General features: G+C 37.8%; 7 protein-coding genes and 2 long non-coding RNA genes across 13 annotated transcripts in view; 2 read left to right on the forward strand and 7 right to left on the reverse strand.

Moving 5' to 3' along the window:
* Positions 1-4,862: 4,862 nt before the first annotated feature.
* LOC126584868 (uncharacterized) lies at positions 4,863-8,502 on the reverse strand. Of its 3 annotated transcripts, XR_007610141.1 has the most exons (5): positions 6,779-8,502; positions 6,590-6,696; positions 5,852-5,915; positions 5,368-5,513; positions 4,863-5,086 (listed from the first exon to the last, which is right to left on the reverse strand). It is a non-coding gene; the product is annotated as an uncharacterized LOC126584868 (long non-coding RNA). The 3 variants fall into 3 exon arrangements; XR_007610143.1 differs by lacking the exon at positions 5,368-5,513; XR_007610142.1 differs by having other exon boundaries at positions 4,863-5,915.
* Positions 8,503-10,880: 2,378 nt separating this feature from the next.
* On the reverse strand, positions 10,881-13,663 carry LOC126584869 (uncharacterized). 2 transcript variants are annotated; one of them, XR_007610145.1, is made up of 5 exons: positions 13,202-13,663; positions 12,974-13,111; positions 11,955-12,765; positions 11,474-11,572; positions 10,881-11,358 (listed from the first exon to the last, which is right to left on the reverse strand). It is a non-coding gene; the product is annotated as an uncharacterized LOC126584869 (long non-coding RNA). The 2 variants fall into 2 exon arrangements; XR_007610144.1 differs by lacking the exon at positions 11,955-12,765 and having other exon boundaries at positions 13,202-13,649.
* Positions 13,664-16,213: 2,550 nt separating this feature from the next.
* Positions 16,214-17,677, reverse strand: LOC126584864 (60S ribosomal protein L13a-1-like). The gene is made up of 4 exons (XM_050249235.1): positions 17,360-17,677; positions 17,150-17,266; positions 16,966-17,053; positions 16,214-16,543 (listed from the first exon to the last, which is right to left on the reverse strand). The coding sequence occupies exons 1-4, from the start codon at positions 17,629-17,631 to the stop codon at positions 16,400-16,402; spliced, it is 621 nt and encodes a 206-aa protein (XP_050105192.1). The 5' UTR covers positions 17,632-17,677; the 3' UTR covers positions 16,214-16,399.
* Positions 17,678-18,678: 1,001 nt separating this feature from the next.
* On the forward strand, positions 18,679-20,369 carry LOC126584866 (cytochrome b5-like). The gene is made up of 3 exons (XM_050249238.1): positions 18,679-18,967; positions 19,690-19,756; positions 19,881-20,369. Exons 1-3 carry the CDS (start codon positions 18,881-18,883, stop codon positions 20,135-20,137), a joined length of 411 nt encoding a protein of 136 aa, XP_050105195.1. The 5' UTR covers positions 18,679-18,880; the 3' UTR covers positions 20,138-20,369.
* A 2,947-nt stretch (positions 20,370-23,316) lies between these two features.
* Positions 23,317-26,218, reverse strand: LOC126584862 (BTB/POZ domain-containing protein At5g48800-like). Its single transcript, XM_050249233.1, has 4 exons — positions 25,730-26,218; positions 25,420-25,486; positions 24,143-25,315; positions 23,317-24,036 (listed from the first exon to the last, which is right to left on the reverse strand). Exons 1-4 carry the CDS (start codon positions 25,828-25,830, stop codon positions 23,506-23,508), a joined length of 1,872 nt encoding a protein of 623 aa, XP_050105190.1. The 5' UTR covers positions 25,831-26,218; the 3' UTR covers positions 23,317-23,505.
* A 6,486-nt stretch (positions 26,219-32,704) lies between these two features.
* On the forward strand, positions 32,705-34,907 carry LOC126584865 (uncharacterized). Its single transcript, XM_050249237.1, has 4 exons — positions 32,705-32,982; positions 33,214-33,293; positions 33,658-33,755; positions 34,576-34,907. The coding sequence occupies exons 1-4, from the start codon at positions 32,790-32,792 to the stop codon at positions 34,712-34,714; spliced, it is 510 nt and encodes a 169-aa protein (XP_050105194.1). The 5' UTR covers positions 32,705-32,789; the 3' UTR covers positions 34,715-34,907.
* Positions 34,908-38,760: 3,853 nt separating this feature from the next.
* Positions 38,761-41,466, reverse strand: LOC126584863 (cyclin-dependent kinase inhibitor 3-like). Its single transcript, XM_050249234.1, has 3 exons — positions 40,755-41,466; positions 39,459-39,662; positions 38,761-39,331 (listed from the first exon to the last, which is right to left on the reverse strand). Exons 1-3 carry the CDS (start codon positions 41,294-41,296, stop codon positions 39,262-39,264), a joined length of 816 nt encoding a protein of 271 aa, XP_050105191.1. The 5' UTR covers positions 41,297-41,466; the 3' UTR covers positions 38,761-39,261.
* A 21,896-nt stretch (positions 41,467-63,362) lies between these two features.
* On the reverse strand, positions 63,363-67,014 carry LOC126586832 (E3 ubiquitin-protein ligase PRT1-like). The gene is made up of 7 exons (XM_050251792.1): positions 66,761-67,014; positions 66,616-66,644; positions 66,314-66,493; positions 65,615-65,956; positions 65,314-65,517; positions 64,616-64,710; positions 63,363-64,043 (listed from the first exon to the last, which is right to left on the reverse strand). Exons 1-7 carry the CDS (start codon positions 66,853-66,855, stop codon positions 63,654-63,656), a joined length of 1,335 nt encoding a protein of 444 aa, XP_050107749.1. The 5' UTR covers positions 66,856-67,014; the 3' UTR covers positions 63,363-63,653.
* Positions 67,015-67,513: 499 nt separating this feature from the next.
* LOC126586904 (transcriptional corepressor LEUNIG_HOMOLOG-like) overlaps positions 67,514-69,876 on the reverse strand; it is a 6,261-nt gene continuing 3,898 nt past the window's right edge. For both annotated transcript variants that reach the window (XM_050251867.1, XM_050251868.1), the window contains 7 exons: positions 69,632-69,773; positions 69,437-69,546; positions 68,929-69,078; positions 68,570-68,725; positions 68,357-68,473; positions 68,037-68,234; positions 67,514-67,899 (listed from right to left, as the gene is read on the reverse strand). In XM_050251867.1, the coding sequence (XP_050107824.1) occupies positions 67,756-67,899; positions 68,037-68,234; positions 68,357-68,473; positions 68,570-68,725; positions 68,929-69,078; positions 69,437-69,546; positions 69,632-69,773 (1,017 nt within the window). In that variant the 3' untranslated portion in view covers positions 67,514-67,755. The remainder of the gene's footprint in view (positions 67,900-68,036; positions 68,235-68,356; positions 68,474-68,569; positions 68,726-68,928; positions 69,079-69,436; positions 69,547-69,631; positions 69,774-69,876) is intronic.

Genomic DNA, 69,876 nt, shown 5'->3' on the forward strand with positions numbered 1-69,876 from the left:
TTATGGTATTGCAGAATGTGGGTATGGCAGATAGTCGGATAGTGGGATAGCATGTGCAGCTGGCAATTGCGGGGGGCAGGGCCTGCTCAATGGGTCACACCTATAATTCCCTTCTCTGCAATCACGTCATTTCACCACTGTAATTATGTATGCTTTTTCCTTCTTTTTATCTTCTTCCCCTTTTTTCTACTTTTGCTTTTGTTTCCCACTCCATTTCCTGCAACTTTCAAAACTGCAGGGGTTGGATTATTTCTGCTTGCTGGGATGAAATAATAGGGAAGCAGGATAGGAAAGTCACAAAGTTGCACTACTGTCGCCAACCAATTGCTTTTGGCGCCTTTGTCGTAGTACTGTTTTCCCAAGAACGTTGCAACTGACTGGCCAACAATGACGAGGAACGAGTAAATGGCGATTCTAATCCACCAGTTAACACCTCTGCGCCGCAGTAGCAGTGATGAATTTGTTTCATCTTCTCCATTTGCTTCATTAACCTCGATGATGAGCTAAAGTTCTTGAGCTTCTCCCATAGTAGCGAAAGGATATACCGAGCAAGTGGGTGTCCTTAGTAGTTTACCACCTGCATATTATTCCATCCGCCGCCCTACGAAATGGGCTTACCGTCGGAGTAGATAGACTCGGCGAGTCTAGCGAAGGTCTCGGCTATGGCGAACGAGACAATCGAGTGCGAGGTTCAGTGCATCAGAGAGAGCCTGAAACTGGATCTTTGAGTCTGAATTCAGATCCGAAAACCTCTTCCGGGTCGTTGATGCAGTTGTTGATAGTGGCGGAGAAGTAGATCGCATGAATGTGAGATCAGGAGACTGAGACATCTGGTCGGTGGGAATCAGAAACTTCAGATCATCGAGTTGTCGGGTGGGGGGAGAGAGGGTTGGCTTCGAAGCCATCCACGCCGTTGATTTTAGGGTTGATTTTCTTCGTCCACCCCAGCATATGGTCGAATGACCTGTTCTCCATGGTTGTTATAGCGATCGAGAGAGAGAGCTTGATCTTCAGAAAAGGAAAAAGAATCAGGACTTCAAAAAGAAAAAAAGAGAATCTTTTGGGCTCTTTTATGAGCAGAGACCGAGAAAGAAAGAGAGTGAGAGAGCAAATAAAAGCGGAGGTTCTTGGGCCAGTGTTGTGACTTGTGCCTGAGTTTCTCTTTCTCTCTGTAGATTGAATGGGTGTGTCTCTGAGTGTGGGTGTTGGGTTGTTCGGTTCTTGGATTTCTGCAGATTCACGGTGGATATTATGGTGAGGTTTTACGGTGGTGAGATGAAAAAATGAAAGAAAACCGACAAAGCTTTTTGTGTAGTTTCCCACAAACGACGCCAAATGTTGATACACAAAACTGGAAGGGTCTTGGAACAACATAAATCCGACCGTGAATCTGTAAGAAAGTAAAGAACACAAGATGTATTGTGGTTCACCCCAATGTTTGGGCTACGTCCACACTGATGTTGATATTGTTTCACTCTGAATGGTGAATAACAATGATCACATTTCAACGAAATAATACAAAATATAAATTAAATAACATGAGGATCTATATTTTTGTTTCAAAGAAAAAGAATAAGGTCTACAAAACAACGATGAACTCCATTAACGACGAAAATCTGGAATCAACCTAAAAAGTTAGGAGTAAATTCGATAAATCATAATTTATTATAGTTGGGTCATTTTTAGTTGGACTACTTTAATATGGGCCTTGTACTAATCATTAAACAAAACTTATAACATGGTTTTTTTTATTAAAACTAAAACTTTTCAAGTTTTTTTCATTAGTTTTCCTTAAATTTTTTAAGGGTTGTTTTATTGGCATCCCACAATTTTATAAATACACCCCACACTTAAAATTGTTCTTTTAAATTCCAATTTTAACCCTACTTCTACTGAAGCCACCCCACCTGTTCAAAACAACAATAACATTTATCTAACTGACATCTCACTCACCCTCCACCACTTCATCGATCCATGCTAAGCACTCCATTCCCTCACCTTCCCCTCCCCATTCCCTCACTGTCGTTCTGCGAGGCCTTTAGCAGTTTGTAGAAACTGAAATTTCAGACGTCATACTCAAGGATGTCTACTTGATGGCTATGGGCAGGAAAACATATGGAAAGTGCTTCTGTAATATAAGGTTGGCATATGTTTGGTTAAATAAAGTTATCAAGACCATCTTCTTGTAACAATTGAATATTTGAATTATTGAGATCAATGGAATTGCATTAATGGTGGTGCATGTTGTTTGGCTGTTGCGAAGGGAATATGTGATGCATTTGTGGGTGCTGGGTTTGTTTGTTTTTTTCTTTTTCTTTTTCAAATTTGAATAAGGGTAAATGAGGTAGTTCAACAAGAATTCAAACAAATGGGGTGTATTCATAAGATTGTGGGGGTGTTAATAAAAAAAAACCCAAAAAATGCCTTATGAATTTATAAACATTTTTTAATTTGTCATATAAACTAAAATTTTAAATTAATTATCATCTCAAATTTCTGAAATTCTAATTTGTCATCTCTTCCGTTAAATTTTTCATTCAAAATAATGCATGTGCCTTGCAAGTGACTGTATTATTCGAGGCTATTTTGAACTTCTTGAAGGTAGAATTCTGAAGGAAATTAGTTGAAACTCAAAAACACTTTGTTGTTGCCTACTATTTTTGGTATGATAATGCATTCTGAACAGGATTTAGACAGTTTGTATAATTGATTTAATTAGATGAAAATATATGCTATCAATTGATTCAAACAATTTGTGTATTTGATTCCGAGCAGTAGTACCATCTTTGTTGGCCTCCATTTGTATGAAATGTGGTTTATATATGTCTCATTATACATAATGTCTTTGACTGGTTTGGTTGCTAAATAAGTTTGTTATTCGGTTTGAGTAAGCATCTAATTACTATTACAGAAAATAGTTTGTGCGATGCAAGTACTTTCGTCGCACAAAGTCATAAAACGTTGCTTGAAAATTAGCCCAATGACATCTTCGTCGCGCGCAAACCGTCGCGCAAAGGTCGTGAAAGTAGGGTTTGTGCGACAAAGAGGTAACCTGCGTTGCGCAAAAGGTCTTTGCGCGATGACAGCACCTACGTCGGGCAAAGAACTTTTGCGTGACGACAGCATTTGCATCGCGCAAAAGGTCTTTGCGCAACGACAGCACATGTGTCACGCAAAAGTTCTTTGTGCGATGAAAAAGTAACTTGTGTCGCGCAAAGTACTTTAGCCCGATGACAGCACCTGCATCGCGCAAAAGGTCTTTGCGCGATGACAGTACCTGCGTCATGCAAAAGTTCTTTGCGCAACACATGTTACTTGTTAGTCGCACAAATATTTTTTTTTTGACAAAATATTTTTTATTTAATTTTTTATAAATATTGTAATTAAATTATAAACAATAATTAATAAACCAATAAAAAGTATTTAATTATAAAATATATGAAAATGTACGTACAAGATGTCCGAACATAAAAGAAAGAACTACAACAAGTAGTCGTATAGGTTTGATGCATCAGGCTACTGGGTGTCGGCTGGGCGAAGTGGCTAGGAGGTCGAAGGTAGAGTAAGATCAGGTGCTGGCATCGAGATTTGAAGGTCGGACATTTGTAAGGCCTGTAAGATCATACTCATCTTATTGTCCTGAGCCGATAATTGGGCTGCAATCTCGGCTTCCTAGGCTGCTTCTTGGGCCACAATCTTACCTTTTAGGGTTTCCACTTCCTCCTTCAGGGCGATGACTTATCCTGTGGTTGATCTAGAAAATGAGGCACCCGTCTCACGAGCCCGCGCCATGTACAATTGCTGCAACCTAGGCTTTAATGGAAGATAACGAATTACTTTTTGTGGAATCTTGGTCTTTCTATTATGTGATGTCATTTTAAACCTCGTTTCATTGCATACATGGCATTTATCCAACTATTTTTTCTCCTTACAAAACAATATACAATTATTTACACATGCATGAATTTTTTCGTATCCCAATCTAAGACCCTTCAACACTTTTTAGGCACTTTTATAATCTTCAGGTAAACAATTGTCCTTTGGAAGCATCATCTTGATAACTCCCAAAAGGTAATCAAAACACTTGTTTGATATACGAAACTTGATCTTGCCATGCATTAACTCCACAATTGTTGTGAGCACTAAAAAGTTCTTGCAACCCAGATATAATTCTTGCTTGACATTTTTTAATAGTTTTTCATCGTTTTTGAATGCCTCGCTGTCCGTGGTTGGATGTACGTCATCTCCCCTTTCCTAATTAGTGTTGGTCGAGGCGTATGGATAAACGTCATTTAAAATATCCATAACTTGTTCATTAGGATCCACATTAGATTCAACGGTTTCCACTCGTGTCACTTATGAAGACCAAGCTTGGTCTAATCATTCTCCATAATGATTCCAAGTAGTATAGGTCTCCATCATCCCATTTCTTACTAAATGAAATCGAACATTTTCGGATGTCTCCCTCATTGAGTTGTTACACCTCCTACACGGACACCGAATATGAGTTGAACCTAGGTTGTGTCTAGTTGCAAATTCAATTAACTCATCTATTCCTTCCAAGTACTTAACAACACATTTATTCTAATTCTGTATCCACTGTCTGTCCATTTTGTCTGTAATCCCAATAAAAATACAAGAATTACAACAACTTCAACTATTGTCTTATCACCTTATTCATTTGGTAAGGGCCCTATCTCATTCAGGAATGCACAGTTATATGTCGTAGTTTATGATTCCAATAGATTAAATTTCGACGCGGGCAAATTTCGACAGCATCTGACACGCTCCGACCTTGATATTCCCCGAATATCAGGATAGACACGTGTTGGCTGACACCCGAGGGTGACGAAAGCCAATAATAGATTACAAGAGTAATGATTAGGTGAAAAATATTAATGAATAAACATAAGAATTTAAGAGTAATAAACAAAGTTCAAGGAAGTGTCTAGGGTGCACAAGACACAATCTAAAACAAGATTTACAAAAAGGAAAGATCATTACAAGATATCACACAAGTGAGTGATAGATTGCTACTGGTAGGGGAATGCCTCGTATGCCGTCTCGTAGTCCTCGTTTCTATGACCTAAATGGGGGCGCAAAACAAAGGTGAGTGGACCAAGTTCATATATACAATAATAATAAAACAGTTATCAAAGTACTAACCCCCACAATTTATATAATGAAAACTACTAGCATAATAAGTGATGGATTTAATAAAATCCTAGCATGCCAAAAATATCTCCAAAAGTCATTTCACGGAAAAACATCGGGAAAATCAAAACAATAAACGCATCGTAGATCGTCTCGTAAGCACGGTGTGTTGTTAGAAAGATCACTGAATAAATATAACTCCCGGTCTAATACCTACTCTGTGGTCTCTGTGCCCATAGCCAGAGATTACCAACTCCCGGCCCAATGTCTGCTCCATGTCCCTCAACCCGTAGCTAGGGATTATTTCTCCCGGCCTAAATGCCAACACCAGATCCTCTCCCCATGCGGCATAGTATCCTCTAGGTACGCACAAATAGTTACGCCTCTCATAAATAACCACTTCATAGTATAAAGTCATCCATCGTCTATACTATAAAGAGGGGTTTCTAAAACATGTTCTAGCATTCTATCATCATCCATCAAATAGTCTACCAGTTCATGGTTTTTATAGAAAATACGATATATTAAAATATAGCTCAAAATAGGCTAACATTTAATTCCTCACCAAAAACACGAGACGAAATCAATAAATTCAGTAAATAAGCTTAACATAAATCGAATCATAAATTTGTAGGTATGCTAATCATTTATGCAATTAATTTATAAAATCATGTAATTTTAGAAGGGGTCCACTCACAAATATTCCTTAGCAGAAGAGTCGAGCGGAAAAGGATTAAGGATTTCTCCACTAGCAACTTTACCTAGGCACAAAAATGTAATAAATAAATAAAAGGATTTTTCTAAAAGTTTTGGGTTTGAACTAAATAAATTAAGGGATTTGGGTTTGGATGGGTAAGGCCTTAATAGGTTTTAGAATTCTAAGGTTTTATGGTAAAAAGGCTTTAGGGTAAAGAAATGGGGTTTGGGCTTAAGCCCAAACACACACACACACCACAAACACACACACACAAGCACAACATGCACATGCATGCATGGCATGCATATACACACACGCACACATGCACTAAACGCACACACACACACACCCTAAACACACACACACACACACACACACACACGGGCTGCACACCCACAGCCCACATACACACACACACACACTCACATAAAGGCCTCACAAAAGGGCAGGGCTTTAAGCCCTTTAACAAGAACCGGCCCAAGGCCCTTCAGAATAAGGCCTGTGGCCTTTTGGGGTTTTAAAACAACATAACTAAAAATAAAAATCATGCGGGCTAGGGTACTGGGCTGGCCCAAAAATGCTAAAGCCCGAGGGTGGTTCTAAACGGCCTGAGAGGCATGGTTTGCCGAGGAAGAAGAAGGTCGGAGCTGCTACAGCTCCGGTCACCTGAAAACGGAGGTTCTAGACTCCGATCTAAGTACGAACATGAAGAAAAAGAGGAGAGGAAGAGATTGCTACCTTCAAATAACCGTAACACGGTCGAAGGTGACTGGAAATCCCCTCGAAGCTCACGGGTTCGCTGGAAAAATGGGTGTGCTCAACCCAACTCCATTCCAAGGTACAACCTACATAAAAAGGGAATGATCTAACTTATAAAACACAACCAAGCATCACGCTAAGAGAGAGAATGAGAGATTCGTGACTTACCCAACGGAAAAAGAGGAGTTCGTCGGAGCTTTTGCTCCCGTGCCATCGAACTCACAGGGAGGAGATCATGGGCTCGCTACGAGCCTCCCTTGGTGGTGACACGGTCCTAGTGTCCAGAGGAAGAGAGTGAGGCGAGAGGTTGAGAGAGAGAAAGATATATAGGAGAGCTGAGAGAGAGAGCTACGGGAGAGAGATGAAGAAGAGAGAGGTATCGGGGGGGGATAGAAAGAGAGAAAAGATGGGTGAGTTAGATGGCTGCCACGTGGCAGTTTAGGGTAAAATAACAAATAATACAAATATTTGGGGGTGGTTGTAACAGCATCTCCTTACAGTTCTTCAAGTGCACACCGTAGATACATAATATCCATCTTGTACTCAAAGAACATCAGGAAATGTTACCAAAATTTCCACTACCGAAACCTAATCCGTGAACCGCAAACTAGAACATGTAACTATGCATTCCCAAACTATCTAAAAAATGGGACAATTCAAGAATTAATTGGACCGTAGTCATGTTTTCACATATGCACGAAATCCAACTAATTCTCAAACGGGAAACCAAGTTTTTCTTAAAAAAAATGTACAAAGTCAAGTAGTATTAACTTCGCACAACACAAAACAATTTTGTACATGATGTACAAAAATATGTGCATACAAATAAATTAAATCACAATAATTACTGAAACTAAATAAAATGAATAAAACTAATAAAGATTAATTTAAAATTCAATCCCAAAAAACTCCACCATGACCCAAAAAAGGGCATAGCACGTAGGCAAAGGTACACAATAACAAGTGTAAGGAATCTGAAGTTAGTTGCTCAAAAATTGTGTTCATACGTGATGGAAATATTCAGTAATTAGGAAGCTGAAAATAGAAATCAAGGTTATACCCATGTACATAACCACAAGAGTAAATTGTAGATATGATCCCTTAACTTTAACCCAATTGGAGCAATGATCCCTCAACTAAAAATCCATTACCATCGGTCCCTCAACTCATCAAAACGTGCAGCTATGGTCTCTCAACTAAAAATCCATTACCATTGGTCCCTCAACTTTAATTCAACTGGAGAAATGGTCCATTAACTTTAACCCAATTGTAGCAATGATTCTTCCAACATAACTCGTTTTGACAAATTTTTTGACGTACGTAGTTGACGAAAAGGATCATAATTACACACTTTGATGAGTTGAGGGACCCTAATTATATATAAGGAAAACTAATTAAAAGGGATTGAAAACTTTGAGTTTTAATGATAAGGACAAAATAAAGGGTAAAGTGAATAGTACCAGGATTAAATTTTTAGTGTAAAAATGTGGTTTTTCGTTAAAGTGAACAGTGTCGGGAGCTTTTCGTTAAAGTGAACAGTATCGGGAGCTTTTCGTTAAAGTTCCCTTATATATATGGTTATTCCAACATAACTTATTTTGACAAAATTTTGACGAAATTGATGAAAATGACTATAGCTACACATGTTGATAAGTTGAGGGACCAATGGTAATGAATTTTTAGTTGAGGGACCATTACTCCAATTTGATTAAAATTGAATGACCATTGCTACAATTTACTCTAATCACAAACTACCAGGTCAAAGCTAATAATCTGCCTTATAGTGGTGAAATCATTAACAGATAACACTTTATTTTTTGGATGTATGAAAACAATATCAGGGGTTGATAGGGGTTGGTATACAAACTCAAGTTATTTGAACGTCATATAGAAACTAATATCTAGTTTACCAGAACCGGGATTTAAACCATTAGTAAAATTTGAGATGATTCTTTTCGTGACATGTAGAATTATCAAAATATGAAGAAACCACATGTCAATTATTTTTTCCACTTAAACCATAGTACGTTTCGTGATGTGTTTCTATTGCAATGTGAAATCTTATAGTCTCACTTCTTTTAATAGGTAAAATTAATCAAGATTAATTAAAAATTCAATCCCAAAAAACTCCACCATGATTAAAAAAGGGTATAGCACACAGGCAAAGGTACATATACAAAAATCCTGTACAAAAATCCCATATACAATTTGAAAAAAATACATTCAGATTTGTTCTTCAATGATATTCATATACAAAAATTATGTACAAAACAAATTTAGTTGCTTTAGTTTGAATTCTCAATTCAAAGTTACATATACAAAATCAAATTGCTTACCAGATAGGGATAGATTGAGGAAGGGAAAGGAAATGGAGGAGAAGAGAGATGACATATTTGTATGATGAATTTAAGAGCAAGGGAGGGGGGATTGGAGAAGGTTTTGAAGAGAGATGGGGAGGGAGGTAGTTGCTGCAACTGGGTTTGCAGTTTCTACCTCCCAAACTTCTTTAGTGATATGGAAAAAGTCGTTGACTTTGCGTGATGAAGACCAAGGTTCTAAAAAACGCTAGGTGCTAGTCAAGCGGCGGACTAGCGTCTAGGTGGATAGGCAGGGTCTAGGCGGATTTAGGTAAATTTCTTATATATTTTATGAATTAATTAAATTTACTATATCAAATGTAAATAATTATTGACTAATATGTCATTTCTTATAGAAGAACATACATATGTGAATGTTTTATGTACATATATGATATGCTTGCCTAGGAAAAAATTATCTAAATAATTTATAATTTATATAAGATTTATATATATATATACACACACACACAATATATATACCAAACTTTTAAAAATATAAAAAGCCCACATAGTGGGTGGTTTTCATTATTAAAATCATCAAGCCAATCACCTCACATTTGCTCTTTCACATCACCTGTCCACCTTGGGTGGTTTTCATTATTAAAACCATTAGAGTCCATGGTTTCATAATTAAAACCAGTTCGCAACTTGCACCACAACATATTTAAATGTTTAAGTCTCTCTCTCTTTGCACTGTCTCTTCTCTCATCTTCGTAGACGAGCTGCAAAAATTCACCATTAGTCTCTCTCTTTCTCTCTTCACACTCTCTCTTCCCTCATCTTCATAGAGACGAGCAACATAAATTTTTCGAGGCTCTGCTGCTACGTAAGAGATCGGAAGTTATAGATCCTTTGTGAAAATTGCAGCAAGTTTGAGATTTGCAGCGAGATTCAAACCGCCTACACTGCCGCCTAGCCCGCCTCAAGCGCCTAGGCAGCCGACTATGTCCTCCCCACCTAACTGAACGTTTTAGTCTAAATTGGGTAGGAGCACCGCCGCCCAGCACCTAGGCGGCCGCCTAGACTGATTTTTAGAACACTGACGAAGATTGTCGTCACGCAAAACAGTTTAGGGCAACGAAGGTGTACTTTTATCGTGCAATGTTGGGAAAAAACGATTGAAGGCTTGGTTTGGCGTCAAAAACTTGCGCGACAGATATACCGCGTTGCGCAAATAGTCTTTGCGTGACGGTGAAATAAAACGTCTTGCAAAAGTTGTTTGTGTGACGCCGTCTATGCGTTGCGCAAGTTTTTGGCGCCAAACCAAGACTTTTACCAATTTTTTCCCAACATTGCGCGATGAAGGTACACCTTTACTGCACTAAACTGTTTTGCGCGATGGTAGTCTTCGTTGCCCAAAGTCCTGTTGCATAAAATGTCCTTGCGTGACGTTTAGTTATCAACGTTGCACAAAATGTCCTTACACAACGTATTTTGCTCCGTCACGCAAGGTTCCGTTGTGCAAGTATATTTTTGTACTAGTGTAAGCAACCAATCTTAGAGCCACGAAAATCTATCATACCTACGCATTGGTGTAGTTTGATTCTAAGTATTATTTCTCATGAATCATAATGTTGTTTACTTGTTAGTTTATTCATATTTTTGTTTAACATTTCAATTTCTTCCTTATTGTATCATGACCCATGAGGACTTACCTACGCTGCATGGGTACGTCATTTATGGCGGTATCCAAAACAATAATGCAATATCACAAGTGTTGTAGATTTTGAATACATCTCAATGACGCATCCGATGTAGGTAGATCTCAATCCTAACTAATTTAGGTGTTCAAATGTCAACTTCACAAACAGTTCTTCGGGACAAGTATAATCCTCAAACCAAACTCTACTCATGCTGTCATGCTGTCATGCATCAGAAATGGATAGCAAACCAAGTATAAAACACAAAAGAAAGGAAAGACCACTACTATATATTAAAGGATTTCAATTTTTTTTTTTTTTTCTTTGATACAAAGATATATTTACACTAACAGGTTGGAGGAATAAAAATTGGTATCGAACTCACTGTTCACAATATTCGAACCTAAGATCTTCCGCTTACAAGTGAAAAGAAAATCACTAGACCATAGTACTAAATGACAAAGATTTCAAGGTTTTAACCACCACAAAATGATGGTAGATTAGATCCCATGACAATGTGGACGTATCCCAAGTTCATATTAACCAAAAAACACAACCGAAAGGTATACAAAAATTGGAACTCCTAGCAATATACAACTCAAGACTCATGTCAAGGTTATTCAACCTTTTTACTGGAAGCTTAGAGTGTCCTTCACCTTCGTTTTGGGCAAGAGGATCCAAATTTTGACTTTACCCCGTGACCAGCTTTAGAGCTTGCTACTTTCTTCGGCATGGTGCTTTTGAAATCCTGAACACGAAGGTAAATGCAGTTTAATTATATATCAGGTAAATGAAAAATTAATAGAAAGAACATCTATAGACTAAAATAGAGAAGATAGGAGCTCAAAGCCTAAAACTCTCACAGGTGGGCATATTGAAACTTTTGCAGCTCTAGCATAGTGAAGATGCTGCATCAGGTCTTCATAGGTAGAAAACTCTTGTTCGGTCTCCGGACAGAAGGACTACAATATATAGCCATAAATTGAAAAGCATATCAGTCCTTGCAAGTCTAAATTGTGTTTATGTTTCAACTAGTTTTTTCTTTATTGCCAGACTTCCAAGCTTTTATTCTACATCTCCTCCACCACTCTTCTAAAACCCCTCATTTTTCTCTTGTATTTTCCCACTAATTCTAACACAAAAATGAAAACAAAATGAAAATCATACAAGTCCAAAATTTTCAATTCATACATTTTCCTTCATTTCTCCCTCATGAAGCAATTGTAGAAAATAAAATACAAACCAATGAGATCATTACACTACACGTGATTAAAATATGAATCTATAAAATTTAAAAAATAAGAGGAAAGAGTGACAATGTCATTATAGTTATTTAATATCTACCTCTAGTAAATCATCGATTCGATATTTGAAGATTTCACATAAGGCAATGGAAAGCTAGAACCATCTTCCACTTCATCTGCCTCTCAATCCATTATCTTTTTCTCGGCGAAAACTTTGCCCCAAGATCTGACTTGTTTGTAGTAGTACACAAACAAACTCAATCTTGGGTCTCTTTAAAATATGAATTGGAAGGATCTAGAACAATGATTTTGAAAATAAACCATGGACCTAAATATGTGTGCAGATTCAATTTCAGGAAATGGTTTTTTCACTCTTGTTTTTTGCTTTTCACCCGTCCCTTTGTTTTTGTCTTAATTCTTTATTTATTTATTTAATCTAAAGGTTAGAAAAAGAAAAAAGTGCAAAGAGGCAAAGGAAAGTGCCGAAATCATTTCCCACCGGTTTCTTCAATATGTTTATCTATTTTTCTTTTCCTCCAAACCTATTTGGCAAGTATATCTAGGCCATTGATGGGATTTACTTAGACGCTATTAGGAGTGGGCACGGGCCAGGTCGGGCCCAAATTTGAAGGGACCGGACCTATTTTAAACCACAACGGAACGAGCCGGAGCGGGTACAGAGAATTTGAGTTTTAGAACCAGACCTAACCCAACCGGTTTAAAACGGGCTGATTCAAGCTTGGTCCACGGGTCCAATTACTTCTTTTTTTTCTAATAGATTATTTAGAAACACAGAAACAAGGCAATACTCTTAACTTTCTCAACCTCCCTTTCTCTGCTTCACTGCACTGAAGAAATGAGGCACACCACCACGATGAACCTCACCGCTCTTGCGAGGCATATCAATAAATCTGTAGAGTTATGGACACGTGGATGCATGCACATAAAATCATGGACTTAGAAAGTTATGGACCAATTTTCTTCTTCAATAAACATAACAAGGACTCAAAAGCATGGCATCATTGATTAGATAGACAACAAATTTCTAGAGACTAAAGTGATTCACACACAAAATCATGGCATATTGATTCAAAATCAAGAAGGGATCTAGGTTTATACCTTTTCTATTTTAGACTCAAAATCAATGGGTACTGCTGCACAGTTCTGATTGTTGCTGGTCTGATTTCCCTTCTGTCTCCAGTTCCTTTTCAAAATCAATCAAGGGATATGGGTTTATACCCTTTGATTGCAAGATCCCTTACACATAGAACAACTTGCATGAGACATTGTCCTTCAAAATCTAAACATTGGAAGAAAAAAACCGAAGAAGGATGAGACTAAAATAACCTTTGGGGCGTCGAGTCCAAGAGAAATTTGAGGGTAATGAGCACAGAGATTCCATGGCATGTGAGAAAGTTTGAAGGACAGAGAGAGTTATAGAAAATTGAGAGAAATGGTGGACGCTGGAGCTCCGAATATCTCAGATGTGTTGTTTTGGTATGTTAAAAATGGGTTGGTCTGGGGCCCTGTGATACTAAAGTTTTGGAACTACCCCGTCCCACCCCATACCCATCTCGAACCGATTGTACCCATCCCGCCCCACGGATCCTAGACCTGTTTGCCCACCCCTAGACACTATCATATGATTTACTCAGTCATTCCCTCTCTATTATCTACTCGACTTGAATGAAATATATACAATTTGCTAATAACTACTTGCTACTCGGTTCCTCATTTCAGTAACTAGCTATCTTCTTCTTTCTTTTTCATCATCTCTTCCTTTCCTCCCACTCCGCTCTTCTTTTTAATCTCCGTATTCCTCGTCTTCTTGTCTTCCCACTCCTTTCTCTCTTTATTTTCTGTCCTTTATTTCTTTCACTCTCTTTCTTCTAAAATTGTCAAAGGGGGTCAAAGAATATTTAGTTCCAAGCCTTATACCATCATTGAAGTTGGAGGTTTACTTTTGTTTGTACTATACTTGACCAATCCTGAAACTACCAAGTACTGGTCAACTTTATACATTCAAAAACCCACTGAGGGATTCATGATGAGGCACCCCTGTCGAAGCACTTGAGTTTCCTTCCACTCAGGATGCCAATCACATCACGACATGTGTCAACATCAGAATAAGACTTCTAGAGTCCCACATCGATCGTGGACGAAAGCCGAAGACTCTCCTTAACTAAAAAAGAAGACCATTCTACTACAATTAAGGGAGGAATGTCATTATTATACTTAAACTAGTCATTATAACCCACTAATGGTGATTATGCTTAAACTTATGTATTTGTGTAAACCCTTGACTATTAATGAGAACTCCTATACTCTATGGACATAGCCAAACTTAGGATGAACCACGTACATCTTGTGTTTACTTCCCTATCTCTATCTCTTTACATATTATCCTCACTAGATGACCGGAGCAACTGGGCGAATGTCACAAACTTAACATTTTACGTTGTTCCAAAGTATCGCCGACAAACTTGACATTTTATGTTGTTACAAAGTCTCGCCAATTTTGTGCATCAACAACTTTAAACACTTCTTGACAAGCTCTCTGTGTTACAGTTGATATGGCATAGACAAATGGAGATTCGGTTCAAAAAAAGGTTTATGGTTTTCCTATAGGGTGGAGACATCAAGCCAAAACATGAAGCCAGCCACAGCTAGGCATAACACAATGAAAGCCGCCCTGGCTTTTAGCAGCACTTAGGTACAGTTTGGTATGCAGACAGGACAGAACGAGATGAATGGGAAAGGACGAAACAAAGATTTCGTGTTATATTTGGTACGCACAAGATGGAACGGGACGAAACGAGATTAAATGACTAACTTACCCTTTTTATTTGACTCTCTATCCACCCTGTCTCTCTACTTTCTCTTCTTCCATATGTTTCAAGAACATGCCCATATTGATCCCAGTAAAAATCAAACTCAGTAAATCAAACCCATACTTTCTCTTCATTTCATTTTCTTTCTCTTCAATTCAAACCCATATTTCTCTTCCCTTAATTTCTTTCTCTTCAAAACAATAGTTTAGGGTTTCATTTTCCCGTCAAGCTAAAGAGAAAGTCGTTGTTGCAGAGCTCGCACACCTGTAGCAGCAATGGCGAGAATCAAGGTACATGAGCTGAGGCACAAGACAAAGTCTGACCTTTTGGCCCAGCTCAAGGATCTCAAGTCGGAGCTTGCCCTCCTCCGCATTTTGGCTTTGAATTTAAGTATGACATACGTGAGGTTTTGGTGTTTAATTGAACTCCTCTAGGATTGGGTAGGCATGCCTCACCCAAACTGACTTAAATTTTCTTCGAGTGCAATGATAGTTAAGATTCTGTTGATGTTTAAAAAACAAAAACTAAATAAAACCAAACACAGAAAAATCCCAAATTGGTTTTTTTTTTTTTTTTTCAATTTACAGAGGCTTTGTCGCATCTGCAAATTCATTGCAATCAATTTCTGCAGCGTTGGGAGAAGAAGGTGGAGCGCGGAGGGACTAAACCTGCAGCAATGGAGGAGCTTCGACATCGTCAACAACGGCCTTGGTCTCGTTTTTGCTATATGAGTCTTGGGCGTCGCTGGTGACGATCTCGTCGTAGGACTAGCAGGGAGGAAGACAGCGAGAAGAAGTTGAGTTTGGGTTTGGGTTAGCCATAGTTGGATTGCTGGGTTTGTGGTGGAGAAAGATGAGGCTACAAGAGAGAGGGAGGGTAGAAGAGAGAAAGGCTACGGGAGATAGAGAGAGCGTAGACAGTGGAATTAATGAAACAAAGAAGAGGTATTGTTGTCCAAAAAATTATAAATTTGTGTCTTGTGGGCTGGAACAAGTTGTTCCAGGGGGTAAGGTGGAACCAAAAGATGGCTAAAATTCGTTCCACGGGACGATGCGTTCCAGTCAAATTGGCACACCAAACGTGGGATGAAACGCCTCGTCCCACTGTGTTCCGTCCCGTCCCACATACCAAACGGTACCTTAGTGCCGCCAACAAAGAAGCCAAGACATCAACCCATCATAAAGCAAACTAGAACCATATGATTCAAAACAAGTAAACAAGTTCCAATAATGTTATTCATAACATATTTTTATACCACAATTGTATACCACATTAGATGGCATTTGATGTGAACAGCCACATCATCTAAATTAATTAGCATTTAATTTTAAAATGTTAATGAATAATTAATAAAAAGATTGTTAATTAAATAATGATTGTGGTATACGAGAGGTCTACTTCTGCCACCTAAGATTATTTAAGTGTTTTAATTAATAAAAAAATTTAAATTAAATGATGTAACTTGTCTAACTCATCTGTCATCTAAGATAGTAAAGAAATATGGTATAAAATTGTGGTAAGAATAGCATTACTCAACATGTTCCTCATTGAAAACTATCAAATAAAGGATTCAATTCCTCAAAACGAGATGCCTTGACAAGAAGTTCACTAAGATGTAATCCCTACAACTTCACTGAAATGTAATCCTGAACAAAAAAATGTATGACTGGGAGGGAAAAAAAGACAGACGACACCACTCCACAGCCCTAAACTTTTAATATGTCACCGAAGAAAGGAGTTCAAGCTGGGAACCAATCTTCTCCTCTGCAGATTTTTCAGCCTTCAACCTAAGTTTGGTTAGCTGCTTCTTCCTCTCATATTCCAACTGAGCCCTCTCTTTTCTCTTGTTCTCCAGCTCCTGTGAACGGAAAATAAAAATAAATTCAGAATATTCGGCATGTAACTTTACCAACAAACTTAACATTGCGTTCGTACTAAAACCAAGAACTTTATATCATGGCTGGAAAATACGTCAACCGATTGTCAAGCTTAAGGGAAGTTTCGGAATTCCAGCACATCTCAAGAAAGTTTATAAACATATGATCATGAAAACCAGATTCATGGATGAATATATACATAAAAGATCATAAAACCGACAAGTGAAATGACCGAAAAATGCAAGGGTGGAGATAACTCCCTAAGGCAACAAACTCTGCTGCGGCTAACTACAAACTACATTCAAATAACATCCAACAAATAAAAGGGAATGGCTATCTAATTACGACCACATTCAACCAAAATCGTAAAAGCATAAACCTTTTGAGTTGAATTTCATCTTACCTTGATTGTGTCATAATGGTTCCATCCGACCTCAGATGAAAGCTGACCCAACAAGCAGTATTTGTGGCCCTTCTGAAGCCTCAACACCCTAATTTCACAATTGATCACAAACCCCAATTCAGCGAAGCAATTCATCAAACACTTGCACAACAAAAACATAATGTCACACCAACACCAAACTCACTTGAGAGCATCAGGAACCACCATCCTCTTCGTCTTGTCATACGGCGGCGGGATGCCCTCGTAAACCTTCAGCCTCGCCAGAGCCTCAGCTCCGCGCTTAGTCTTGTGCGGGATCATCCTGCAAAAACACAAACCAGTCGCCATTAAAATGGTGAGTTTGGAGTCGAGGAGCGGAGATACAGAGGTGGGGATAGTGGAATTACGACGTTACCCTCGGACAGTGCGCCAGAAGATTTTGGCGGGAGAGCGGTAGTGGATGGGGCCGTGAGAGGGCTGGGTGTTCATGCGCTTCCTGAGGAACCTCATGTACTTCATCTTCTGCCTCACCAGACCGCCCGATATGGCGATCTGCTCGGCGCGCACGACGGCGATCGGCTGGCCGTTCAGAAGGTCCTTGGCCACAACAGCCGCCAGACGACCGAGCATGTGGTGGCGCCCGTCCACCACCACTCGCTTCGCGCAGATTCCTGAGCCGGACACCATTTTCTCGCCCTCTGATTCTCTCTCACCCTCACTCTGTGCGAATATATAAAAGGGAAAGTTCATAGCTAGGGTTTTTGTCAACCGCGTGCCTGGACGTGCTATCTACACATCTCAAATTACTTTTCATACATTTGTTAATTTTTATCCGTTGATCTTCTTCAATTCATCCAATCCGACGGCTCAAAATTAAAAAAAATATGTAAGAAGTAAAATGGGATGTGTGGATATCATATCCCTGCCTGTATTCGTTTTGGGGCCGACTATTGGGCTTAGACCATTTTTAATAGATAACTTTAACGAAAAGCACTCGGTACTGTTCACTTTAACGAAAAATCACATTTTTACACTAAAAAGTCAATTCTGGTACTATTTACTTTACCTTTTATTTTGTCCTTATCATTAAAACTCAAAGTTTTCAAACCATTTTCATTAGTTTTTCCTTTTTAATAAGGTTTTGTATTGGCCCATAATTGGCCTTTTTATTGAATTGGATGGAAGAACTACACTGTATTTTCTCAACAACAATTTATTTGGAGTGATTTGGATATGAAAGTGAGTGTTACAATTGATAAGTTATCAAGCATTTTCTTGACAAATATCTTGTGATATGATATGCTTTTAGTGTAAGTGAAGTTGGAGATGCGTGTTAGCCTAAGCAGAAATTTTACGGATCATGTGTCTGTGCGGCCACGCATAAATAAAAAGTCACCATGCTTTCTTACCATACAACTTACTTTGTAGTCCCTTCAGTGTGAGAGTAACCGCATACGAACAACCATGTGGAAGAAATTTTCCAATCTACAAGGATCACAAATAGGCAATAAAAATGTGTTGAAAGTCTTGTATAAACAGAATAAGTTAGGGAGAACCGTTAAGTTATTTTGGAAGTGCAACCATTAACGTTTGACTCCGAATCAACTCTTAAACGACAGGTTCTCAAAGCACTTATCTTTGTTGTATGAGTTGTAGAGTCGATTCGTGTGATTAGAGCACTACGTATGCTTACCAAACAATGACCATAAGTCTGCCCACAGAAATCGTACCAAAAAATTAAAAAACTACCGAACACAGTGGATTTTGTGGTTGGTGGACGACTAGGCCATCCCACCCATTCTCTTGCGTAATTCCCCCCAATCCTTTCCGAATTAAAAATCTCTCCACCCCACTCACCCACCACCAACCCACCTTTTCCTTCTTTTCTCTTTCAATTCAAACTCTCTGAAATCTTCAAATCTCTGCATTTCCAACAATGGCTGGAGACAAAAAGGTCTACACTTTAGCTGAGGTCTCCACTCACAGTGACCGCAAGGACTGCTGGCTCGTCATCGATGGCAAGGTAATTTTCTAGCTTCTTCTGAGCTCTGCAGTTTTCAGTTAAATTTGGGGACTTTGCATCTGGGTTGTGTTAATTTGGAGTTTTTGTGTGTGATTGAATCTGGGTTTTGCTCTGATTGGATCTGGGAGAAGTGTTTGCTTGTGGGTTTTGACTTTTGACTAGTACAGTGGAATTTTGGTTTATATTTTGACCGCGTATTATAGTAGTTAGATCGCGTTCGAGATATCTATGAAAACAGAGGAAAATTAAAGTTTAGGTGGTTGATTAGATTGTTATGAAGTTATGAATCAGATTGATAGACATTGGTTGAGCTGAGCATAGATTCCACGGAAATTGAACTTATAGGAGCTTCAGCTGCTGATGGATGTTCATGTCTTTTCTCTTTTTGGTGAATTTCTCGGCCCCAAAGGGGGTAGCTTCTGCTGATACCGCACAGTGGTATCTAATATCTTTTAAAGTGCGTGATAGTTTATGGAGAATAGGTAGTTATTTATTCGATATTTTAGTTATTAGGGTGCAATGACTGATTATTTTTAGATAAATTATTACCGCACACTCCGTCTAATGTCGCCTTTGGGTCACTTATTTGTACGTCAAGTAGAGAATTACGTTGCTTTTTGTGTGTGTTTGCCAACTAATCCTGCGGATGTGACAATATGGAGGAAAGTAATTGTTAAGAGAAGGCAGAGTTACTAACAGTATGATAAAATGGGTTCGAACAGGTTTATGATGTAACAAAATTCTTGGAGGATCATCCTGGTGGTGATGAGGTCTTATTGGCAGTCACAGGTTTGACACAAACTTAATTCTTTCCCTTTTTGTATGCGCGCATCACAAAATATCGGTAGAAACAGAAGCCTGTTGATACCATTTGATTACTGTTTATGGTCCTAATATGATCCGTGGTTTGCAGGAAAGGATGCAAGTAACGATTTCGAGGATATTGGCCACAGTTCCACTGCTAGAGCAATGCTGGACGAGTTTTACGTCGGAGACATTGATTCGGCATCCATCCCCACGAATAGGAAGTACACTCCTCCCAAGCAGCCTTACTACAACCAGGACAAGACAACTGATTTCGTCATCAAACTCCTCCAGGTCCTCGTTCCCCTGCTAATTTTGGGCCTGGCCTTCGGTGTGCGCTTCTACACCAAATCGTCAACAGCATAAATGCAGAAGCGGAAGGTGAAGTGAGAACGCTTTCCAATAAGTTTATGACGGGGTCGCAAAGACCCTTTGTTATTTTTCGGCGTTTGGAAATGTTGACGATGAAGGGTTGTTAGGATATTCGATTTGCCTTTGCTTTCAAATGTGTTGTGGTTGGTGAAACGACATGTCGTGGGACTGATTGTTGGGGCTTGATTCAGGGGCCCAGTTAAGTTTTACAGACCTGCTTTTTACACCCAACGATTCCATCACTTTACCCAACATCCAAAAACGTTGTTGGGACTTGGGAGAAAATCAGAAAACAACGAAAAACATATTTTAGATAAAAGAAAACCCATGCAAGCCTCATGGTCGACTATGTCGTCCATCTCAGTGGAGAGGTTGCCGACATGTAAGCTTAATGGTTGACCATGACCTCCATCTTCATGGAGGTCGGCATCCTCTATGTAGGTAGAGGTTGCTTTGTATCACAAATCTCTTCACGGAGGCCACAACCAGGAGAGAAACCTACCTACTCTAGGGGTGCTACTAGGAACGGTATTTTGAGTTTCCTATTGTCATGTGTCTTAACTTTTTTACATAACAGTGCGTGATTAGCTAGAGAACCAACAATGGCATTCGTAAAGAAGTTCTTCCATGCCAATTGTCGCGACTTATGTTTTGTTTTTTCTGTACGCATATTAGTTATTAGTAACCTTACCCTTTAAATTAAAACGCTTCAAACCAATACTTAGAAAAATATCAAGCTAACTTTGCAAAAAGAAATATCGCAATTAAACTAGTTTAGTGTTTTTGCGTAAAATTTATAAATATCAGAATCTTTAGAATCAATTAGAATATAACACATGAATGGTAAATGATCGATAATCTGTGTAGAATCAAATTCTTGGATGTAAGTAGGAACCCTCTAAGGTTTGATATCTATCTACTTTTGGAAAGTTTGTGTATGGTTTAGGGCCAAGTTTTGGATAATCTATCAATAAAATAAGTAGCAAAAAGCTAGAAGAAAAAAACAAAGAAAATAAGTAGCACAAAGCCAGAAGTACGATGTTTATGAAACTCAACGACGGGCGATGATCTTTAGGCACCTCCATTGGATCCTGCAGCTAATTTTTTATTTTAATTATTTGTCAATTGTGTAATTATTAACTTTAATTATTGAGGCTACTTTACTCCTCACCACTAACATAGAATCATAGAATAATACTTCCATTTTTTTGTGTTAATTCCCGACTATTTATTTTGCGCCAATCGATGCGACAATTTACTACCAAAGTAATAAAACATATACTATCTTTTATTCTCTCTTTTTATAAGTAAATATAGCAACACTCATCTCTTGATAAAACTCAATATTTTTCAGTTTTTTCCACCTCCAGACGTTACAGCCAAACTGAAATGAATTGATAAATTTAGAAGATAAAATTAAAGTGTAACTCTGAGATGTAATTTTGGAAGAATATGCCTTTGAAGGGAGATTAAATGGTTAAGACGCAAAAAAATTTGTTGAGTGAGAAGAGGTAATATTTAAATATAAATAGAAACTCTCTTTCTTATTTGAAGTGAACAAGTAAAGTTGAGGGTGCGCACTGTCACATTACCAACTCGCATTTAGTTTAGTGCAAAGTTTCAAACTCAACTTACACTATCCTGATAACGATATACATTTGTGATGAGTTCGATACATATTCGTAGATGGCTCTATTATCGTAGCACAACTTTGTTCTCGCTTTGTCATCACATCATTTGCATCGGTTGGGATGTAAAAAAGTTTGTGAAATAAGTTGGTGCCCTTCATACTAGTGTCTTTTGCACCACCATATAGCCTATAGGCGGCCATGTTGTCACATTGCACAACTGTTTAGTCCTTTGGGACTTCGAGCAGCCAACACAAAGTGTTAAAATTAGAGGATAAGACCCTCCTCAAACACCAAAGAAAGCGTGGTAAAACAAGCAAAGGACCTACTAAAATGTGTACGGAATCTATCTGGACAACGAAATTCCAGCTAATATTTGCATTGCCCTCCAAACATTCCTCATAAGTGTTTCCGCCAAAACTTCGTCTTCTAGTGAGTTTCTTCCACTTTAAGAAGCAAACTTTGAGCAGCCTAGTAGCTCCTCTTCCTTGAGTTATTCTCCATTAATTCCTAGTTGCTTAGAAACAATATTTGATCAGATACATATATGTTTCCGTCATTTGATATGGCGATGGGAAGCATAGTGAGGGAGGAAGGCGTGCTGAAACTGGTGCGTCCAGGAAGGCGTTTGGAGGTGCACAAGAAACCGGTGACAGCTGAAGAGGTGATGAGAAGGTACCCCAGGCACAGCATAACTAGGCCAGACATCTTTGAGTTCCCATGGATTGTGGTTAAGCCAGAAGCAGTTTTGGTTCCTGGGAAAGTGTTTTTTATAGTTCCTAACCGCACAATTTATCAGTTGCTTAAAGCCAGAGCGCACAGTGATCACCTTCCTTCTTCTTCTTTGCTTGAACAGAAACAATCTGCGGAGGATCGAAGCCACCATCATGTATCTGAACACAGTTCTCCCCCCAAGGACTCTGCTGGTATGACACGGAAGCACAATGAGCAGAGACGAAGGCTTAAGCTTCAATTTTTTGCTTGTGTTACTGCTAGTGTTAGCCCTAGCCCAAGCGATGCTGACTCTGACAGAAGACTCCAAAAAGATATCCAAGTAGAGTTGTCATCCAGAAACAAGAAAACTCGGGGAGAATCTAAGCAGAAACCTCCGATTCATCCAAAAAATGAAACTAGACATCGTAGAAAATACGATGATGGCAACAAGGACATTGCTGCAAATTTTGCTGATCTTAATATTAGGGAGAGCAAGCAGGTCCCCTTGTTGAAATCTTGTATGAGAAAACCTGAAAGTGCTCGCAAGTTGCTTCGCCTTAAGGTAACTCTTAACTTGCCAAACAAGGAAGAGGAGCGACAAAGCGAGGCTACTGATTCTGGGGTGCAATTTCGAGCAGATTAGCCTGCAAGGCATTTTTTAAACTCTGTTTTTGTACGTTGATTATGCACACCAATGTTTTGTTACCTTACTAGAGCAGCTATATAAGTTTATATTTTTATTTGTTTGTTCTACATATCCAGCATAGAGTCTATATTATTTAACCTGCTACATTTTGCAGTTAAGTTGAAGTTTAATTTAACGATTCAGAATTTAAACAGCTGTAAAATCTGTACTCAACCAAAAGCATCACTTACAATCAAGATCTTTCCCCGCTATCGCTAACTCAAAGCACAAATATTTCTACAAGGCGAGGCCAAAAGAGGCATACAAAAGTGAAATTTTCATAAGGCTTGCACTTACTCAACCAGACATAAAAAGTTCCTGACAATGGGAATTATCTAATCTGTGCTTGCACACGTTCTCTCGATCACTTTAGAATTGGTTCTATAAGAATGCCTTGACGGAGATGTAGATGCCCTTGAAGAACTATTTGCAAAGAAACTCAGCTTGCCAATCTTCTTGGAGAAAGAACTCATAAATTTACGAGAGTTGGACCTTTGCATATCCCTCTTCATACAGACATGTTCTCTCTCAAGGTCATTTAGTCTCATCCTTAACCGGGCTAGCTCAAGTTTTAGCTCACGGTTTTCTCTCCTCAATGATGCATAGTTGTCTCGCGGAGACATTGCTGCACTGAGCGCACCACTGCTGATCCGCCAAGACTGGTGCATTGGCTTGGGTTCATCTTCATTAGAGCATCCCAAGGAATTTCTGAGCCTTATTTGCTCAAAATAAAGCACTTGTACGATTGACTGGAGAGGGAGGCGCTCGTTTTGTGCAGCGTGGGCACCAGCTTCTTGTGAGAGCTTTTGGAAATCAATCATTTTGCAGAGCCTCTTCCTGTCTGTATCGGTTAAACCTTGATGAGCCTGGCACAGGAAGAACATATATAATCAATTGAAACTAATGAAAGAATGCTAAGTAGAAAGGCATCTTAATCGAGACTAATGGCAGAGAAAGATAAGAAAGACATACTTTTAAGTAAATATCAATGGCTCGATACAGCCCATCATGAATTGTTCGTGCGTGCTCGGGTAAAGCATCAGCAATGACTATGAACTTAGCAAGCTTGAGGTTTGCATCAGGGGCTATTTCAGCAAGGTAGTTGTCCACCAACTTTGAAACTTTAAACAAAGCGGTTTGGGAAGGCGAATGAGGACTATCAGATTCGAAAACAGATCCATCTTCCATATCTTCTTCGCTATCATCTTGCTGAGAAAAGTTAACTAAAATCCTATGCACTGTATCCACATCAAATAAAGTATCGCCTGCGTGCTTGAAAGAAGGAATCAGAAGATCATCAAGAGTAGCAATGTCCAGCTGGGACCCTATCCTCCTCTCCAGATCAAGTCTGCAAGCAATTGTGCAATCAAGCATTACAGCGCTTCGCAAAAGCCCAAATAGGAAATTGATTGGAATAACAAGTTTCTCAACGGGCAGGAGGCTGACAATTGTCTCAACCACGAGTTTTTCATGCCCAGTTGGAGCTGAATTTATGTCAACTTTTGTCTGGCCAGACGGATTCCATAAGCTGGACTTTTTTGTCAACTCCTTCTGCGCATAGTTCACAAGAGATGCACCAATACTCTCAGGGCGAACTCCGCGGCACTTCATGGCTGTTATGACTCTTTCGTACAAGTCAACTCGAATAACCGAAAGATCTTCTATCCACCAGTCCCCATCAGATTTAGCTTGCCTGTTCATGTGAAGTCTCCCCGAGCTGCTATACTCCAAGCGTGAAAAGCTAGAAGCAATTTGCTCCACACAAGCCTTTGAGGCTATTGCATCTATGCAACGGCTAACTATTCTCAGCTCATCAGCTAGAGGTAGTAAACTCTCACATTGCTGCAGAACCTCAACACACATTTCAAGATTTTTGCAAACAACGCTTTCAAGGTATTCCTCAGTGCGCGAACCAAGATTATCTTTCGAGAACTCTTCAGTCATTTCGAGGTAATCAGAAGCACAACACAGCTGAGCAACGTTTGAAGATGTGATTTCGAAGTTAATACCATAACAGAACTTTGCTGCCAACTCAAATGATTCTGCACCTCCTGGTAGATTAAGAAGCTCCACTCTTGAGATATCAGAATCCCTGTGTTCAGCAACCAACCTCCGGATTCTCCCACTTCGAGAGACAAGAGGGAACTGCATTCCGAAACACCACAATATATCAAAATTCCATCAAGACAGTGAATTTTAGAGAATCATTTTGAAGAATTGAAAAGTAAACAAAACAGCTAGATAGTTACCTTATGTAATGAAAACGCCCCTCCATTCACTTGTATTGTAATATCGCTAGGAACATCCCGAAAAATCCTGCACAATATCAAGAAGTAAACATTCATACAACATGACACTAATCAATGAGAAAAAGAAAAAAAAGAGTTTCTCCATGCAATACATATCAAGAGAACAATCAGAAAGCATTCATCTTCTGTTTATCATGCATCAGCACTATAGAGCACATAATCACTAGGCAACACTTACAAAATAAAATTATAAGTACTCAAGTTGAATTACAAACATAAAACAAAAACACATGAAAATCAAGAAACAAACCATTCATTGTATCGCTGCTGCCGCGAACTCTTGGCCAAGGATAGCTGCGGTTGCTGCTGCTGCTGCTGCTGCTGCTGATGCTTGTCACCGCCGCGGTCCATGGAGAGAAAAAAAGGCAACCAAGAGAGAAAATTGGAATGTCAAGGCAAAGAGAAAAGAACGGTAACGGTGGGGTTGAAGGAGTGAAGTAGTGGCAAGAGAGACAGAAACAACAACCGAGTTGGAGGTGTTGATGTTGGTGGTGAACCTGCTTGGCCATTTTCTTCTGCTTTTTGTCAAACAGGCGGTGTGCAAAACATAGATTGCAATTGTCCAAAGCAATGGGCCTCTTTGGTGGGTCATGCCTTTCTGCCTTTAATTTCTTGGGGGGTTTTAGTAATCACACTCAAAATCTTTGCATAATCTCTTCCCGTTTCTGTTGCTTTCTGCTGGACTGGGATTTAATTTAGTTTTTATGTAATTAAAGGAGATGATGAGGAAACACAGAAAGCGGGAAAAATATCAAAAGTAGTTATTTTGGTTTGACACTTTGACATGTTTTACTTTACTTTTTGTCCCCTGTAAAAATCTGTAAAAGTGAAAGATTCCTTGAGTGAAAAATGTCCTCTACCTCAAAATAAAAATATATAAAAAAAGTAAGCAACTGACGTTTTACCACAGGAATAGTAAGAAGTTGCGTCCTTGCATGATGGTGTGGGTTCAAATCTCGTTGTTGACTAATCTAACATTTAATATAACAAGATTTATGGTCTGAAGGAAAAAAAAAGAAAAAAAAAGTTAAGACAGTGGTAAAAAATTAAAAATAAAATGGTGAGTAATAATGGGATATGAATGCTCCTAAGGTGCAAAACACGTAAAGCTCATTTGGATGTGCTTTTAAAATGACTAAAAACGTTTTTGGTGAGGATGTAGAGTCCGTAATTTGCAGATGATTGCACATAATTAAGCGTTTATTACTTGAACACATTTGTTTTAACAAACGATATTAGTTATACTAAGGAGCTGGAGAAGCCGGCTAAGCCTCACAAGGGGTTAGCAATAATAAGGTTTAAATTCACCTTTGGGGAGAATCGAACATGAGACCTCTCACTTAAAAGTGAAGATAAATATCACTAGACCATAGTACTAAATAACATTATTTTAACACATTACGGCTTGAAATGATCTTTAGATAGTGAGCCAACAAGGTATTAAATCGTGGGGTTTTGCTCCTTACCAAAAGAAGACCCAGATACTTCAGTGAATCATTTAACTAAGTTATAAGCATCCTCTGCCTACTAAGTTATGAACTTGCTTTAGCAAACCATTTAACCAAGTTCATTCCGGAGTTGATCGTACTTGGTTTGATGAAACATCCTCTTTGATTTGTGATCTAATTGGGGAGGCTATCTTCATACCTTGTATCGAGTAGCCTATTTATGGCTTTTAGTGAAAATCATATCATGTTTTATCCAAAAAAAAAAAAAAGTTCTTGTAGCAATAAGGTAAGAAATTAGTCATGAAATTACTTTAGTTTCATTCAAGCAATACCCTACATTGCCCTATGAATTTATGAGAAATTGCAAGGAATATAGAAATATTTAGAATCAAAACCAACTTTAAAAATTAAGGTCTATTATGGAAGGAATTCCCCTCGCAAGGTCGAGAATTTATGACAGTTAGTCATGTCAAGGTTCTACCCATTTTGCATTTGAATTTATGATTTTTTAGAAATTAGAGTAATTTAAAATAATAACAGGTGAAAAGTAATGCAAGCCATTCTCCTTTAAGAAAAATTTTGCACAATCCACGTGAGGAAGAGCAAACAAAGAAAAGGTCAAAAAGAAGAAAGAAAGAAAGAATCAAAATTTGGAAAGGGAGAGAGTGGTGTGACCACTTTTGATAATTCTATGATTTTGATTTGTGATTATTACCCACCAACTCCACCTGCTGTGGGTCATATATGTTTAGGGTTCTTTAATGCAAGGCAATCTACATGTGGATCCGACCACATATTATTACATTTGCTATGATATCATTTGATTTGATCTTCCACTACCGTTCAAAAGATATTATATAACATGAGTAGATATTTTGTGTTAATAAAATAAAAATATGCGTAAATTTTTTGTGTGCATGTCTTTATTTTATTAACACAAAAATACCACATAACAAAATCAATGTCGTGCCATATAAATTATTCTCAATACAACCACCACCATTCCTTTAATATGTGTAGAATGTGGATGCAAACAAAAACTTATTTGGTTCAAGTCAAAGTCATCGAACCATGTGTGACAATGATATGTGTTTTGTTATACACACACACGTAATCGTTTGGTGCTAGAATTTTGGCTTGGGCCGAGGCGGTAGAAAGCTTAGAAAGGAGGCTGTGAATTTCATCCTAGTATTGAATTGCTGGTGGAGTGGATTGTTCGAGGATCACAATTGGTTTCTAATAGATTTGAATTAAGTGCTTCAGATCGGCTTTCGGATGAAGTTTGAACTAATTGCATAATAAGTCTAGGTTCAAAATCATAGTGCGAGTTGCATAATAAGGAGGTGGGAGCTGTAGAACCAGTTTACCTTAGTAGTCTCGACCGACTAGATAGATGGATATTCTCTCTGAGTCTGCGCCTGAGTATTTATTTTAATTCTCAACCGGCAAAGAGTCTTTAATTCTTTCGCTGAAAGATGTCACTTCATTAGTCTTCTCGGCAAAATGAGGTGTTTTATAATTTGTCACTCTCTGGTCACATTCGAAGTTTGGCATGCAAACAACAGAACCACCGTTACAATTAAGACACTCGTCTCCTTAAGTATCTTTGTCCATACAGCTTGATATGATTCGGCAGACCTATATTATCATCAATATAGTTGAGTTTGCCGAACTTGATGCACAAAATTCAGAACTTCGCATTGATTTGGATAACCTTGTCTTCAGGTTTTAGAACTCAAGATTGAGAGTATCCTTCATCGACCGAAGGTGCTCAACACAGAAGTAAGTAGCTTATCCCATCACATCACCACATTAAATTATTCGTCTAGTCGAGCTCGGGGGCAAATTGGCATGTCTGCATCAGCATTCAAGCCATTGAATGACGTAATTAGCTCTTAGTTATTGTGTGCCACATAAATTTTATAATTTTCAGTGCCAATGATAATATAATATATGAATGCATGTATGTGATAAAATGCATGGAGAGCAGGATCCTAAAGTTAAGGATGGTGATCGATTTTATGAATGAATTCTAAGGTTTGAATATGCATGATCTACGTGAAGTCAAATTTTGTTTCCTTCTCGTGATGTATAGAACTCATCTCTTATATTGTATCAAATGACGATCTGTGTAGCTTTTTACCAAAGTTAGTTTCACATTCGCCGAATGATAGTGTCATTTCCGTTTGACACCTAATATAAGAGTATAGGGACGAAAGCTAAACATGGGATAAAGTTTAGAGACCTTTTGCTACCACACACCCTTTCACAAACTACCTTTTTCATAGAGATATATAGGCCATATATTAAGGATGATGGAAATTATTGAGGATTGAAGGCGTGCATATATTGTATTGTGGTAGTGATGGTCTCAAGGAAAGTGAGTCCCCATCATTAGAGTACACTTGCATGCCAAGTGTTCCAAAGTAATTATCAATTAGTGATGAGACACAAACAATGTAACAAACCCCAATTAAAGGCATCCGATGCTACAGTTTACGTGCTCCAACTGTGCATGGGTTTACTATATATTCAATAGCGGAGTTAGCATGGAGTCAATAGATGCAAGTGACCACAGTAAGCTCTTATTTTCCCACACGAATAATAGTCCTGAACCCATAACCAATCCAAACCCATCAACCTAAAATCCCTTACCGATCAGCCAAGCATAGTCCTTATACAAAGATTTCTTGACCGCTGGTTCATTCGCAAGGGAAAACTAGCTACAAAGCCATGGGGTAAAGGTCTCATACACAAACCGATTAAAGGGAGCATTTTTTCTCACCACTATTTAGTGTGGTGTATGCTAACCATCATATTTATCATCGTTAGATCAATTTGAATTTTGAGATTCATGTAATGGATATGCACAAATCTCAAAATTCAAACTCATCTAACAGTGATAAATATGGTGGTGAATACAAATGCACTCCTGATTAAATGGAATAAATATTTTCACTTTTAATATTTTTGGTTGAACTTAGAGCTTCTTATTATGCCTCCATTGTCAATTAGTCATGGCTCTGCCACTGACTATAATCATATACATAGTTACAAATTATAGTAACACACAATTGAGATGTGACACTGTATCCTCTAAATTATTGAATTTTATTTGGTCATATATGTAACATAATTCAAATGTCACATAGTCATACGTACAAGATCATGAAAGGTATGGTTCCTAAGCTCTATCTATTTTTGTATGCTCCTTTCTCTCAATTTTGGGGACCACGTATTCAATCTAATTGTCTAACTCTGGTGGATACGATTTCAAATGGAGATAAGTTTTGATTGAGAAATCATACCCCCAAAAAAAATCCCAAAGTTTTGGATGTTTTAAAGCTCAATTTTTCAATTTTTTAGAACTTTAACAACTTCAGAAAGATAAGATCACTAATGAAAAAAACTACAATTTTGGAAAGGGCTTCACAAGGGACGTACAATGCAAAGCAACCCATCCTCGTTGTTTGATGGCCTCTAGTTTTTCAAGGCCGGTTAATTGTCCTTTGATGGGCTTCACGGAAACTTTTATCCACCCTCTTACATGTTTTTATACTTTCACTTTCATATTTTAGTACATCGATCTTTTAAGCCCTAGCTATGATGAACGACTAGATGTACCCGTTGATCTCCGAGTTTTATTATAAAAATTAGTAATAAGGAAAACTAATGAAAAGGGCTTGAAAATTTTGAGTTTTAATGATAAGGACAAAATAAAGGGTAAAGTGAATAGTACCAGGATTGACTTTTTAGTGTAAAAATGTGGTTTTTCGTTAAAGTGAACAGTACCAGGTGCTTTTCGTTAAAGTTCCCTTAGTAATATGAGAAGTAGTTTAATTTTCTATAAGTCAATGAAGGTTTGGTCCCTTTTGATGTGAGACTTTATCTTTTATATTCTCATCTTATGTACTTCGGCAATAATCTACACAACAACATTTGTGGTAAATGATCTTCACAATCTCTTTTTTCTTCCTCTAAACTCCTCTATCTTTTCATTGCATTAGGATTGTGTTGACCTTAGAAATTACAAAGCTTACGTGGCACGAAGGTTGAGTAACTATGAGTTAACTATGTCTTTCTAGTGAATACGGGCGTGCCAACTTGTGACCAAGTTTGAAAGAATCAATTGCTTGAACGAGAGCCACAGCTGAATTTCATGCCATTCTTTTTTTTTTATTATATTATACGGTCTAGTGAGTAGAATAGAATTAGTGGTGGTGGTGTCAAATGAGCTGCTAACTTCTGTACATAAGTGATTACGGTTGATGAAAGAACACGTCTCGGCCTTGGGTTCTAGAACCTGAAGACAAGGTTGCCTAGATCACTACAAAGTTCAGGATCTCTTGCACCATGTCCTGCTGACTCGACTATATCACGAGTATAGGTGCGGTGAATTAGTATCAGACTGTAGGGACACATGTACTTAAAGGAGATGAGCGTTTTTATAGTGCACATGGTTCAACCATCTGATGTCGAACTGCAAAACGCACCTGAGAGTAATCAATCATAGAACACTCCATTTCACTAGGAAGTTAAAGAAGTGACCTATTTCGGTGAGTAAGTTAAAACCTCTTCACCAATTGAGACTTGGGTAGATAACCAAACAACTAGAAACAGTGTTATTAGTCCAAATTGAAAATGCTCATTGATCGCTTGATTCTACGACTCCAGTGATGTTAGTCCAAACTAAAGATGTCGTCGGTTATCAACACAATGTTGTTAGTCTAAATTGAAGATGTGTTGACGGGAAGGTTAGGACAATTATTTCTTTTCTTTTCAAAGAGTGTGAAAAGGGTTTTGCCTAGAGCGTTTGAGTTGTTTGTTGAGTTGAGGGACTTTCAATGTTGCAGAGCCTCTTTTATGTATAGAGCAGGCTTCCATGATAATAAGCCCGGTAACGTAGAGTCGTAATTGGACTGTGCATGCTCAACATTTTGCTTGAATAGTCCCTTATCCCCTTTCAGCTGAAACTTCATTTTCATCCAGTCTTGGGCTCTTTGATTCTCACCAAGACTCTGAACCTAGTCCCATTACAAGACTCATTCATCTTTATCTGATTATATAGGTATTCTGATTGCCAAGATAACTCGTATTTACCAAGGCTTATTGTAATCCTTAGCAATTTCAATTTGTATAGGAATTGACTGAGCCACCCACATTTAACCTTTTCACAATCCTTTCTTCATAAGGACTCGGTCAAACTGATCCAATCTATAGGGTAAAAGCCCATTGGGCCGAAGGATGCATATTGGGTCAAGGTTTATGGTTCTTGGGCCGGCCTTTCTATCCCCAAATTGCTATTTCAGGCCCAAACATTGCCTCTTCACTTCGGGAATCCTCAACCATGGACATTTGCTCTGAAGGTTTTTAAGAAATGAAGATTCTTTAAATTGCCCATTATCTTGCATTAAATGCCTTGATGCCAACTTTACCTCGACTTATTTACATCTCCATTCTTTGTGTCACGCGTTTAGTGGTATTCATTTTCACTTGTAAGTGAGAGATCCTAAATCTGATTCTCACGAAGAGTAAATTTGAATTAAGTTGATATTAATAGTCTATTGTGAGACTTACCAGGCTTTTCTAACTGTACTATAGATAATATCGTATGTATTTAAAACCTTAATATGAAACTCACTGCTCACTAGCCCGTTAATAATTTCTTAAAAGTTAAGCCCATATTGCACGTCAAGTATAGTCGGGCCGTTGACCATTAGTCCAGTGACTTGTTCGCAGCAATTCGTTACGATAAGCCAGAAAGCAGCAGATTACGAACTTGTCTCCCGAAAAAAGAATAAAAATTAAAAATTCAGTTGTTCATCATCTCTGTGTTCACTACCATGCACTCTGTCATCGCCAATGGATTTATCTTCGTGGTTCCGACGCAAACTCTTGAAGAATAGCGAAGAGACCAAAAGCCCAGATCCCTCAGAGCAAACCCTCATTCCCCAACAAAACAAAAGGGAAGAAGAGCAGCTGGGAGTCACAGAGCAATTGGTCGATCTTGTCAAGTCCTTCACTTTGGACACTTTCAGGAATTTCCCACTTCCAGGTATATAAAAGATAACACCTTTCTGAATTAATTTTAATTTTTATTGTTTCTTTGGTGTTTTAGACGGTAATTATTGAGCTTGATAATTGGTTTTTTCTTGGGTTAATTTGATTTTTGGGTAAATAATGAAAATTTATAAGCTGGGTTTTCTTTGTGGGGATAAGGACTGTAATGGGTTCTTTCTTTTCTTGTAAATGGAGTTAAATTTGCATTGATTCGATGGCGGTGCAGATGGTGAGGGAGCTGAAGAAGATGAAGATCTGTCTGGATGGCAGGAAAGGCATGCCACCATTGTGCTTTCAAGAGTGAAGGTTTGAGTTCTAGCTCATTGTTTATGTTTAGTATCTTTTGTAATTGATGTCAAATTCACAATTCTAAAGTTGGTTTAGTGAAGCATGTAAATTTATATCAACAATTGTAGAATGTTGCTCCTTGGCCCTTTAGGATGTTCTCTAGCAATTTGCAATTGCTTTTTTTAATGGTTGGTGCCTTTAGTTGTGTTGAATTTGTAGGACAAATAAGAAATGGTTTTAGTCCAAGTAGTTCGGGAAGTTCGATCACACGAGATGTTCCAGATACCTTATCTACATTTCTTGTTAGTTATAACTTGGACCTGGACTGCGTTGTACAACCCTTTAAGAGCATATTTATGAATTGAATCTTTCGTATTTTCAGGAGCTTTCACATCTGAGATATAAGCTATGCCCCCGCTACCTGAAGGAACGTCAATTTTGGAGAGTGTACTTTATGCTTGTCAAGAAACAAGTGGCGGCGTAAGTATTTTACAAGTTTCAGATTTTCAATCATTTTGCACCAATGTTATCCGATGAGATCATGGTTCGAATTCTGGAATGATTGATTAGTTGTTGATGGGATTTAGGAGTATTCATCTAGGTGGTTTAAGTTGAATATTTTGAGCCAATTATGTTGTTAGTGTTTGGAACATGATTGTTCCTGATGGAGCTCTAGACTTGTATTCTCTTCCTATCATAGGGTCAGTGAAGGCTGGTTTTGAAAAACAAATCAAACAAAAACGATCCAATCATCTCAACGAACTTGAATACTCAACTTTCATTTGGATTTGATTTGGTCAAACAAATAGGCTTGGATTGCACAGAAATATGTGTACCTCCGTTTGAATCTTATAACTAACAAGCATATGGAGTTGAAGGAACAAAATGTGCTCTGTTGTGAATCAGATAGCACCGAGTTCTTGATTTAGTCTGGCATTATAAGGCTTATAAGTTTATAGTAGATGTCGACAATGTTGAAATGCTGTTGTCACGCTCTCACCTGAAGCTTATTTCGATCCCTGAAAAGTTGTTGACAACAGGATGATGCTTAGCTAAAGAGTCATGTTAAAATCAGAATTGTTAAATGTGACCATCACTGTACTTTTTCAAATTTACAGATTCTAGCTATAAACAGAGGTGCACAAAATGATACGAGTCCAAGTGGCGATCACTATACTTTGTCAAGACATGTGCGTCATTACGCTTTTGAACTATGCGATGTTTTGCTTGCCTAGAACATGTTCAGTATCTGCGTATGCATACACACTCATTAAACGTGATTTCTTGATTTGATTATCAGATACGAGCTGTGTGCGATACAGCAAGAGAGGATCAAAGAAATGGCAGTGGAGAATGAAAAGTCTACAAATACCAGTGCATGTGAAGTCGAAATGTCAGAAGCAAAGCAGGGAGCAAAATTAGCGCCTCCAACGCCATAGCATCTCATAAATTGCAGTACGCCTTTCTTTTTAGCAGTAGGGATGTATTGGGTAGTAGGACTGTTCCGCTGGACAAAAACGTACGTATATGGTTAGAACATGGAAACTTATCCATTCCATTCAATCCTTGTGCTGATGAACTAGTGACTTGTTAACGTTTCAATCATCTATCCATTATATTTTTTTTGCTCGATTTCATCTATCTAGTTGTTGTAGTGCATTCTAAGTTCAATAAAACGTTAAAGTCACTCATCTAGACTCACCAGTATGTAGTTTTATGGAAATTGGATTTGGTTTTGTGACGTGCTATTTACTTGAGCTATGTTGGTCGGGTTTGGATTGCACTGTCCTACAGTCCTAGAACTCATCTGCATACAAGAAAAAAGGAAAAACCAAAGAACAAGATACGTTATAATTTATTCTTGTAAATGGTTCCATTCGAAACACAAGACATTGATTCGGTTTTATTGGAAATTATCAAACAACAAAACTATCACAATCGCTCACATGAAACATGAATGAAGAATCGATGACAAGTACAAGCGCAATACTAATTACTAGTGGAATATCAAAGTTTTTCCTCTCTGGTGTCAAACTTGAAGTCTCTCTGGTGTCAAACTTGAAACGAGAGTGTAAATTCCATCGTCGATGTTGCTGTTAACTATTTCCCCGGTAGTAAGAGTGTCGATCTGGCTGTAGGAGAAAGGAATATCGCATGAAGCCTCCGACGCTAGTAGCCTTACCTTCACACCCTCGTCATTGGCAGCACAGCAGTCTTATACACAGCCTCCTTTTCACTACTTGTGATAGTCTCAATTTCTCCCATACGGACTGATTCTGTAGACCCAATCTTCATCTTTCTGTTGTCTGCGATTACTGGAACACTGGCACGCGTGCTGCTCCCTACACTACTCAGCCTCAGAAGTGAGGAAACGCTGGAGTACTTCTAAGTAGTGTTCCTAGTTAGTATACAAGACCTTTACCTGTACCGGAAAAGTTTCTTTGTTATGATTAACAGCCTCACCAAAGCCGATTTGGACAACATTTTGGTTGTACATTCTCAGGCCCTTGAGGGTGATAAGTAACATCACTGATGATACTCCTTCAAAGGACAATCTCTTCCAACTCCATGCATGCTTCGTCGTCTATAGGTTGGATGTTGGCACGAAGGCAGCTTGTAATTTCGTCGGTGGTATATAATTCTTTTGCAGAACTTCTTGTTTCTTAGGTTGCGGAGAGCAAAGAGAAGAGCTAAGAAATTGGATTAAACAATGAAGTGAACACAGAACTGTTTCCCGTCGTTTTTCTGGAAATATACAGAAGATCAATATACAAATTCAAGCTAGAAATAGAGGTGCATACGAGTCCATCACTATATTTTTCTGCATACGCGCGTACACACTCATTAACTAGGATTTCTTGATTTGATTTATCTAGGGGTGATTTTCGAGCGGATCATATCAGAAACAAGGTTTCCAGCTTCCATTTCAAATGTCAATGAACGCAACGTTGATATGTCAGGGTCGAAGCTCGGAGCAAACTTAGGGGCTCCAATGCCATCACATGACTTAAGTTGCATTATGCATTTCTTTTTAGCAGTAGGATTGTATTGGTTGGTCCAGCAAAAACGTACGTACTGGTAAAAGCATGCAATCACGTTCAATAGTTGTGCTGATGAACTCGGGATTTGTTAGGGTTAATTTCTGTGTGCATTTCATGTACGATTACTGCCTTTTTGATGAGTTTCCATAAGATGGCTTGATATTCGGATTGTCCCACACTCAACTCTTTTTCGCAAAAAAAAGCTCGAGTTCTCTTTTGCCAAGTCCAGTATGAGTGTAACCGAGATATGTCCCATCTCTTTATTTCCGGTTACATGTAAGAATCGACTCCGGTCGAGAACCCATGTTAAGGTATGGGTAATGGGGCTAAACTTTGGGTGACTTGGGTTATTAATATGCATTGGGTTGGATGATAACTACTCAAACCATCAAGATAGTATTTAGGCTAAATTATTCAATGAATACAAAACTCGTTATCCAAGTGAATCGAACTTGAGACCTCGCTTATAAATATAAATGCATACCAACTTGCACTAGACTAGTGTTAGTTTCTTTGGAAAAGGATCATCTCCAGATCCTTTTCCTGCGGATCCCAGGGATCCTATGATCATGATCGTTCATCGTACATCGTGCGGTTAGTTTTCGTTAGGTAGTATTTATATTTAATTTTAAATTTTAAATTTTAAATGATTTCTGACCGCACGATATACGTTGAACGATTATAATCACGAGATTCCCAGGAAAAGGATCCAATGAGGATCCTTTTCCAATTTCTTTTGATACAATAATATTGAGATTGAGAGATTGGACAAAGCCACACAATGACTTAGCAATAATCTAATTCCGGACTTGTCATTCATGTACATCAAACTTATGATCTTCCACTTAAAAATTGAGACGAATGATATGGACCGTAGTGCTGTAGTGCTACAGTAGCTTAGCGCAAGAAGTTGCACCACTTGGCCACCGTTGCAGTTGGATCGCAAGTTTTTACCGTTGTGTTAAAACAAAAAACTTTTACAGAAGGAATATGAAAGATGAGAGAAGTGGACAGCAGCAAATCTAAGTTTTTTTTTTTGGAAAACGCAGCAAATCTAAGTTAAAACATCATTGTGTGATGGCAGTGATGCAGTCACTGCACAGACCGTACCATGTGAACTGAAACCAAAAACCACTGAAATCCCCCACAACGGTCTACGCATACACTCATGCCTTCATTCACGCTCACAACTCAGTAAAAGTAAATTGCCCACTTGACACTTGAATCACTTACTTCCACAGCTTTGCTTTGCAACCACAAAACTTTTAGGAGGAGAGAAGACAAAATGGCTATCACAGTTCGAAATTGACCTCCTGAACTATAACTCAGTTAAAATTAATTCTCTAATAACTCGAGTTGAAAGTGATCATATGAACTATTTTTTGGTAAATTAACTTCTTAAACTAATTGAAATTAGTCACTTAACTCCTCACTGTTAGTTTCAATTAAATTCCAACGACTCTATCGTCAAATATTAGCACACGTGCAACATGTAATTCACTCTTGATGGTAAATTTGTGCCACTAGTTAACATACAGTAAAGTGGATGAAATTTCATCAAATATGCCGATAAGGGGTTTATTGGTTGAGTTCAAATAGTTCAGAAAATTAATTTACCAAACATCAATTTTAACTTAAGTAATAGTTGTTCAAGGGTAAAACGACAGTTTATATGATAAAAAATGCCATGTAAGAGGCCCGGAGCTCTTAAGTTTTTCTAATACTACACATCAATCAAGAACCAGTTGCTCAACCCTACCACATTTTGAGACACAAAACAATAAACGAACTCTTTACGACTAGAAGGCTATTTATTCTTATTTGTAAATCATAATTTGACATATTTGGTCTTGACAATCCGGACCTCATACCCTTACCTAACGACATGAACCAGTAAAAATGCAATACATGTCATATTGGTTTAAAAGTACCGTATGGCTAGCCCGAGAACAAAAAATGACATGTCCATTATTTTAAAAAACGAGATTACGTGTTTATATCATTACTGGTACATATCATTGGGCGAGAATAATTAAAACCCCTGTACACTCGTACAAACAGCAATACAAAAAGTTGAAGCTCAAACTGTAACTTGTCTGTGAGGTCAAACTCCTCCCAAGGCCGCCATTATTTCTGAAAAAGATTGGGCAGATGGACCAGTTTTTGCACTCAAAACTTCCAAACCCTAATTCAACAAGTTGAACACAGAAACTAATTGAAACAATTACACATGCCAGTCTAATCCAACCAACCAGTCCAATTGGGTGCAATCGGGTCCATGGACAAAGATAACTCCAAACCCTAACCAATATCCATCACAAAATCTAACTCCTTACAACAAGTCAAAACAAGCAATGCAGAAACAATCTTACCTGTAACAAGAAAACAACCAACATCTGAAAGCGGCAATCTTACTTGAGATTTCCTACAGGGAAACATCATCATCAACAACAACGACCCACAACACCTAAGGGGTTTTTAGGGTTTGTCATCCATTTAATTAGTCATCGTCAACAAATGAAACGACACAAGAGAGATATGGGAAAAGGAAATTGAGTTACGTTTATTAACCTCCAAAGAGCACATGCACTCTTTGAGTCGTTCCTACCCTAAATATTGACAGTAGTTCATTTAAGACATGACAAAGTGAAAATCTACTAAATTAGATATGTCACAGAACCAGGCACTCTTTCCCGATCTCTTCTCAAAGGAGCCCCTTCATTCTTTTGTCAAAGAATTTGGTTTTATACGCTATCGACTACTTCATAGCTCTGTTATTATTCGTCGAATGATGGTCATACTCATATAAGTTCCCTTGGCATGGGCTTAAAAGGTTGATTTTGGATGCTGCACCCGCTATTTCCCAGCACGTCCTTCTAATGGTCATCAAGATAACAACTGAGATACTATGGTATCAGAACCTGAAATATATAGGCAGGCTCTGCTTAGGGAATCACTTGCTCCCATTCATACCTTCCAGGAAGGGGTAAATCGTTGATGATGTCAAAGTTGTACCTGCGACAACCCAACCACCAACTATGAGGATTTCATGGTATTTGGGGGTCCATGTAGATTGCTAATCTATTTCAGTTAACATGAATCACAATCAGTTAAAGTTGGTTTTGCAATTTAACTAGCATACTTCTCAATGAAGATTTTCTGTTGCTCCTCCTCATGTCGGGCAAAGAACTCCTCCATCTCAAGCGTGGTTGGGATATTTCTTTGCACATTGTTTCTAACTCTCCGGTGAGTTGAAATAGAACTCGTCCGCCTTGTGGTGGAACCGGGGGTTCCAATTGTGTCCGACTCCCTTATGAAGCTGCACGGCGTGGTTTCTCTAGTGCTCCTGTATTAGACATGGAAAAAATAATATCAACCCTGCAATCTTGTACACGATTCAAGGGAAATCTTAATCCACAAACATATTATTACCCGGGACCACCTTCATCCCACAAAAAGGGACCAAAATGTGTTTTCTTTTGGTGCCCATGTGATATTAATAACAAAGAAATAAGATAAAAGTGTAATAAATAAAACAAATTACATTTTTGGCAGTGTATGCAAGCAATTAAAAGCACGAGATCTGGAAGTTTTTGTCACCTATACTAGTAACCCCAAAAAAGAGGTGTCCAACTTAAATGTTAGAGAGGCAAATAGGCCCCATGAAAACGATATGTTAATGCTCTAACACAAATGAAGCCCAAGAGTGATCGCTGTCGGTACTGCAAAAGATAGTTTTATTTTCCCTCATTTCATCGTCATATGGACACCCCCAGCTTTTGAGATCAATGCTATTTTGCAAATCAAAAGAGAGAACATAAACGCATCCAAAGAATGACAACAATAGTTTGTCCCTCGTGTCGTCGCCTCAGTCCTAATGTGTACTAACAGATGCAGACTAAATTGCCAAAACATGATTATGAAACTAGCTCTACAAAGATAAGGCACAATTAGATATAATCTATATGATCTCTGCTCAGGTATATCTTCTTATTCTTTCACTGTCTAGTTAAGCTAAAAGCAATAAATCGGCTTTACAAAGAAGCTGATGAAAATTTAGGAACCATGAGAAGCAGATGACTTTGACAGTGTGGCCCAAAAGCCAAAGCTAAAAACTTTATATTTGAAAGAAAAGCAGTAGTTGAAAAAAAATTCAAATAAAACCCATTTCTTGCGAGGGAAGAGGTGGAGGGAAATGGCCATTTTTCAAGTCTGAAAAAGCTTAAAATATTTCCTCTCCTATATTATTAAAAGCCAACAATTATTAATCAAGAAAATCATATTTCACATCAACATTAAGCAAAAAGCACTGACAAAACCAGTGCTAATCATCAATATTTAAAATTAAAAAAATTAAATTAAAAAACAATTTAGATCACAAGAACAGAAAAAAGAAAACTATCGCATTTGAGCTAAGAAATAAAGAAGCAAAATTTACCTGTCTCTGGCTTCAAAATCCAAGTTGTTTTCCCCAAACGAAGCCTCGACCCCCAAATCGTTACCATACTCTGCTCCACCTCCGAAATTACCAAAACACCCCTCCTCCCCTTCCTTCTCCTTCCTCTCAACGGGTCCAGCCCAGTCCAACTCCACCGACGAGCCCACGCTCAGCCTTGATTTGGGCCTCGATTCCACCGGCCCCCGTCGGCTTTCCCCGCAGCAGCCTCCTCCGGGCTTCTCCGAGGGCTCATTAATTCCGCCGCTCTGGCTCTGCTTCTTGACGGCGTCGTTTCGCAACGGGGGTTTCTCTAGACGGCGGCTCCTGAGCTGGAGGTAGTACAGGGAGGAGCTATCTGAGTCCGATTCTCCGGAGGGGGATTGATCTTGATTCTCTTGCTTCTGCTGCTGCTGCTGCTGGAGCTTTTGGAGGGCTAGGGTTTTGGCTCTGGTCCGAACTCCGAGAGAGGACTGCGGCGAAATGGAGACCTCCATCACGGCTACGTCGCCGGAAATTTTCGATTTCTTCATGTATTTCCCCATATCTCAGGCCCTTCCGGCCTCTCTGCGTTTTCTTCGAAGTTGGAATTTGGAGAGAGAGGTGATGACAACTGACGGAGGCGATATCTATCACACAGAGAGAGAGAGAGAGAGAGAGAGAAGGGGGAGAGAGAGGGAAAGAGAGGGAAAAAGGTGGGGGGGGGGGGGGGGGAAGGTAGGGGGAGGAGAGAGGGAGAGAGAATAAAAGTTAGGGTTGGGGGTTTAGGGAACAGTGGTACTTTATATCTCTACATTCTTGTCGTATTTTCATTATTTGCCCCTTCTCTCTTAAATTATTTTCTTCCGTGGACCCTTCTCTCCCTCCCTTCTATTTCCTTTTCTTTTTAAGTTTCAAAAATAAATTAATTAAGGATTTTTATCACAAATGATTCTTAAAATTGATCTCACATTCAAGATGGTTTCTGAAAAGTCAATCAATGTAATCCCTGAAAATAGGTGTCGCAAATTAATGTGGTCATTTTGTCACAATTATGTTAAAAATTTCGTTAAGTGCTGATGTGACACATAAATAAATCCCACAAGATTTATGAGTTTTTGTGAAACCCCGTCCCAAATTATGTATATTTTCATACTAACGAATTTACGAAATTACCATTTTTCCTCTTATCCCCTCACCTTACCCGAATCTCCCATTTTGGGATTTTCCCTATCCCTTTTTATTATTTTTATAACACTATCTCCTCTTCTCCCTTCTATCCCCCGAGTTCACTCTCTCTCTTAACTCACTTTTTCTCTCTCGCACCAATCCCTTCTCCCACTCCCCGATCTACACACACCAAAATCGAGACAAACGATGGCGACGACGGCACCACCATGCCCACCGTGTTGGGGTTCCCTCTCTCTTCTCCTCTGTGAAGCACACATAGAACCCATGAAGCTTCTCCGGTGAGTTCCGTGGCTTTCGAGCCAAACTCCGACCAGCTCCAACCACCACACAGTGTGTTTTTAGGTATGAATCTCTTCCTCTCATCCTAAACTTCAATTGGGTAGTAAGATCGCACCTTGGGGTTGAGTAACAGAGTCGATCGGAGCTCGGGAAACCCAAAGCCTTGGGTCGGGCTACCAGGCCCAAACCCTTTAACCAAAAACCCAGGGCCTTTGGCCCACTGAACCTAACTCAAATCCAATCCCTTGGGCCGGGTTACAAGCCCAAAACCTTTAAGCCCAAACTCCAGGCCCAGACTCTTTGAACCCAAACCTTTGGGCCAAGCAAACTCGGGCCTTCAACCCATTGAAATAAGCCCCAAACCCAATTGGAACCAAGCCAACCCAGACCTAGATCCGACTTGACCCGGTCAGATCCTAGAAACCAGACCTCGCGTGGGTGCCCGTCTGTGCCGATGTGTGGAGCATATGCGCCTCCACCAGAGGCATTGTGCTCCGCCAACGATGCCGTCAACTTTTCCAGCCAACTTTTCGCGCGACCCATGTTGGCGCGTACGGCGGCACGTGGCCGTCGGGGTTACCACCTTACAACGGTCCGTGGGTTTATGTTTTTCGATGTCCTGAATCCGTTTATGACGTAGTTTTCTGAAATTCAATCGCTATGGTGGAGTTTTATTAATTAAACCCTTTATGTGCTTAGGTGCGTTTGTTAGAATTGTTTTCCGTTCTTCGCACGGCTCTTCGACGACAGAGTATATGTGAGTGGACCCCTTCTAAAATGCATGATTTTACCATTAGAAATGCATACATTAAAAACATGATTTAATGGTTACGTTTTTTGAAACGTTTATGAGTAAATTGGATTTACATTTTATAATATAGCATGCTTTATCGAATTTAAGTTCTTTGTAGTATATATGATTTATGTTTATATACTATGAACATGGTTTATGATATAATGTTTGAGCTATTAAGCTCCATTAAGATATATATTTTGGAAATATTATGTTCATGATTTTCTGTGCTTATATATATGCCCACGGGCGAGAGATATAAGATATGGCTTCGGCCGGGCATAGGTTGGTGGCTTCGGCTGGGTGTGGGTTGGTTGCTTCGGCCAGGAGATACTTATATACGGCTACGGCCGGGTGTGGGTTGGTGACTTTGGCCGATTATGATAACATTATTAAGCACTATATATGATATATGTTTTATGAAGTTTTATGGCATGCTAGGGCTTTAAGAAAACCTATTACATATTATACTATTGAGTTTTCATAAACCTTGTGGGTTAGTACGTTGGTGAATAACTGTTTCAATATTACATATATATCAACTTGGTCCACTCATGTTTTGTTTTGTGCCCCCTCAGGACCTAGGAACAAGGCATACGATCCAAGCTACGAGGCATTCCCATACCAGTGACTTTGTGTCATCCTCTCTGCTTTGACATCACTTTTAATAGCACTTTCTGCTTGTATTCTGAATTAGATGTATGATCTGAACATGTCATGCATTATCACTATCATTCGGTTGAATATCATAGTGCGCCACGAACAAGACTACAAAATAATGAGAATATTATTAAACAAACGATAATGCCGAAACGGCTATAAAATCCCAAGAGACTACATTGTGAATGACTTGTTTCTCAATTACAAGCAATATTTATAGAGAACTAAACTTAAGAAACCCTAACTCGGATGGGCTATGCCTAATTCCTAAACTAACAAGGAAAACTCAAACACTAAAATAAACATAAATACTAATATTTTCCAACACATTCTACTGATGATTGAATATTATTATATTATTTTAGTAAGCTTTGTATTTGAATATTACATTATTTAGTTCGCGCGAAATTTATATGCTTGTTTCCCATGTTCTCGGCATATGCATTCATTAAATGGCTTGCGTCACCCTCGGGTGTCGGTCAGCACGTGGCCATCTCACTGTCCTCCGGACATCGGGATCGGGGCGTGTCAGTTTTTATCACAAATGGTGACTCACATCATCAAGATGGTCCCTGAACTTGATCCACACTATCAAGATGGTACCTAAAATTAAAAATTGATGAATATAGTCCTTGAAAATATGTGTCGCAAATCAATATGATTATTCCACCACAATTTTGTAAAAAAAATTGTTATGTGGTAATGTGCGTTTAATAATTAATTAAAAAGTTGTTTAAATACCTTTTTGCACAATGGAAATTTTTTTCTTATAATAGGGCCTACTCCGAAGAGAGATCCCTTCTATAAATTCTCAAACGCGCAAGGCTTAACCAAGGTCTAAGAGGGGGTTTGGAAATAGTTTTCAACCAACAATAGATATAACCTCATTATCTCAATGCAGACCTCGCCGTTCTTTGAGTCACGAGACCACCAAGGAAGCGCCGAACTAGCTCTCCAAGATAAGATTGGGAGGATGTTGATCACCTAAATGTTAACGGTGATGTCCTAGAAGTCGTTGCCAATTGGCCAAGTCATCACCAAATGTGATCTCGATCCAAGTTCAATTTAGTGAAGTGTGTCAAAGTGTGTAAAGATGAGTGTATTGAGATTTTTTTTTTTTTTAGGGAATAGATAGCAAATGAGGTAAATGAATGTGGATTGGGATCAAAGGTGATTGCAGGACTGGGTTTTTGGGTTGACAACTTTTTATTAACAATTAAATTATTAAACCTATTTGTAATTTTTTTTAATTTAATTAGACTTGTATGACCCATTTACGTGTTATATCAGCACATAACAGAATTTTTGACAGAATTGTGATAGAATGACTACATTTATTTGTGACACTTACTTGCAGGATTACATTGATCGATTTTCAATTTCAGGGACCATTTTGATGTCGCGGGTCAATTTCAGGGACCATTTTGATATCGCATGTCAATTTCAAGTACCATTTGTGAGAAAAATTAACTTATGTGACCTATTTATGTGCCACATCAGCACTTAACAGAATTTTTAACATAATTGTGACGGAATGACCACATTGATTTACGACACCTAGTTTCAGGAATTATATTGATTGATTTTCAATTTCAGGGACCATCTTGATGGTGAAGGTCAATTTCAAAGACCATTTAGGTGGAAACTTAAGAAAATGATGGAATTCACAATAATTGCCGGATGTAAAAGTTGTGTACTCTTGTGAAGTTTCTTGTTTTGTTAACTTAAATGTACAATGTTTTGTTAAATTCATATTAATTAAAGTATTTAAATTCACATAAAACACTTGTACTTGAATATTTTATGCAAACAAAAAATATTTAAATTCATATTAATTAAGGTAAGTTAAATAATCCAATAAGGAGGTAAGAGGTGGATCTTTGGTTATATGGTTATTAATATTTTTTTAATAAACTAAAACAGAATGATCACTTGAACCTAGCCAGATTTTCCTTCACTTCTGTTCATGTTAAAGAGATATGGCTAAATCCCAAATCCAACTCGAAACACACCTCTATTCATTTTTAGGTCGCCATGGCTGGTAACATGTCGATTTTGAGTCCAAATCCAAATCCTTGGCGCTGATGTCAGTGAGTGCTTTTTAATTTTTTTTCGTTAGGCATGTGCACAACACGCTCCCACTAGGAGAGTGGTGCGACATATTTTGTTGGATGGGTCTCACCACAACAGTCAACTAACTTCCAACAACTATTTGACATGTGTCCAAATCTCATATGTCTATTTCAAATTCTTACTTTAATCTTGGTTCTTATTATTTTACGTAAGAGTAAATTGTAGCAATGGTCCCTCAACTTTAATCAAATTGGAGCAATGGTCCCTCAACTAAAAATTCATTACCATTGGTCCCTCAACTTATCAAAATGTGTAGCTATAGTCATTTTCATCAATTTCGTCAAAATTTTGTCAAAATAAGTTATGTTGGAATAACCATTCATATAATTAGGGTCCCTCAATTCATTAAAGTGTGTATTTATGATCATTTTCGTCAACTACGTCAAAGATTTTGTCAAAACGAGTTATGTTAGAAGGACCATTGCTACAATTGGGTTAAAGTTAAGGGACCATTTCTCTAGTTGAATTAAAGTTGAGGGACCAATGGTAATGGATTTTTAGTTGAGGGACCATAGTTGCACATTTTGATGAGTTGAGGGACCAATGGTAATGGATTTTTAGTTGAGGGACCATTACTCTAATTGAGTTAAAGTTAAGGGACCATAGCTACAATTTACTCTTTTACGTAATAATAAATTTAAAAAAACGTAAAAAATTAAGTACAAAAATTGTAAAAAAAATTTTAAAAAAATTGATAGACATGTACACGTGATATAATAATAGTCACTTATTATAAATTAATCTCAATTGTTCAATAATTATTAAATAAATGTATTATACATTAAAAATAAATTAAATCATTGTAAATAGTAACCGACTCCAATGAATAATAACTATCATCGTGGTTTATTGTTTAAGTAAATAATAACTACAATAAGTTTAGTCCTAGATTGAATCCATCAAAATGGGTAGAAATGCTTTATTTGATCACTTGAGCTATGTTGATGCACAAAATCGGTGAAGACTTTGGTACAACAGAAAATGTTAAGTTTGTGACCTTCGCTAAATTGCTCCGGTCACTAGTGTTGATAAGTATGTAAATGGATAGGGACAGGGAAGCAAACACAAGATGTACATGGTTCACCCAGATTGGCTACGTCCACAGAGTAGAGGAGTTCTCATTAATTGTGAAGGGTTTACACAAGTACATAGGTTCAAGCTCTCCTTTAGTGAGTACTAGTGAATGATTTAGTACAAATGACATTAGGAAATATTGTGAGAGAATGATCTCTATTTATAGAAGAGAGTTTCTAGTTTCATTCTGACTTTGACACGTGTCGTGTTGTGATTGGCTTCTGATGTTGACACGTGTCGCGCTATGATTGGCGTCTGATGTCGACACATGTCACGCTATGATTAGCCTTCTGGTTGGAGGGAAACTCTTCTAGGTCCTTGACGGTATAACGTTGACCAGTGCTCAGTAGTTTCGGGATTGGTCAAGTATGTTACAAACAGTGCTCCCTTAAGTTCCCGAGTAAGTGAAGCTCCTTGGTTGGGGACTTGCAAGATCCAAGTCATTGAGTAATCACGAAACTTCTAAGTACCAAAGTGTGGTATCATTTTCACTTGCCTTATCTGTCTCATACGTAGATGTGGCATCTTCTCTGGAAGTACTTTTCCTTCATCCAGGGGTGGTATCTTTAACCGATGAAAATGCACAAGGTAATGTATCAATTTCACTTGAAGCTTACTTGTAGTTTCGGGCTTGGTCAAGTGCGATACAAAACCCTATAGTAGGAGTCCCCCAAGTGGTCGAGCTAGGAGATTTGCCGAATGAGGTAACAGACAAGGTAAGCAATCAGACTTCCAAGCAAGTAACCTGGATCGAAGGTTCGACTTCGGCTTCCGGTTAATTGTTCTCCTTCTCCTTGTGTCGTAAACAGCAACAAGGATAAGGAGAAGCAAATGGAGAAGATATGATATGAAATACTTTTGCTTTTGAAGAAGTAATTTTCCACATGCTTATTCTTGAACTAGGCTAGAGGGTTTTATGGTTTCCTCCAGAATATAAGGCCAACTCAAGAATTTGAGGGTCAAAACAAGTCCATCAAATCTAGAGTACGTTCGACCCTAATGATATGGGATACTTTTGCTGTTGACAAAGTAGTGGATGTATCGACACGTGTTCTGTTACGCTTGTCTCCACATGTTTCCTTGTATCCTTCTCATTTGCCCTATATGTTCCTCATGCAGATGTGGTATCTTCTTTGGAAGCATAAGATGTTGAAGATGAGTACTCGAGAGCAATGCTAGGTAAGTAATCAAGCAAGGGGTTCCAGGTAGTCAGTTCCTTACTGGAAGCTTGATTCCAAGTGCTGACTGATTGTTCTCTTTCTCCTTGTCTTGCAGGTAAGAACAAGACCAAAGGAAAAGACAGGGAAAAAGCATGATATGAGATACTCTTGCTTTTAACCCTGATGATATGAGATACTCTTACTCTGGTGTGGCTTGTTTGCAGAGTTATTATCGGGAGGAAAAGAAGATGAGTATTTCAAGAGACTCTGTTGAGAGTGCCCTATGGGATGTGAAGAAAAGTTGAGCATTTTTTTTTATTTGCAGGTTCGCCTGGCTGTGAAAGATGGAGGTCGACATATATAGGAGTCTCCCTAACAATAAGTAGTAGTGCTATTCCTTTACCCTTCTTGGTCATAGTAATGTAGTGGGAGCTGCAAGCTTCACGTGTTTTAACTTTGTCAGAGCACTATGAAAAAGTGGTATGTGCTATCTGGAAAGCTGATGTTGCGTGTGAAGAGTGCAGACAAACTTTATCCAAGGACATCTGGCTCTCGAAGTTCGGAGAGAGATGCCTCTTCAATTTTCGAACAAGCAATCCTGTCGGGGATCTGGCTCTCGAGATTCAGAGAACGGTGCCTCTTCGATTTTTTAGAAAGCTATCCTATTGGGAGTCTGACTCTTGAGATTTGGAGAGCAGTGTCTCTTTAAATTTTGAGAAAGTAATCATGTTAGGAGTCTGGCTCTCGAGATTCGGAGGGCGGTGTCTTTTCGATTTTTGAGCACGTAATCCTGTTGGGAGTCTAGCTCTCGAGATTCGGAGGACGGTGCCTCTTCGATTTTTGAAAAATCAATCATGTTGGGAGTCTGACTCTTAAGATTCAGAGAGCAATGTTTCTTCGATTTTTGAGAAAGTAATCATGTTGGAAGTCTGACTCTTGAGATTTGGATAGCAATGTCTCTTCGATTTTTGAGAAAGTAATCATGTTGGGAGTCTGGCTCTCAAGATTCGGAGGGCGGTGCCTCTTTGATTTTTGAGCACGTAATCTTGTTGGGAGTCTGGCTCTCAAGATTCGGAGAACGATGCCTCTTCGATTTTTGAGAAAGCAATCCTGTTGGGAGTCTGACTCTTGAGATTTGGAGAGCAGTGTCTCTTTGATTTTTGAGAAAGTAATCTTGTTGAGAGTCTGGCTCTCGAGATTCAGATGGCGGTGCCTCTTCGATTTTTTAGCACGTAATCCTGTTGGGAGTCTGGCTCTTGAGATTCAAAGAGCTATGCCTCTTCGATTTTTGAGTGAGCAATCTTGTTGGAAGTGTTTTCTCGAATGTGAGTAAAGGTTGGGCATTTTTGCCAGTCTACCTTGCGACGGAGCACGGAGGTTGACACACATTGGGACTTTCTAGTTATCAAGCAGTGGTGTTGTTCCTTTACCCTTATGGGTAATAGTAGGGTAGCTGGACCTTCAAAATTTATGTGTCTAAACTTTGTCAGAGATCTTTGGCAAAGTTATATGTGGTACCCGAGGAGCTGATGTTGCGTGTGAAGAGTAGTGCCTCTTCGAAATCCAAAGAGTGGTGCCTCTTCAATTTTTGAACCAACGGCCCTGTTACCCTTTCTTTTATAAGGGCACCAATTATGTGCAAGAAGTACATTCAGAGAGTTGTTGCTTAGGAATTTTCCCCTTATTTTTTAGCTTAAGAGATTTATTGCACCTCATTTCTCCTTCATCATTTCTGAGAATGTCTGGCCTATCCGACCGTCGTTTTAACTTGAACTTTGTTGAAGGGGCAACCATGCCTTCTTAAGACAACATATGGCGCACATCCTTCTTATCCCCTACTGGTTATCTTACCATTGGGGACTCTGTGATGAAAAATGATATGACCGCTGCAGTGGTGGCCGGGAACCTTCTCACTCCTAAAGATAACAGACTAGTTTCCAAACTGTCTAATGAGTTGGCTATTAAGGATTCTCTGGCTCTCAGTGTTCAGTGTGCAAGTTCTGTGTCTAATATGGCCCAACGCTTATTTGCTCGAACCCGCCAAGTTGAATCATTGGCGGCTGAAGTGATAAGTCTCAAACAGGAGATCAGAGGGCTCAAGCATGAGAATAAACAGTTGCACATGCTCGCACATAACTATGCTACAAACATGAAGAGGAAGCTCGACCAGCTGCAGGAATCTGATGGTCAGATTTTACTTAATCATCAGAGGTTTGTGGGTTTGTTCCAAAGGCATTTATTGCCTTCGTCTTCTGGGGCTGTACCGCGTAATGAAGCTCCAAATGATCAACCTTCGGTGCCTCATTCTTCTGGGGTTCTTCCTAGTATTGAGGCTCCGAATAATCACCCTCTGGTGCCTCATCTTTCTAGGGCTTTGCCAACTGCTGAGACTTCTCCTGAGCAACCTTTGTGAAGGCTCCCTCTTATTTGTTTATTTTGATTCATGTATATGTACATATTTGTAACTTATCGGAGATATCAATAAACAAGCTTTGCTTCATTTCAACGTATTGTGTTAAATACACCAAGGCATTCTTCACTAAGTTCTTTGAATTTTTCCTTTTGTTGAAGCTTGTATGTTGAAGCTTTGTGAGTAAAACATGTAGGTTGAGGTAGTGCTCCCTTAATTTCCCGAGTGTGGAAAACTTCTTGTTTGGAGACTTAAAAAATTCAAGTCACTGAGTGGTTGTGAGACTTCCGAGTATCAAGGTGCAGTAGCATATGGTAGGAGTCCCCCAAGTCTCCGGTTGAGGGAGTTGACGAATGAGGCATTTCCTTTCTAAGTGGTAGCCCAAAACTCATTCTTCATATATATTTATTATGAAAATTGTTAGGCCCAAAGAAGAGGAAGCCTAGGTAATTTTTTTTTTTCGACATGTCGAATTTTCGAATTTCTGAACTTTTGAATTTTCGAATTTCTAAAGAATTTTTTTTTTTTTTTTAAGCTTTGTTGAGTACCATGAATTGATTTTGCTTCACACTATCTTGATCAAAATATTGTGAAGCTTTTGTAGGTGAAGCTTTTGTGTTGAAGCTTTGTAGGTGAAGCTTTTGTGGGTGAAACTTCTGTGGGTCAAGCTTTTGTGGGTCAAGCTTTTGTAGGTCAAGCTTTTGTGGGTCAAACTTTGGTGGGTGAAGCTTTTGTGGGTGAAGCTTTTGTGTTGAAGCTTTTGTGGGTGAATCTTTTGTGTTGAAGTTTTTGTGGGTGAAGCATTTGTGTTGAAGCTTTTGTAGGTGAAGCTTTGATAGGTGAAGCTTTGGAGTTGAAGCTTTATAGGTGAAACTTTGGAGTTGAAGCTTTGTAGGTGAAGCTTTTGTAGGTGAAGCTTTGGAGTTGAAGCTTTGTAGGTGAAGTTATGGAGTTAAAGCTTTTGTTGGGTACCATGAATTGATTTTGCTTCACATTATCTTGATCAAGATAGTGTGAAGCTTTTGTAGGTGAAGCTTTTGTGTTGAAGCTTTGTAGGTGAAGCTTTTGTGGGTGAAGCTTTTGTAGGTCAAGCTTTTGTAGGTGAAGTTTTTGTGTTGAAGCTTTTGGAGATGAAGCTTTTGTAGGTGAAGCTTTTATAGGTGAAGCTTTTGTAGGTGAAGCTTTGGAGTTGAAGCTTTGTAGGTGAAACTTTGGAGTTGAAGCTTTTGTTTGGTACCATGAATTGATTTTGCTTCACACTATCTTGATCAAGATAGTGTGAAGCTTTTAAGAATTTGTAGTTGTCCTCCATTGATGAAGTTTTGTTGAATTTCCCTTTTTTTTTCTTTTTTTTTTTTTGGAAAACTAGAAATTTGAAATTGTGGGAGAGACAACATATAAATTTTGCTTCCACACTGTTAAGCAAGAGATTGTGATGCAAGCTACACCTTGTAGTAGTCGAAGGTTTGGATGAACCATATAAATTGAATTTGCTTCGAACAGTCTTGATCAATAGTGTGTGAAGCTTTCTATGAGTTGTAGTTGCCCTTCATTGATGAAGCTTTTGTTGGCACCATAAATTGGTTTTGCTTCACATTGTCTTGATCAAAAGTGTGTGAAGTTTTTGAGAATTGTGGTTACCCTCAATTGATGAAGCTCTTGTTAGCACCATATATTGGTTTTGCTTCACACTGTCTTGATCAAGAGTGTGTGAAGCTTTTGAGAATTGTGGTTGAACTCCTTTGATGAAGCTCTTGTTGGCACCATAAATTAGTTTTGCTTCACATTGTCTTGATCAAGAGTGTGTGAAGCTTTTAAGAATTGTGGTTGTCCTCCATTGATGAAGCTCTTGTTGGCACCATAAATTGGTTTTGCTTCACACTGTCTTGATTAAGAGTGTGTGAAGTTTTTGAGAATTGTGGTTGCCCTCCATTGATGAAGCTCTTGTTGGCACCATAAATTGGTTTTGCTTCACACTATCTTGATCAAGAGTGTGTGAAGCTTTTGAGAATTGTGGTTGCCCTCCATTGATGAAGCTCTTGTTGGCACCATAAATTGGTTTTGTTTCACACTGTCTTGATCAAGAGTGTATGAAGCTTTTGTACGAGTGATGGTTAAACTCCTTTGATGAAACTCTTGTTGGCACCATAAATTGGTTTTGCACCACAAACGGCGCCAAATGTTGATGCACAAAATCGATGAGGACTTTGATACAACAGAAAATGTTAAGTTTGTGACCTTCGCTAGATTGTTCCGGTCACTAGTGTGGATAAGTATGTAAATGGATAGGGATAGGGAAGCAAACACAAGATGTACGTGGTTCACCCAGATTGGCTACGTCCACGGAGTAGAGGAGTTCTCATTAATTGTGAAGGGTTTACACAAGTACATAGGTTCAAGCTCTCCTTTAGTGAGTACTAGTGAATGATTTAGTACAAATGACATTAGGAAATATTGTGAGAGAATGATCTCTATTTATAGAAGAGAGTTTCTAGTTTCATTCTGACTTTGATACGTGTTGTGTTGTGATTGGCTTCTGATGTCGACACGTGTCGCGCTATGATTGGCTTCTGATGTCGACACGTGTCGCGCTATGATTGGCCTCCTGGTTGGAGGGAAACTCTTATGAGTCCTTGACAATATAACGTTGACCGGTGCTCAGTAGTTTCGGGATTGGTCAAGTATGGTACAAACAAGCTAAAGTGCAGGTAAGCTTCTGGGTTAGACTACCAAACTAAAATGATATCATATATATATCTATACACACACACACATATTATATCCACACACACACAGATATACATATATATTTTTTTAATCCAAATAGAATTTTGCCTTATATTCAAAGAGAAAAATAAGTGTTTATTCAAGTACACAAGTTATTCAAAGGAAAGTGGTCCAAAGTCTTCGAGTCTCAATTGGACAAGATTGGACTAACTTGTTCACAAGTCTTAAGTCTTCAACTTTCAAGTCCTCGGTCTCCATATCCGGATGAAGCAAGGAATTTTCTCTACTACATGTCATTAGCAAGTTCTTTACATTAAAGTAATTACTAGTCTAATTTGGTTTGATGTGCACATTGCATCATTAATGACTATAAGTTAGGTCTGGCAAACGAGTTTGTCGTGTTCATATCATTTTTATGTTATATATGTTACCTTAACAAGTCGTGTCGTGTCAAACCCGTTATTTTGACAGATCCGAAACTCGTTATTTTTGTGTTGGTTCATGTCAAGTTAACAGGCCGAGTAAGAAATTACCAAACCTATTATAAGTGGAAGCAACGAGAAATTTTTTTAATGCAACTAGAACGTCAAGGTGGTATCCAAAGCCTATTACGTATTGTCATTTGTTTTAGGAAAAACACGTCCCCATAATATTGTATGATTGATTTAGAATGTTGTTATTTTAGTATCTCGTTGCATGTAAATTGTTCTTGTAAACAATTGTGTTCTCATTTGACACTAACATGCAAAGCAAGGACTACATACTATAATAGTCGGACCGAAATTCAGAGATTGATCAATACTGAAATTGCATAGATTAATCACTATAATTTTGTTTAATATATATAATAAAAATATATTTGTTTGTAAAGTACTGCTTGAGTAAGTCGTTTTCACGTGAATTGGTGAGCCTTTGATTCATGTAGAGCTCACGTTTCATTAAAGGTTAGACGTAGGCTTGTGGGTTTTTATCTTGTCTACATGTCCTTGTGTAAATAATTCGAAATAGCGATAATCAGTGGTGAAGTCAGGAATTGTTGAGAGATGGTGAAATATAAACAGGTAAAAGTTTCTGCCTTCTTTTTGTCGCACTTCATAAAAAACACATTCAGTAGCGAAAACTCGTCAAACACTTTCACAGTCTCGCCCATTTCTCCACATTCATAATACAATTCAATCAATGCATAACCCACAAACATATTCAATGCAACCTTGTCATGTTTCTTCACAAATCCATGTATTGTTTTCTTACATGTGAGTGTCTTAACCTTGCACACGCCTTCAGAGCAATTGGAATGGTGAAATTATTAGGCTTTTCATCATTGTCTTTGACTCAGATATCATGTTATGGAAAAGATACAAAGTATCTTCCCATCGATTCTCTCTACAATAGTTTCTAAGCATGGCATTCAAGAGAGAGAGTTAAGTCTAGTGTTTCGGCAAACACCTTGCGAGCATGATCGAGTGACTCACATAATTTATAAGTATGCCTAATGGGCTCTATTCTCTCACTCAACATTGCATTAAAATACCCCTTCACCATCATATACCGGCTGTGGCGCATATTGGCTTTAAATAGAGCTTCATAAAACTTGAAACTTCTCTGCACACCCAATTCCTTCATATTATCGAACAACTTAATAGACTCTTCAACAATGACAATCTTACTATATACCGGCTGTGGCGCATATTGGCTTTAAATAGAGCTTCATAAAACTTGAAACTTCTCTGCACACCCAATTCCTTCATATTATCAAACAACTTAATAGACTCTTCAACAATGACAATCTTACTGTAGCCCTTCTTAACGACGCCATTTTATGTTTTTTATCCCATCACCAAAACAATGTCGCTTTTGCCTAGGTATTTAAAAAAATAAAACGCAGAAGAAGTAGCAATGAATAAAACACAGAAATAACGAAGTAGTGCAGCAGATTTCAGCAGCAGTTCAGAGGACTAGATGGGTGAAATCCTCACTCTCAATGACGATTTTCGGTCACCGAAAGGGCGGCCGCCTTCCATGTCCCCATCTAGCTTCGCCATGGCGACAATTTGACATTCTAGTTGTATGTAGATTCTTCCCGTAAACAATTGTGTCGGCAGATCAGATGGCACCAAATTAAGTAATATGCAAGATCACTGCTACATACTACATATGTGTGTGTGTGTGTGTGATAACAGATCGAACTGGGACTGCAGGCACTGCATTTTACCAAAGCAATATTGGAATATACACCAAGACCAAGGTATACATTATACAAAGTCAAACAGATGGCGGTGAAAATTACATTCCGATGAGCACAATTAGGTATTTAATTCTATGACTCATCCCTTGCGTTAATCAAGTAAACAGTAATTAGTTAGAAATTTAAGATCACAGTGGTCGAGAGAGTATTTGATTATAAGATCCAATATTGATAAGTAGAAAAAGAAAAGAAAAAGGTACAATATCAAATCTCAAAGCAGAATTGTTTAAAGAGAAGGTAAAAGTTGGTGTTGTGGACCAATAATTTAAGCATCAAACTATCTAGTCAATTAAATTTCAAGTTTTTAGACAATAAATAAGGCAATAGATATCTTGATGTTACAAGATTAGACGTATTTTTCAGTATGTCAATTCTGAATAACACTAGAGTAAAACATCTCTACTGAGGCGGCTTTTGGGGGAGCGAAACGTTCTATCGCACAGGGCTTCAACAAAATTTGCTATCCAATATATAACGTTATTATATCAAAATTTATAAAAATTGATCCTGTATTTCCTAAAAAGGATGAATATCAAGCCTATGATGATATACTTGGGTGTTCGTTCACTTTGGAAAGGTTGAATTCGATGAATAATGATAAATTAAAAGATTGTTGTGATCGTCTTTAAAATTTTCTCAAGAAATGTGAGTTCTTTTATGTTGATAGAGATGCATTATTTGTAGAGTTGAAATTTTTATGAGAGCGTTTGCCGAAAGAAATGAAGACAACAATTGACATATTAAACTACTTGAAGATGATGTGTTGTTTCCGCAAACAATGCATACATAACTCTGTTGATTGTATTTGTTGTTGTTGCATCTGCTGAAAGGAGTTTCTCAAAATTAAAGTTATTAAAATCATACTTGCAATCCAACCATGTTGCAAGAAAGTTTAAATGGGCTTGTTGTGATAGCGATTATAGTGGCTTTTTGGATAAAATTGATTATGAAGGTTAATTGATCATTTTAGCAACAAAGAATGCACGAAGAACCATCTTTAAGTGAAACTTCAATACGGTAATGCAAGAAGAACCATCTTTAAGTGAAACTACAATGGGGAACTTTTTGAAGCCTTGTTCATTAGGTTTCTTAAGATTGAACTGATTGTTGATTATTTAGTAATATGATTATTTTTGTAGCTTTCTTTATGTGCAAAGATATTTGGAAATTGATAATTAGTATGATTTTTAAAGTTTGTTTCAATTTTAATTGTTGCTTTTTAATATCAATGCATTATTCATTTTTTTTGGAAGACTGTCTTAGGATAAATTTTGCATAAGGCCCCCGATATCTCTAAGACGGCCCTATAGTAATACTTTATATATAAATATCCTCCTTATAATTATAAAAAATTTCAGCCCCAACTTAGGGAAAGTTATGCATAAGAATAAACTCCACAGTGAAATAAGTTATAATCTTTATAAAGTCCTGTATTAAGGAACCTCGCTTCGATGTAGTAATAATTGTCAATAAATACAAAAATATGCAACACAAATAAAAGTTTAAGATGAACTAAATATTGTTTGAGAAGATGTTTTATTTTATAGAGTTGATATCATGCCTTTGAGCTTACAAGTACATAACACCTCGTCAACATGGACGTTTTCTTGGCGAAGCCATAATGTTTCTAGCATCTCAAGCATGTTTACGTATAAGCATTAAAGAGAGTACTACATACGAACATGCACTAGATTTTAAAGATTGGGTGTCTTTTTTTTCAATATCACATCTTGAAAATTTGTGTACTACAGTAATAGCTTTCTGTATCCATACAATTCATTAAGGATAACTAAGTAAAAAAAAAAAAAAAATCTTTTTAGCTACACCTTTATTAAGTATTAATCTTCCTGAAGTTATAAAATTAGTTTGATTTCAACATTATAACTATATACAAGTTTTACTGTATTGGTTCCAAATGACAATTGTCTTTCATTTTAGTTTCAAGAAGTCTCATATTCAATTCACGTAAATTTGAGATTATGAAAACAACATATATACATGTGAATGCAATATTTAGTCATGGCTGCCCCATTATCAGAGTAAAATAAGTGAACTATTATCTAATTAAAACGTTGTAAATATCTTATCATTGGATTTTTTTTATAGAAACAAGATTTTGGTTTTTTTTTTTAAGATTTTAATTCATAAATAAGATGAAATTTAATTAATGTGTTACGAGATTTAAATTTTTTTTTTTTTTAAAAAGGGGGACACTGGTGACAAGTCACGGTTATCCATCCATTTCGAGGGCCGGGAAGACTCACAGAGTCATTTCAGTCTCCCCTTGGCCATAAGTCTAGCTTTCACACCAGCAGCAGGTTACGAACCCGAGACCTCCAGTTTTTAGTTTGAAGGAAGCCTCGCAATTTACCCTTTACCACGGTTACAAGATTTAAAATTGAGTTTAGTCATTTGGTTTTATTTAAATACTAGCATTTATATTACATGTTATTTTTATTTATTTATAGGTAAATTAATGATTTTTCTTTCTCTAAGTCTACACGAATTCATTATAATATATTTTGTACACTCTCGTTATAAGTAATATCGGTATAAACATTTAAGTACATTAATTCATTATAATATATTTTTGTACAAATATTTTGGTACACTAATTCATTACAATATATTTTGGTACAAACATTTAGGTACAAATACTTTTGGTACAAACAAGTCAATTTAGTATATTTCAGTACAATCATTTCTTACACTTATGTATTTACATATTTTTCTTATGTATCACTAATTTCTTTTAATGTTTTCTCGTTTAGGTTTATTTATAATTAAAGCAACTAAAAATGTGCATGTTAGTAAAATCAAAATTTTAATACGAAGACATTAAATAACAAAAATAAAATATGAATTTTAATAATAGTACACTTCAAAGTACTAAAATCAATATGTAATATGCCACTCAGTATTACGGTGTACTGATATTCTTCTGCACTTGTAAGTGAGAGGTCTTAGACTCGAATCTTATGGATGGTGATTTCGATACCAAATTAGGTTGCCCATTGTATGACATAACCAAACTCCCTTCCTTCTTTAGTGTAAAATATATCATTGTACTAACAAAAAATCAATATGTAATCTAACACCAAGTGCTCAAAAACCTTTTTTTTTTAATAAAGTTTTTAATATAATCGTCTCTCAATTAATTACTCACAGATTGATATTTACAACTTAATTTTGTGTTACTCGATGAAAAAATACAAAATTTTATTGTATGCTAGCAACTTTTTTTTATTTGGATCATTCTACATTTTTTGTTTTCCTTTTCATCTACATTGTTGCATGATGATCTGAATTGAATAAAACTTGAAATCATTTATCATTAAACCGCTATCTAATAAATAAACGAACTATATTTCTCACTGAACGTTGAAACTTAGACAATGCTAATTAAACAGTTAACTATTCCTAATTTAATTAGTCATCCAACAACATTTCAAAATAAAACAATGAGACGGGAGGATGAAACGAGAAAGTCCGAGTGGAATTGTTGGTAGGATCCCCCAATTTTATTTGGTTTGTGAAATCATACTTGGCAGACCAACTTACACAAAATCATTGCAAACTTTCACTTGTATGAGTTTCTTGAAATGCTCAAAGCTCTTTAACATCATGTGTTGATTTGGCGTACTATAATCTGGACTTTTCCCCCCAATTTATGGCTTTTTACTACAAAATTATGTGTTTAGGCACAAAATTCAATGCCATTACCAAAATCAACCTCATTTAATTCCTTAAAACAGTACGGCTAGCATCGTAACGGAATCTTTTTTTTTTTGCCTCGCAAACTTCCCGCCAAAATGCTGTCATATTATTGGTCCGATCAGAATGCAACTACCGGTCCACCGTCCACATCACAATCAAATGCAAAGTTTCTTTTGGTTTATTTACAAACTTGCCACTCGGACTTTTGAGTTATTCACCTTGAGTTTTTTAGCCAAAATAGTACTGAGATTTGCATAACTCCACATTTTGGTCCTAAGATTTGAACTCAATAGAGGTGATTCTGAGTTTGTCTATCATCAATAATTTTGGTCATTTCTTGAAAAATCTCCATTAAATAAGGATAAAATGACAAAAATACCATGTTTTTGTCAAATCATTTTGGGCTCATTGTTTATTAAATTGAGGGTATTTTTGTCATTTGGTTATTATTTAACATAATTTTTCAATGAAGGACCAAAATGATTGATGGTGAACAAACTCATGAACCACTTCTATTGATTTCAAATCTCATGACTAAAGTGATGAGTTACACAAATCTCAATGACTATTTTGACTAAAAAGCCTAACCATTAAGCATGATATGTCATCGATTGTTAGTTGCAGATATAACTGGAGTCTCGTGACCTCGTGATATTCTTATGTAATAGTTCTTCTTTTTTGGGGCTTATGCCTTGTTGTAAACTCAAAAAAAAAACAAAAAACAAAAAAACAAACAAAAAAGTAATAGACGTTCCCCAACAACCGAATAAAAACTTTGGAAATTTAAAACAAAATAGAATAAGATGTTACGTATGAAACAACGAAAGCAAAACTCTTGAAATTTTAACAAAACATGAATGAGATGTGGAGAAAGTTTAGGATAAAGTGTGAGAGTTGTGATTTCTCCCTACGTTTTCTTTCCGACCAAACAAAGTTCACAGAAGATTATGATTAACATGTTTTCTACCACAGCGGTTAAACTAAAATAAGGTAGTGTTATGCACATAATTCTCTTAATTTTTTTATCGTTAGATCGAATAAATTGAAGAATATCAATAATAAATAATTAATAAAAGTGTGTGAAAACTAAAATAAGTATCTCACCATGGAGATTACGGAGAAAACTTTGGCATAAATTTTACATTGGCAATGGAAGTTTACTTGCTCCCCAAGACCCTTAGGTGTGTTTGTTTGCCTTCTCTAAATCTCCTTGGACTAGACTGTACTAGCTATTAGTCCAATACCGTGTTTGTTACATACAAGAATAGATTTAATGAGATTAGAGCCGACTCGTCCCGACTAGGTCCTTTGTTAGAAGGTGTTAGCGAGACCCCCCAATAAGCACGAGATTGCTAAGACTGTTCGCGTCTTTGTCCAGTTGTTATCCTTGCTTCTTTGTTCTGGTCTGGTCAACCGACCTCCCCAGACCACCCTACTGATAGCAATGGCGACGATCGTCGACGAGATGTACTTGTTTTCAGCTCCGCACTTCTTCAACTTCATAAGGACGAGAGCAAAGCCGAGTCTGCCATAGAAAGCTCTTCATTGCCCGCGATATGGCCATTCACGTCAATTAGAGGAGGGGATACGGGTGAGTCATCGGAGAAGAGAGGTTGGATGAGGAGACAAGGGTGGGCTCGCAGTTAGAGGTTTGGTTCGGAGATGGAGGATCTCAATTAAGCAGAGGTCTGATAGACTGATTCGCTTCTTTCCATTTCCCCCCCAATTTTTAATCTTTTCCCCATTTTTTTAAATTTTTTTATCTTTTTTATTTAGGGGAAATTTATTGGCAGTGTGGATTTATTGTTTGGTTTGATTTGAATTGGGCATGTAAATCTTTGGTTTTTCATATAGAAAACACACTTTTGGAGTGGATTATGAGTTAATTTGCAATTTCTCCTCCTGCGTATTCTTCAAGTTAGGATTTGATTGTGGGTTAGTATATGATGTTGTTGTAAATTTTGTTGTTATGATTGTATACGGTCCATTTTTTACTGTTTTCATTATCCCGTTTCTTAGTTCGACATACCGCCAAACGCTTCGCTAAGTTAGTTCAGTTTAGTCTATTATAACTCAGTCCAGCTTAATCCTAGAAGTTAATCCAATTTGAGATAATTCGATGTAATAAACGCACCCTTAAACTAGTATTTTGTTCAAACTTTCAAGGGGAATCTACTTAAAACACCAAAAGCCAATGACACAAATTCCACAGCGTCCTTTTTTGATTGATTTCTAACTTTGTTTTGTTTCAGTGTGCTTTCTCTGCTTTGTTAATTCTTTCCCTAGGAGGGAGTGAAAGAAATTACCGTACAAGTGGCCAACGTGTGCCTGTTCTCTCCCAATCATGACTCTGCTCGCTCACCCTCTCTAACAATTTTACCACAAAACTGAAACACTATCGGATAATGTTGCTATTCTATTCAAACATAACTTATATTTGTGTTTATAATCAGAATCAAAACCGAAACTATGCCAAACAAGTGAAGTATATCGACTTTTCTTATATTTATTGTCATAATAGATCAACTTTGTTAACTATATATATTATAATATGTGAAATAATAAAAATATGAGACGGTGTTCTTGTAACACAAAATTTCTCCTCATTTTTTTTGTATAAATGATAGCATTAGGAGATTAAATTGTTAATTGTTAAAAGAGAGGGGAATTGGTGAGGATTAAACCCTGCTACGATACATAAACATCGTCACTTTTTAGCACTACAGTAAAAGCAGTCTGCAATTTGTCCTCGAATAATGTTATCACACACATATTTTTGTTAATTTTTTACTTTCTTTAATTTCTTTGATTTAACTATTGGAAAAAAAAAAAACACGTGAAAAGTGAAAATAAGTGTACATAACACTACTATTCCTCCCATCTCTCACATTTCCAAAATTCCTCAGCTCTAACAGCTTCCAATGGGTTTGTTGACGTCCTCCCGCTTTGCTCTGCCATGAATATTCTGTTGACACACAAGTTCAACAAAATTCATAGAAATCACGGGTCCAAATCACGCGTGATATCACCGCTTGCGTAAATCGCGGTTTACGAGGAAGCAGGTGACAGTCCGGAGAGCAATCAGGCACTGACACCCAGCGGCTTCGGTTCCCTCTCTCCCAATCACCTCTTCCGTCTCACGGGTTTTTGGTTTATACGGCTCTCGTCTATTTCCTATGGGCTCCGTCGGTTAACATTTAACCATTCTTTCAAGCTTTACAGGCCTTCTCTCTCTCTTTTTGGTTCAGTTATTTTTCGATATTTTAAGTTCTTTAGAGGTCTAAATGAGGAGAGGATCCTCTTTGGATCATCTTTATGAGGATTTCGATGATCCTCCAATCACATCCATTTATCATGTATCGTGCAGTCAATTTTCTTTAGTTACTGTTTATATTCAATTTTAAATAAAAAAATTTACAATGATTTCTGACCTCACGATGTACGATGAACGAATGTGATTTGAAGATCTTAGGGACCCTCACAAAGAGGATCCGGTGAGGATCCTCACAAAGAGGATTAGCAAGGATCCTCACTCCCAAATGAGCACTTGCTTTTGGCTCATTCCGGCTTGCAAATCATTTATCGACAGGCTGATAGGCTCTGTTTGGTATATATGATGGGATGAGTTATTTCCAATTAAATTAGACTTGTAGCCTAGCTACTATTTGGTGAGAAAAATTGTAACACGGACTGGATTGGCAATAAGTCCAAAATAAGCGAAAATATGATGGGTTATGTAACTCATCCATGCCAATCCAATCCTATCTCCAAAATCAAATCTCATCCAGCCCACCAACAAGCCCATAATGTATATATAAACGCTCGAGCGATAATCAGTTACTGACTTAATATAATGCTAACCGATAACAATTCGTATGGACTCATCTTACAAAATTCCACATAATATTAACCTATTGTTTCTTAGTTCATCATTAAAATATTACTCATCCAACAATTCACCTAGATCAAAATCCGTTTAGTTATCTGACCTAAAAAATAAACAAACAATATTGTCGATAAACAGTAAAATGTGCATAATAATAAAAATCAAAAGACCAAACGATTTTTGATTCAACTGACTTTTTACAAGAATAATCTATGAATAAAGACTTGATCAGTTCATATCTAAATTTATTTAGCATTTTGCCTAAATTTTTCCTTTTGTGTTTTCATCGGCTTCTTTGTGCTTGTCGTTAACAATAGAATAAAATAATAATTCATTTGTACAATGTAGACTAAGAAGTGTTATTTTGTAAACATACATTATACACTAGTAATGATATATGAAGGAATACTCCTAGAGCAACCAAAGTTTCAATTACGTACAATCATCATAGTCCTTGATATGAACCCTAAACCGAAATTTAACTTGCGGAAGAAGCAAAGCATTTCCAACATTAGGAGGCATTCGGCCTCACCACACCGGCGACAAATGCAATTAGAGAAGAAAACTAACCAGGTCTGGGCTCAACATGACTTCCAGGAACCTGAATTTTAAGAAAACATATATAAAAGCTGCGCTCAAGAAGCAGCGTTACTGGTTTTCAAATGAAAGAGTGGGTTGGGAATCATCTTGTTCATCTCCAGTATTAGTGACGGCAGCCTGGGCAGCTAATCTACTCTCGGCCTCCTCCCGAGCCACGGTAGATAAGGCGGCAGAAATGAGTCCTTCTGATGAAGCTTGTGAAGTAATATTACTGATGAGAAGAGCAAGAGAACGATCATCTAAGCGTCCTGTCACTAGTTTTAACTGATTACGAATTGTTTCTATGCGTACATGCTCAAGCCTGTGTTCTGGTGTATGCTGTTGATTGAAGCGACCTGGAAGCTTGGACCTTGTATTATAACAATGGCTGCAAAGGTCGAATCCCATTTTCTCGGTACAGTCTATGCATTGGTATCTATCGCCAATGATTGGATACATCTGCAAACCAAAACCAAGATGTTGAGATTCTCAGATAACATCAAACTGATTAGCAATAGATGTCACTCAACGACCTTTAACCCTAACGTAGAGCACAAACATGACCTAAAATCAAAGGATGCAAACACAACAGGCAGTGAAGTGGTATCATCTACAATGAAGTCTGGCAAAGGCGTAGCAAATGTTTAAGCATCCTGAATCCAACAAACATGCACAATTTTCAAATACTTTCAGAAATATTGGACCTATACTTTGTGTATATACTAGGGCTTACCAAGAACAAAGTGGCATATATAGTTTCTGGTCCTGATCATTGGAGTATATACTGTCGCAATGTCAAAGTTAAAGTCTACAGTGGGAATATTTTGCCCACACATGTTTTAGGCTTTCGGCATGTATCAACATCTAGTCCAAAATACTAAATTATTGTTAAAATATTCACAGTTCATCTCCCCAAACCCTTGAAAGTTGTCGCCAAAGATAATTCTTTAGAGTAATGGTCATGCACGGATGCCATGTCACCAAAATCACAGCATCAATTTGCAGGTAAAGGAAAGGTGTCAGAAATTTACCCCACAAGAATCACAACCACATCCTGGGTGAATCTTTGAGTTAGGGTCAGACCACCATGATAACTTCTCTCCTTTGTTACCATCTTTTGTTGTACCTGCGAGTACACACGAACAATATCACTGCCAAAATATAAGATATGCAAGATTCACATCATAGCAGTAAATCAGCACGGCATGTAAGCTCAACCTTAGGCTAGACATCAGCAACATCATACAAGGTACAATTTGTGTGTAGAATGGATAAACATTCTATGGTTCATACTAGGGCAAAGGAGAGAAAAAGGCATTAGTTTCTGCGGTATTTGATAATTACAAGCCTTGATTAAGCAAGTTTGAAGCCCTTACTGTATCATTGCTTGTTGGTTCAAAGGAATTCTGATCATCAGGCAAGAAGCTTTTCTAAATCATACTTAGTTGTTTTCAATTTAGCTTCAGTGAAATGATTGAGGATAACCATTCAAGAAACAAAGCAACCTACGTAAATTAGGAAATACTATTAAATTGGGTAGCAAATGAGTTTTGGAAAGGTTATTCATACGGCTATATATTTTTTGCATTTCTTGATGCAATTCCAACCCTAGGATGCCCAAGTAATACTGGGAAATCATATAATCTCTCCTTCATCTATTTTCTAACCATGCATAACCAATGAGTGAATCGATATCAACACACTTAACACCAAGATAGACCGAACATACAGGCAGCTGGGTTCTCATGCTTGAGATCTGCTTGTTTAAACTGCACAGCATCTCTTCTCAGGGCATATTCTTTAGGAAATTGCTCCTCCAGAAAGCGGCCAAGCTCCAAACAAACTTTTGGAAATCCTGACGGGTGACAACTTTGACAAACTTTACATGTAAGCATCTGTTCATCCGGATTGACAATACAACTTTCACAATATACTGTATTATGAAAAAAAAAATGAATATTAGAATAATAGCACACCAATATGGGACTGAAACCTGATAGCATATAGTTCAATAACTTGAGCATTCATACCGTGGCCACAGTTAAGAACCACAGGATGAAACAATAGTTGCTCGCATGCGGCACATAGCACATCAGCAACTGAAAATCGGATCCGACTCCCACAATCCATATTTAACAGGGAATTCTTTTCTTCGTCAGCAACATTCCCAATTCCCTCACAAACACCACAATGGGCTTCCTTAGGAACATCTGTAGTATTCTCAATACGTGGGCTGGACTCAATTTTCTTCACATTTTCACAACATCTTCTGCAAGCAGAATTGGCCAGAACATTGGAGCATTGATTAGCTTCAGAGCTGCTTGAATGTGTATCAAACTGCGGTGAGAAGAAGCCAAGTTTCTTCTCTTCCTCTGCGACATGCACATGGCAACAATAAAAGCAATCAGAATGATACAAAAACTGACCAGAGCAAAATCAAATCTATATAATAACTTTCAACAACCAACTACAGAAGAAATCCCTCAAGCAGTGACATGATATTTATGAATGCTAAATGCTAACTAACAGGATAAGAGCAAGCTACGAACTGAGATATGTTTTTTATTTGCAAGCAATGCTTTTATACCGACCACAGACAGAAATACAATCACTAATCACAACAGATAGGTTTCGATATGAATAACTGTCATCACTAATGAAACTAACACAAACAACAAGATAATATTCAGTTTACTCAAAGATAAAAATACAAAAGCGAGCATATATACCGAGAATTTGCAATTCCCTTCTCCTATAGGCAACAGGATACTTCTTGAGCAGCAAAAAATGAAGCATTTGACAGATCGTCGGAAAGTGATTATACGGATGCCTACAAAGCGGACAATAAGATTGGCGCTCACTGCTCATTGATCTATGCACACACCAGAAACACGAAATGTGCCCACAAGCTGCAAGCCCCACAACAAAAACCGATAATTTCTAATTAACATTAATAAGACAATAATTACAACAAAATATCTAATCAAATAATCAAAACTATGTGGATGTAATTAAAGCCAAACGGACTTACAGAGCACTATAGGTTTGTGCAGAAGATCCCTGCCCCATTGGAAACAAAAACGCCCAGCATTAGCTTAAGATTCTACAAGTTTCTCAATCGCAATTCGGGAGACGAATTGATTGGAAATCGGAGACAGTGGATTCGGGAAACTTACAGGCAAACGCAGCAGAGGAAGGAGTCGGAGATTTCCTCCTCCGGTTGAACGCCGCCGTCCGCGATTTCCATCATTCGGTGATCGGATTCGTCCATTGGAAGCAGTACAGAGATTTTGGGGATAGCTGAACCTAGAGTTATACAGAGAGAGTGATGAGGGTTTGCATACACAGAGATTTTTATGAGCTGCTTATATCTGCTGAACGTCACATCGAAGACGCATATTCAAGCGATGGCTAATTGATTGCCCACGGAATGCCGGCTATACTTTTATATTTTCAATGGCGTTGGACAGGGGTTGGGATGTAAATTCCGTTTTGTAATTTAAACACGGGGTTGTGATGGTTGGATCTTGATCGTTGAATCCTTAACCAATAACCTAACGCCAACGAATTTCAAGATATTTAATCCTCTGAACCATACTAAAAAAAAATCACAATCGATGACGAATGAAGCATTTTCGCTTACTATCCTATTTTTAAATGAGTTTGAATTTCAAGATTTGTGTAATTAATAGATTATATTAAATATTAATAGCTATTTGATAAGTATTTTTAAATGACTAAAAACATTTTTATAAAAAATCTTTTTAGGTTCTGAAAGCAATTGAAATGCCTACTACAAAAAGCACTATTTATGTATTTCTTTAAAAAAAGTGTTTTTTAAAATTAACTTGCATTTTTGCTACTAATTGGTTTCATAAACATTTTTTCTAAAAACACTTTTAATCATTTGAAAAGACAACGAGCCCAAATTAACAGATAAGAGCTAAACCCATCGATAGTAAAAAACGTACTCCTACATTATTTGTCAAGGTTTAATTAGGATCATCTAATTACCATATAATATTATTACTTGGAAAACCCTGGTATATCTATTTACTACAAATACTACACTTCCAACACTGCACATTCAACTCTACATATCTGCGACTCTGAGTCAGTCTCCCCTCCAGATTTCTGCACAGAAGCCTCTCCGAGGATTTTAAGCTTCGATTCACTTCCATAACTTGACGGTGGTGTCGTGGCTTGCCGACGCAACCATTCCAGTGTCAGGTGACTGCGCCAGAGCCGAGATTATATTCTCGTGTGCCGCAATTGTCATGCTCTTGTTCTCAGCCATGTTCCACAGCTCCAAAGACTAGCTCACAAGCATGAAAGCGGATATTAGCATTAATCGTGGGTTACCATTGTCAATGCAGTTACTACGAATATCATCTTAAGCTACTTTTTTTCGTTTATGAATGAAGCTATTGCTAGAAGAGGTTAAAAATTTACCGAGATTCCTCCGATGACCAAGAGAGTTGAATAACTTGGGTGAAAAACACACGAATGAAACTGGTTGCCGTTAGAGCCGAGCTCCTGAATACAATCTCCCGAAACTAACGACCAAATCTTCACCAAGTTCTGACTGACAGAAGCCAGATAATCTCCATTTGCATTCCAACAAATGAAGTTTACAACGTCAGAGTGCCCCTGCGATTGAGGACGATGATTTAAACATATAACTAATTATACCTAATGACTTGTTCCTAAAGCAACAGATTAGCATTAATCAGGTCCTCAGTTATTCAATCCCATATTTATAGACATGGTACCTGGAACGAGTGCATTTGTCTGTCAGTTTCGACATCAAAGATGGAAACTAATTTATCTGAGGCTGCTGCCAGTAGTTGTCCAGTTTTTGGCTGAAACCTCACTTGTGCAGTACCTCCCTGCCCCAAATGATGAAGATAATTTTCAAGTGAGTATAGCTTTCGTACAAATCACAAAACGCTTAACTTGGAAGAAAATAACAGAAGATTACAAACCTTCGAACTACGAGTACAAGAGAATGGGTTGATATTCCAGTACCGAATTTCATTGTCATGATCACAGAAACAAAATAAATCAGTCTTCTTTGGGTGGAAGTCAAGGGACATAATAGGTGAGTTGTGCCCCGTATATGCTTGTAAACAATAGTTTGGCTGCCACAATAAGATTAATAAGTCAACAACACTAGTACAATGAAAGTGCACTCACAAACTATGTAGCCTGTAAAACAAGGTTTCTCACGACTAAAGTTACAAAAGAATAAAAAGAATCTTGAAATTATTAATGTATTGAGGTACCCTGTACACCCCTGTTGCATCAGCCCAGACCATACATAGAAGAGAGTAAAGACAATTACATTGGCTGCATCCCACAATCGTACAGATTTGTCAAAAGAAGCTGTTGCCAGTTGAGATGAATTTGGTCTAAACCGAACATCTGTGATAACTAACTTGTGTTCTTCGGGAGTACTCTCAGTCTGCAGAGTATCCATGTTCCAGAGGACAACCTGGTCCAAATGACAAATGTTAATTATTCTCATTCCTTCAAGTTCCAATCTCAATCGTACCTTTTCAGTACATGCATATAAATCATTAAAACACGTGCGAACAGCCATTTTGACCTTGATGGAAACTAGTAAGAACTGTCAAATCCAGTACATATATTTTTCATGTGAGCGAGCGTGTGTGGGCAAAAACACACGTGGAACAGACTTTTTGACCTTGATAGAAACTAGAAAGAATTGTCAAATCCAGTAGATATGTTTTTCATGTGAGCAAGCAGGTGCGCGCAAGTGCGTACACACATTCTGATAATGTGCCAAATATCATATATCATTTGCATGTCTTATTATACAATGTACATACCTTTTTGTCATGTCCTGCACTTGCCAGCAACTTCCCATCCGAAGAAAAGTGACAGCAAGTAACTTTGCTGTTTCTGGTCCGTATGCAGCCAACTTCACCAAAAGTAAAACCTGAATGGGATAATGCGGCCACAGCTTAGGTAGAGTGAAGAAACTTGACCAACTCCCTGAATACAATGTGTAAACCTCAAGTTACCTTTAGAGGAATCTTTATGGTGCTGTTTAGGACTCTGCTTTAATGTCCCATACAGATCCCTCCCGTCTCCCCCATCATTTGACAAAAACGATTCCACATTATCTTCTAGCGAACCAACGTCTCCAAATCGGTCAATGTCATCCTGCAGAGAAAATGATGCTATTAGAAGAAGAGTCGCTCTGGCTTTTCCACTTTCTCCGTTTCAGCATCCATGAGATATCAATATAATTTGATACTCAAAACAC

Source organism: Malus sylvestris, chromosome 10, assembly GCF_916048215.2.
Source record: "Malus sylvestris chromosome 10, drMalSylv7.2, whole genome shotgun sequence".
In the NCBI taxonomy this organism is placed as follows: Eukaryota; Viridiplantae; Streptophyta; class Magnoliopsida; order Rosales; family Rosaceae; genus Malus; species Malus sylvestris.

Bases quoted from the DNA above. Each gene is read 5' to 3' on its own strand.
- LOC126584864 (XM_050249235.1), bottom strand. From the start codon at position 17,631: ATGGTGTCCGGCTCAGGAATCTGCGCGAAGCGAGTGGTGGTGGACGGG. The intron at 17,267-17,359 runs GTAACGTCGTAA...GTGTTTTTGCAG, and splicing joins TTCTGGCGCACTGTCCGAGG to GATGATCCCGCACAAGACTA. The intron at 16,544-16,965 runs GTAAGATGAAAT...TTCCGTTCACAG, and splicing joins ACCATTATGACACAATCAAG to GAGCTGGAGAACAAGAGAAA.
- LOC126584866 (XM_050249238.1), top strand. From the start codon at position 18,881: ATGGCTGGAGACAAAAAGGTCTACACTTTAGCTGAGGTCTCCACTCAC. The intron at 18,968-19,689 runs GTAATTTTCTAG...GGGTTCGAACAG, and splicing joins GGCTCGTCATCGATGGCAAG to GTTTATGATGTAACAAAATT. The intron at 19,757-19,880 runs GTTTGACACAAA...CGTGGTTTGCAG, and splicing joins GGTCTTATTGGCAGTCACAG to GAAAGGATGCAAGTAACGAT.
- LOC126584862 (XM_050249233.1), bottom strand. From the start codon at position 25,830: ATGGACCGCGGCGGTGACAAGCATCAGCAGCAGCAGCAGCAGCAGCAG. The intron at 25,316-25,419 runs GTAACTATCTAG...TTCGGAATGCAG, and splicing joins GGGCGTTTTCATTACATAAG to TTCCCTCTTGTCTCTCGAAG. The intron at 24,037-24,142 runs GTATGTCTTTCT...TTCCTGTGCCAG, and splicing joins CCATTGATATTTACTTAAAA to GCTCATCAAGGTTTAACCGA.
- LOC126584865 (XM_050249237.1), top strand. From the start codon at position 32,790: ATGGATTTATCTTCGTGGTTCCGACGCAAACTCTTGAAGAATAGCGAA. The intron at 32,983-33,213 runs GTATATAAAAGA...ATGGCGGTGCAG, and splicing joins CAGGAATTTCCCACTTCCAG to ATGGTGAGGGAGCTGAAGAA. The intron at 33,756-34,575 runs GTAAGTATTTTA...TTTGATTATCAG, and splicing joins GTCAAGAAACAAGTGGCGGC to ATACGAGCTGTGTGCGATAC.
- LOC126584863 (XM_050249234.1), bottom strand. From the start codon at position 41,296: ATGGGGAAATACATGAAGAAATCGAAAATTTCCGGCGACGTAGCCGTG. The intron at 39,663-40,754 runs GTAAATTTTGCT...TGTCTAATACAG, and splicing joins GATTTTGAAGCCAGAGACAG to GAGCACTAGAGAAACCACGC. The intron at 39,332-39,458 runs GTATGCTAGTTA...GGGTTGTCGCAG, and splicing joins CAGAAAATCTTCATTGAGAA to GTACAACTTTGACATCATCA.
- LOC126586832 (XM_050251792.1), bottom strand. From the start codon at position 66,855: ATGGACGAATCCGATCACCGAATGATGGAAATCGCGGACGGCGGCGTT. The intron at 65,518-65,614 runs GTATGAATGCTC...TTCATAATACAG, and splicing joins GGTTCTTAACTGTGGCCACG to TATATTGTGAAAGTTGTATT. The intron at 64,711-65,313 runs GTATGTTCGGTC...GTGTACTCGCAG, and splicing joins GCATGAGAACCCAGCTGCCT to GTACAACAAAAGATGGTAAC.